At 38.3% G+C, this 51,591-nt stretch overlaps 2 protein-coding genes and 1 long non-coding RNA gene across 5 annotated transcripts; 2 read left to right on the top strand and 1 right to left on the bottom strand.

Annotated features, from left to right (window-relative positions):
- Positions 1–999: 999 nt before the first annotated feature.
- Positions 1,000–36,652, bottom strand: LOC124220108 (uncharacterized). Of its 2 annotated transcripts, none has more exons than XM_046628569.2 (2): positions 36,219–36,652; positions 1,000–7,122 (listed from the first exon to the last, which is right to left on the bottom strand). In XM_046628569.2, the coding sequence occupies exon 2, from the start codon at positions 7,119–7,121 to the stop codon at positions 6,240–6,242; it is 882 nt and encodes a 293-aa protein (XP_046484525.1). In that variant the 5' UTR covers position 7,122; positions 36,219–36,652; the 3' UTR covers positions 1,000–6,239. The 2 variants fall into 2 exon arrangements, with proteins under 2 accessions (XP_046484525.1, XP_068992028.1); XM_069135927.1 differs by lacking the exon at positions 36,219–36,652 and adding an exon at positions 27,297–27,348.
- Positions 26,566–47,401, top strand: LOC124220111 (protein shisa-5). 2 transcript variants are annotated; one of them, XM_046628574.2, is made up of 5 exons: positions 26,566–26,720; positions 42,246–42,405; positions 42,641–42,771; positions 45,927–46,043; positions 46,178–47,401. In XM_046628574.2, the coding sequence occupies exons 2-5, from the start codon at positions 42,248–42,250 to the stop codon at positions 46,264–46,266; spliced, it is 495 nt and encodes a 164-aa protein (XP_046484530.1). In that variant the 5' UTR covers positions 26,566–26,720; positions 42,246–42,247; the 3' UTR covers positions 46,267–47,401. The 2 variants fall into 2 exon arrangements, with proteins under 2 accessions (XP_046484530.1, XP_046484528.1); XM_046628572.2 differs by lacking the exon at positions 26,566–26,720 and adding an exon at positions 40,325–40,579.
- Positions 47,402–49,553: 2,152 nt separating this feature from the next.
- Positions 49,554–51,283, top strand: LOC124218811 (uncharacterized). Its single transcript, XR_006883184.2, has 3 exons — positions 49,554–50,064; positions 50,336–50,477; positions 50,744–51,283. It is a non-coding gene; the product is annotated as an uncharacterized lncRNA (long non-coding RNA).
- The last annotated feature ends 308 nt before the right edge of the window (positions 51,284–51,591 follow it).

Here is a 51,591-nt window from a genome sequence, read left to right as displayed (position 1 = left end):
GTACAATTCAATTCAAGAAATGGTTACGAGATAATTAATTTTCTATTACTTTGAGTGTAATGCCATCTATATTATATAACAAGTAATGTATAAGTACGCAGGTGAGACGTACGTGTAATAATACACCAGTATTCATACACTACTATATTATATAGAAAATCTCCGTGAGAAGCCTATTCCTATAATAATAATAATAATAACAATAATAATAATAATAGTAATAATATTCTACGATACTGATGGATAATAAATTACTTCGCTTTATTAATTTTCGACAAATAATCGAATATTCATTATTGGTAAAGCAATGTTGGTTTCGATTAACGGGAAAATAATTTCAGCTTTACTTAAGTCGGTATAAATTAACCACAAAGCTTTGGGATGTTTTGTTAAATTTTGGAATGTTCACTCTCGAGTTTCGACGGTAAAATTTACGTTTCAAAGAGACGGTTGATAGACTCATATATACATATTCATCGAAAGCTTGAAAACTAGAGAGCAAAGTAATATCGTAGAATTTTTCTTTCAGCTTCTACACGGTATACGAATATTTCGCTGCTGTAGAAAGTTATACAATTGTGGGTATGTGCGTGACGGAGAGGATTGTTCGAGTCAAAATTAACTGTTAATAATTTCGCTAAAACTATAGAGTAGTTTAGAGTATAAATTTTACACGCCGAATGGAAGCTTCTTACAGCGCTAGCATATATAAACTATCATAATTAAATAACTGTTGTTTCTAATCTCAATAGACGAACGAAATTTACCTTATTTCTTTAATTGATTTACTTCACGTCGAATTTCGCGCGTTCCGTTTTTAACCCCCTTTTTAAGCGACTAAAAAAGTAGGTAAACTGTACGGCGACATTGTAATTACAAATTAAGGTATGCACAGGTACACATTTGAACCTTTTTAAATATTATGTAAAAATGAAAAGAGAAAAGGTTCGTGCATGATGGGTGAATAAATTAAGGAACGAATGGGTTGTGTTCGTAACAGCCAATCGATCGGACCTGAAGCGTGTTGTGTTTTTTTTTTCAATTCTTTTTTTTTTTTGGTATCCTCTTTCAACATCGACGAAACAGAAAGGTAATTTCGCCGACGCTCGTGAAAGGCACAACAATTCAATTAAAGACTTTAAAACTGTATACAGATATTACACGTTTACGTATACATATAGACGTATAATCGAATGCGATGTAATATTGTATAATATATCATACAGTGCGTTGGTAGAGCTAGAATTATTGGAAATGTAAAAGTATACGATGTAATGTACAGTTGCACATGAATCAACATGCGTAAGTGTAACGTGTTCATTGTATAGTCTATGTATAATACACAAAATGCATAATTACGGAATGTCGCGAGGAATGCGTTACACGATGTTAATCAGAGGTACATGTTTACACTAAATTATGCACGATTAGAACAATCTTCATAATGCACGAATGCAATGCGTTGGATACCTACACGTCGATTAATATCTTCATTGCGTCAATGTTTCAATTTGAATGATTCGGTAGGTATAATTCTAATATCGAGTTTGATTGAATATTTTGAAGATTTGTTTTTTTTTTTTTTGTTTTTTTTTTATTCTGTTCTCCTTCTATTTCTATTTCTTCTACTTTTCTTTTAGTCTCAACTTTTGATGTGAATCAATTTTTCGATCACAGAATTTTTTAACGCCCGATCCTGGCAATATTCGTGGAAATTCTCAAAAACGCTTTCGGAAGTTGAGCGAAACGATGAGTGATGGAAAAAAAAATGAATAAATAAGTAACAAAAAATTAGTCAGAATCAAGGTACTTATGTGTATATTTCAATCCCTCCGGATCAAGTCATTTGTTTCATGGTCCTTTGATATGATGCGTTTCGAAGCACATTTGACAAAATATGGCATTCGGTGTGTTGACATTTTAGATTACGATTATTATAGGTACATATACCTACATATAATATATACATAGATCGAGTATTACGAAATAGAATTTTCCTTTCTTTTCTTTTTCTTTTTTTTTTTTTTCTATCCAAATTTTATTGATGTTACACTTAGTAAAGTCAGCTGTTTAAAAAAGATATTTCAAGACATTTTTTATACGTTGTAAAACTGTGATCGTTATAGAGTAATAATTTCATTTATCCGTTACATGATACGAGTTAATATCAGCGTTTTTGAAAACTTCACTATATAATCTAGATACAATCAGCGGTTTGTCTTTCTTTTTTTTTTTTTGCTCTTTATTATTCAGTTATCTCATACTCTTTTTCGTTTCTTTTTTTTTTTTTTTTTAAATTTTCCTCCATATTATACGTTGCGTATCTATACATGTAAGATATATTATAAAATTAATTAGTTGGTTCAATATTATAATCATTACACTAGGTCGATTATACCTGGAGAAATTCGATATCAATTATTTAATCGGATATTAAAATGGAATGGTTGTAGTGTTTTTTTAAATTCGCAATTAGTTTTCGTCTAGATTTATATTATTGTATATTGTGCCGGCTGGCTATAATTAAAGGCCTAACGATCGCCTAGTTAGTTCAAAGTTTAACGTATGTTTATTTATCGACAGTTCGATATAGGCGTATATAATATATATATATAGGACTCGTGTTTTCTCTTCTAAGAGAATTTATCGCAACGTCGGATGTTTTTTTTTTTTTTTTATCAATCAACTTTTTTTTTAACAATTGTTAATTACTGATGCGAATTATGCTCCTGAACTTTTGTAATAACCGCAAAGTATCGAATCGTGGCTCTGAGAACACGAGTCCTTTTTTAAGTTATTCATAAACGACTATGGTGCAATTTTTATTTAATTTTCGCGATTCAAGGAATGTGACAATTTCTAGAAAACATCTTCAACGCGATGTGACAAGAAGAGGGAAAAAATAAAAATCAACGAGAATATTTGAAACCGATTTCCAAGCCACGAAGCGTGATCTAAATTATTCAATAACATTTTCCAGTCCGAATGTCGGCACGTATCGAAATTTTGCTACAAACTGCGGCTATTTATTGAATCTCGTTATTCGCTGTAAGACTAGCGAGAATTCGATAAATATCGCGTCAAGTTAATACACCTATACACAGAATTGCGAGAGTGAAAAACGATGATTATCAATATGCGTATCCGACAAGTGATATAGATATAACTTATAATTGCGCAGGTACTTGTTTTATACGTGACATGTAAATTCGAAAGATACTTACAGTTTTGAGGTAGAGAAAAAATTAAGTATGCTATTATTAACGATAATAACATTATGACGAATTTAATCTTGTTGTTTTTTTTTTTTATTTTATTTATCTTTTTTTTTTTATTTCTTGTCTTTTCTTTTCCACTCCCTTAATATCGCGGCAGTTTTACTACATTATAACAGTGAACGTGTGAGATCGTTTATACAACACTAAGGCTTAAAATTTATGACACTACATATATAAACACGCGATGCTTAATTTGTGTCGTTATCAAATGAATGAATATCGTATCGTATAACAATAATAATAATGATGAATATATATATATAATATACTTTCCGATGTTTCCGATATCGTTTTAAAGCTTTTACAGCTGACTTCGATTTGCACAAGGGTATAAAATGATAATAACAATAATAGAATTATTGTAGTGAGTATCTTTTATAATTAGCATATTTTTACGTCTCTGTTTTTGGCAATCTCTTTATAATAATTACTTAAAGCTATGGCAGCTAACAAATTATGCGACAATTTGAAAATCTCAATATCAACACGTGATTCACATTTATTATAAAATCCAATTCCAGTATTAATATCAGCCTAATAATTTTCTTCGTCGCTTCTTCCGCCGCATAATTAATTTCATTAATCATTCACGTATTTATTTCTTCTGGTTATTTTGGTCCTTATATGTATACACACACAGACACACACACATACATATATATATATATATATATATATATATATATATATATATGTTGCGCAGCTGCGGATTAGCCCTAATTCATTTCTTATCTTATTGTTAATCTCGTATGTTACTTTCCAATTATTATAACAACGCTTCGCTTTGATCATGGGCCCCGCCGCAGCGTAAAATCATCCGATGAAATTTTTATCACTGTTTTTGAAAAACTTCCACTCAATCGTGATGAACTTTGTTAATACCGAATCGAAATATCGCCGCCGCGAAAGTAAAGCAATTTGGTACTCAAATTTTTATGCAACAAATAAAAAGAAGAAAAAACACTAATTGATGCTCGAGTGGTTTGTTTGACCGTAAACACATGTAAAGAAATTACTTTTGTGTCGTACCTACTAATTTCTGGTGAAAAATCAATTGCGTAACTCAGATTCTCCGTTTGTAAAATTAGCGACGAGAATTTTCATTCGACTTTTTGGAATGCGATTGAATAAAAATTTTACGACATACTTGAGACTGGATCGAATCTTTTTGTTCTCAGTTAAGAAGAACACCGAGAAAATTCATGCAGACTAGAATAAAAACTGGCGCTTTTAAAAGGCGCATTTTTTTTTTCTTTTTTGTTTTTTCTTTGTTTTGTCACATTGATCATAATTCGTGCAAAGTTAATTACGTAGAAATTTTTCAACGAATTTCGAGGCTGGAGATCACACGTTATTATAATATTACAATTATACACGTATATTTAATAATTTCGACCATTTATAAAAATATTGACGAAAATTACAATCAACGATGATTTTACCGAATATTTGGCGAGAGTTTGATTCGATTCTTAATTTCTTTGAGTATTCCTCATCTGCGATAGCAAAAGTATCGTCTCGCAATTAGACCGAAGCGACATATATATCATCTAAAAGCTCTGTAATCGGACGATATATACGAAAAGCTCCACGGATCTTACAATGCCGTTATTAATCGTTAACAGCGAAGCGATAATCGCTTCCCGCATTCATTTAACAACTTCGCAATATTATTCCCAACTATTTATGTAAACTATAATATTACGTGCATGGTTATTATGTTATACATATATAAAGAGGTTCGATTTTTGGCTGGAGCAGATGCAGCTGCGTGGTTTTTAATCCGAATAAAAAGTGGTCGACCATTTTCGAACTGAGTCGATACACTTACGATCTTGGAGAATTGAAAAGCGAATCGAATCAGCCGAGCTCAAACGAATCCCCATGGTTCGAAATGCATTCGTATGGCATTCAGCATGAATCTGTCAAATCGTTCGAATCAGAAGCTAGGCGAAGAGAGAAAAACCGTACAAAAAAAAAATTATTTCGAGCAACGTTGAGTGCACGAATGAATAGCGGATACGAGTGAAACGACATGTATTCACAAGTAATTAAAATGAATCTGAGTAAATTCGAATAACACAAGTTGATATGTCAATTATTGAGAAAAGGTTTTGCAATTAGTCATAACGTTACAAAATTATTTGAACACTGGTGTTTTTGAATCAGTTCTCATGTTTCTCTGCTTACCTTGTTCACTGTGGAGTTATAGGTACAAGGATATTGGATCAGTGACCGTAGATCGACATATTCAGAGATAACCTGAGTATTTTTTTCTTTCAGACGTCTCTAAGGTTGATAAAAATAGATAAAAATAAATTTGTGTAAATACGTTCTCACGGATGTTCGTCAACGTTCACAATTCCGTCTCGCAACAATGTCGTATCGTAAAATTTCTCGTTTTTTGTTCAGAGAATCGCGCGATACACGACCAGAAGGATTAAAATCGTATCAAAACTACCATGAAGTAGATTCATTTTGAAGGTTCTAATTCCAAACACTATATTCTCAAACTGTTCATACATTTCACAGTTTGCGTTATTCAAACTTGCTCAGATCAAATTCGCCATCATTGGCCCAAACAGCATTGTTGTAGATTATTCAAACGGTTATTCATAACCCCCAACGAGCTTTCTAAAACCTTTTAAACCGATCCCAACCCCAGTTTTTCCCGCGACCAAAAAAGTCTCAACTGCAGCCTCTAAAAAGAAATATACACCCAATACGAAAACGGCTGCAGTAACTAGGTATAACCAACAATGATAAACACACAGGATACTCGACAAGTGTTCGACGTAGTAGGTACAGGCATTGATATCGACGAGGTATGTATGAAGTAGAAAGAAAAAAAAAGAACAAAAACAAAAAAACTGCCGCATAAAACCATCCCCGATAACGGGTACCTGCAAGCACCCCCCCCCCCCCCCCCCCCCCTTACAACAATCGTAAAATCCGATTAATTCAGATCCTCGAGACGTGAACGTAAAGCGGCCTGTGAGCCTGAGGATGGTTTCCATTGAGGTTGCAGAACGTAGCGTCAGGGTGTATAAGCTCTCTGGTATCGCACGGCGAGCCCGGACTGAGGCTGGGGGTCGTCGACGTCTCGATCCTGTCGTTGTTCCCATCCTCCTCGGTTATCTGCTCGAGAAGATGCGCCGGTTGCGGTTGAGGATCGGCCGCGGATGCCGGCGGCGGCGAGTACGCGGGCGGTGGGCTTCGCGGAGGCGATCCGTCGACGTTGGGCTCCGTCTCGTCGACGGAGAGGGTGCCGGAGGAGACGACGGCCTTGAGCTGCTTGGCGCGCCTCGCGTGTCGAGTGGTAAGACCGCCGGTCTCGACGTCGCGTTCCAAACGGTGTCCGGACCTCGACCTTGTCAGCTGTCGCTGGACGTACTCCTCCAGGTCGTCCTCCTCCTTCTTCGCTATCACCTTGTTCAATACGATCAGGAAGATGCCCATCACCGAGGCGAATATCCCCGTCGCCACTAGCTCGTTCCACCAACCGCCGCTCGATTTCGAACTCCAGCTGGCCATGTCGCCCGGCAGTAGGCCGCTGGCCAAGAGGAAGGCCCCGAGGACCAGGAAGACGACACCGATGTGGAGCATGCCCACGGACGTCACCACCTTCGAGTCGAGCACCCCCTCCCCCGCGGCTCGGTGAACCTGGGCCGCGTGGTGGTGACGGGGGTGGTGGTCCAGCGAGCCGGTCGATGCTCTCGGTGACGTCAAACCGCTCTCGCCGCTCTGGGCGCTGTAACGGCGCTCGCGGGCGCGACGCTGCTCGTCCCGACGCTTGCGCTGACGCTTGATCGCCAGCGCCGAGTGCAAGCCCACCGTGTACATCCTGCAACACCGGAAACACAACCGTCAGATTCAAATTCGAGATCTATGTCGTCTCTGATTTGGGTCTCGTCTTTGCTAATTCGTTTCATTTCATTCTTTCGATTTTTCTCGTCACTCTCTGATTCTACTTTGCATCTATTCTCGTTATTTTTTTTTTCTTTTTCTTTTTTTTTTTTTTTCTATTCTGGACTATATACACGTATCAGGCAGTTAGTTTTTACGCCTTGATCGTCAGACCGATAGTTACAGGATGCACGCTGCAGGTCTCGCTGTGTTATATCGTATCGGCGATTTTATACATACGTCTATGTATTTATATACATATAGGTGTATATGAAGTTATACTCTACGGCACATACACACAATACGCGATCATGCACGCTGGTATTATTTTTACGTATGACATGTTAAGCGTCTTAGAGATAGCAACGATTCGCATGGCTGGTCTAGACTGGAATAATGATTTTCTTAAAATTAATGCACAGAAATAAGGATAAAGCTAAATTGTGGAAGTATTATTAACTCAAAATGGCTTTGAAAGTCGTTAATTTGTTCGATTTCATTCCGTGACAATATTATTGTCTGGAATAATGTAACTTTTTAGGCGGAACTTTTTCCACTTCTCGAAATCAAGATCTGCGGTACAATTTCGTGAAAAAAGTGTCTCGTTGTTTGCAGAATTTAAGGAAATAGTCTACTGTACAAAATCAGTCACCGCAGAGAGCAAAATCTATTAGATTTTTAACCACATTTAAACGATATAAAATGAAAATTTACTTTACAATTTTTTTATTCTCCCATTTCATTTTAGGAAACTCATCGTTTACCTCGATTTGATAAATACTCAAGGTGCGGTTATCTCGTGATAAAATGATCGCAAAAGCGTCGAGTTTTAACTCGCTAATATTCATAAGCACATTTAATTTCCGACAAAAAGTAAAAAGCACCGTTAAATTGTCATCGCGTCGTTACTTTTAAAGAAAATTAAAACCCTAGTGAAATAACCTGAGGATGATACTATGGCCGAGTACTACAGCAAACGTACAGAAATTTTCATTCACTTTCGTACTTAATTCAGCCAACTTGAAAGAGATTTCTTCTGAACTCTGCGAGCCAGAGAGCGATTCACGTATATACAATACACGGACATATGTATCAGGTATACAAGTGGTTGGAATTTTTAATCGTTTCAAGATCCCTTGAAGCAAGTTTATTTCAAGTGAGAATGGCTAGTGATTTTTCGCTTTCCGAAGCTTTCCAGCTCTTGATAATGAAAAAGCCGGCATTTCAGAATGGAACGAAATTAAAGGAACAGTATTGTGAAAAATCGTCTCTCCAATAAAAACTAAACGACGTCTCATTGAATATTCTTTTTTTCGAACCACATAAAAAAATTGAGGATCATCGGAAGTGAGATCGGACCAGAAGTTTAACGAGGAATTTGGCTGAAACAACAGTCATTTATTCGTTTCTGGTTTTATCACCGGCATCGTTATTTCTTATAATAATAAAAAAAACCGCGAATGAACAATCCGTGTTTCATCTGTTCATCCGAAACTCGTACATGTACCATTTCCTCCCGCGAACTTTAACAGAAGGCAAAAGCTCCGAAGTCTTTCATTTGGTTATATCCACTCTTGTGGAATTCCAAGAATTATCTCTAGCGCGTATCAGCAAATGCACACGTACAAAAGTTACTCGCTTGATCTACTCTGGTTGACGCGGAGTTGAAACAACCCCGAAGGGTTTCACAGTTACGCCATGCGTCTAGCCGGCCGATGATTAATATCGTTACAGCTCGGGAGTTCCATTGTACACAACACGGTGAATAAACGGAAAATTATCATCTCGATCCCGCCGGCGGCTAATCGCGGGGCGCGAGCAGGAATTGGCTTTGCAAAATCGGGGCGGGATTGAAATTTCGAATTTGAAAAGTCCCGAAAGCCTCAATTTCCGAGCTTTTGGCGGCGAAAGTTGAAGTAAAGAAATCGAACTTTTACGAAACATCAAAGTTTCGAATGGTCCGAAGCCTGACGCTCAAAGTTCCGAAAGTGCGAAAATGAGAGAGTTGAAAAATCTGAAACGTCGAAATTCCGAAAGATCCGAGATTTTCAGTTCTGTGAATTTTCCGACTTGAGGAAATTTTACCACTTTGATCTTTCTCTTGCATTTTCGATATTTTTCATTCCGATTTTCGGTTTTTCTGATTTTTTACACCCACTTATTGAGTAAACTACGCTTTGTGAGTTATATTTTCATTTTCGAAATTTTACTCTATGGGAACTTTGCTCAATTGTAACTTGAATTTTTGAAATCTTGCATCGTCGTGTTTCCGATCAAACGAAACTTTGTTGTCTCTTCAAAGTTTGATTCATCACCTCAACTTTCACCACCAAGTAATTCGAAATTGGGCGCTATCGGAGCTTCAACTCCTCCTCGTAAAATCGCTTCCATCCCTGTTTCGCTCTTTATTTCGCGTCAGGAATCATGACAAACGAGTTGGTATTGAAACTGCGTCTTTCGCTGACGGATCGATCGCCTTCTCGGAAAATTGGAATTTTTACCAACTTCCGGTTCAGATATCATGTATTATAGCCCCCTTCATCGGAGCTTACAAATATTATACATGTCACGTGCTTCGTGAATGTCATTTGCCAGCTCACTCAAGTCGGCGGATAAATATTAAAGGTACGTCGTGAAATCATAGCTAACAATAAGTGATCAAACGATCACCTGTCTTTTTGCGTTTAGCTTTAGAATGTGAAACGGAACTCGCAAAGCTTGAAACCTTCCAACTTTTGTCTGGAGAAAGATGCCGAGCTTCCGGCGACGATGACTTCAATCAAGGCAATCGGCGCAGCTTAAGGCTCTCTAAACCGACGACGCGAAACGTGCCGAAGCTTGAATACTTTCGATATAAATTTTGATGTATCGTCGACTCGGTGTTCATACCTTCAAATCGTTAGAAATCACGTCTCGTCTCGAGTTTCAAATTATTTTTATAGACCGTAGAGAAGTTGAAATCCGATTAAAATACGTCGGAAAAATTAACGATTGAAATATCTTGGGTAAGAATTAATTGTAACGATTAAAATTGCATGTTGTACTGTGAACCATTAACTGATGGGAAAGAAAAGTGAATTTTCGAAATTGATGGAAAAATTGCACAGGGAGTAAAAACGATACCGTGTGTAAAGAAAAACGGCGCGTATTATATTCACCTTTGGAATAATCAAAGGTCCGGTGAAACGAAAGCTCGAAAGTTTCATGAAAAATATTTCGGTAAAGAATAAAAGGAAAAGCTGACTGCTTCGTTCAATTTGCCGGCTTTAATTTCTACCTTTTTTGCCACGGACTCGTAACGAGCAGACTCTGGAAGATTGAAAATCTCGATTACAGTGCGCCCGAGTGATTTCATATAACATAACAAAGTCACCCGGTTTCGAGGCAAGGCTGGACAGCAGGTGGCAACTGTTTAAATTCGGGGGATACAGAATCGACTAAAGGGGCTACTTTTAAACGAATCTCGCATGCGATCTCAGCGTAAAGACTCGCTTCCGCTTGATTTTAAACCTGCGGTAGCCGAGCAGCCCCCAAAATTATACGGATCACGATATTCGCCCGACTGTGCAGACCGAAATCTGAAAAAATTTTACACGCTTCCACTTTTTAAGGGTGGTCGTTACCCTTTCGTGCTCGACTTTTAAGTCAGGCTTCGATACTTGCTACTGACACGGAAAGCTCCGTGAATAACCAACGTTTACGTTTATGATATTCATTTCGAGGTTTGAAATTTGAAAAATGGTCTGTTGTTGGCTGAGTTATTACACTTTCTGAATCTCGACGAGACTCGACTTTTCACCTCATATCTTCGAAACTAAAAATTCTTATTTCGACACGGTACATTTATCGTGATTTTATCAAATTTTAGCACGTCGTTTATTTATAACTCGCGAAGTTTAGTTCGCGTGCGAATGATTTTATTCCATGAAAAAACTAGGCGCTAGAATCAAATGCATAATAAATTTCATCAAATTTTTACGTGTGAGAACGATCTGGAAGTTATCGTGCGAAACTTGTTGAGAAACATTGTTTAAAGTTTGTTGAAGAGCTGTAGTTCATTTTAAAAATGTCCAAGTTTGTTGAAAAATAATTGTTGGTTATTCACGAACCCTTTCGTAGTAAAAGCATCTATTCAAAGTTGACTTAAAAGTTAGGCGCAAAGGCCTCCGTTTTATAATCGCATTTAAAATACCTGGTCAATCCTTAAACCGGCACAATAAAATAAGGCTGATGTTGGTAAAGCTATTGTAATAATTAACGTTTCGTACAATCGTTATTTTACAATTGCAGGAGTGTCTAAAATTCAGTAAATCATAACAAGGCAAAACGTATTTACATTTTGAAAACTTGACTACTTCAAACTCACTATAAACTTGAAAAATAGTAATTTCTTCACTCTAATATTTCGTCACCTTAACGTTACTGTAACTTCAGCCTCGTACAATAAAATCATTTGTCACAAAATGATGCAAAGCTGAACATCGTACAGATATTTTTAGTGGAAATTGACTGCGAATATTGAAGATCTTTGACAGGAGGAGGAAGAAAGAGACAGAGAGAGAGAGACAGATAGAGAGAGAGAGAGAGAGAGAGAGAAGGATGAACACGAAATGACGCATGGAAATTTGATAAGCTCGGTTACTCTCGGTGCTGAATATTCTACGCAACGTAAATTTGCGAGGTCGGCAATTGTTGAGAGAATTAGGGCTTCGCCGAAGGGCTGAATTTCTGTGAGCATTGTAAATACAGTGCTGAATTGAATTCCCCCATCCATTCTGGATTTCTTCGGACGTGAGCGGAAAAGATTTTCGTACCACTTGGGTAATATAGGTGGGGTAGATGTATCATCACACCAATTTGGTACGAATGGTGGATGCGATTAATTTCCCTGCAAATAAATCTGCCCGTTAATGTTGTTCGGGCTTGTATAATATGCGAGATTATAGAAAGCTTGTGGAAATGTGTCAGGCACGGGTAGAAAATTACTACCATCATTAGAAAGAGTAGAATTTGGATTGTAAACAGTAAATTTCTCAAGTCAACAGGGTTCAATTTTATTGGAATAATTTCCGCTTGAGGTGTAAAGTAATAATAACAATAATAAACAAACGTCGCAAGTTGTTTCGAATAAAAAAAAATTCAAGTTTTTAATAATATTAGAAAATTCACTCGCTGGAGAGGCAGTGAGAAAAATAATACATCAATATATATTCAAAATCTAACTTTTTTTAGTTTCAATTTCAGAGGTTTAAATTTTTATCCATCCTTATGGGGCACGTCTTTTCATAAAATTGAACTTGATCGACGTTAATCGGAGCTTTCAATCCTCTATTCTATAAGTTTCTTTCGTTTTTCGTGCATTATGAAATGAAAAATGTTGTTTGTGCACGGTTGGAAATGGAGAGTATCGGCAAAAGCGTATATCGCGTTCAACTTCAACGTCGTGACGTGTTGCAGTCCGGCCGTTAGATATACTCAAGGGTCATAAAATTCTCCCGGATCTCGGCGTTTTCGAAGAAACGGAGAAAACTTTTACATCGAGCTCCACGTAACAACAAGCCTCTCAAATTTATTCCAACGTCTGAGTTTCGCTATGTATTAAATTTTTTTCCTTATTACGCGGAGAAATACCGATCGGTTTACCGACGACTTTCCCTCGCTTGTCCCATTTCAATGTGATCAGGAGGGTCTAACAAGCCGGGAATCGTTGCTGATTTTTCTCCCGGGATCGATAAAAACGGAGCAAGAAAAAATTGATAAAACGTTGTTTTATTCCAGGGAACGTGCCTCGTCACTGTTTGCTCCATCTTTTTATTTTTTCTTTCAGGTGAATGGAATTTTCCGAGGCCTGAACAACCCTCTCGGATATTTATAGGATGATATCATAGACCAGCGATTCCCAGGGTGGAAACTTTCATCCAGTGGCTACTCATCCAGGCTAAGAGAACAAAAGCTCGCCGGCATTGTAAGATGAACAATTTCGCGGTGACTCTGCACGCGCTGAGAGGATGTGGAAATTAAAAGGGAGGGAATTTTCCAGCTCTGCTGAGTAAGTGCCCGGCTTGTTGGAGCCACGAGTGCCGATCGACGCTTCTTTTACGCGGCAAGATGGCCGCCCGTTCTCTTACGAAGCTTGAACTCGAGTGAACTTTTGTCCGGAGTGTGTGCTTGTGAGTTATAAATCCAAACTTCAACCATCCCAAACGCACGAGGCGTTCGAAAATCCTCAATGCAGACGTGACTGAAACGGTCTGAGTATGGCGTTGAATAAACGTACAGGAATGTAGTCGATACGGAAATTCTATAAGAGAGTCTGATGATTGATTGTCTGCTCACCGGAAGTAGGTACCTCAAAGTGGATGAATTTCAATTTTTACTTTTTCCAATTTCGTTTCAATTTTCATCGCTGGCTGCGTAAGATTTTCACAACAAAAAAACTTTTCATTTCTATGATATTTTAGATCGTATGGATTATATTTTGACGACAGAGGCCGCAGTCAGTGATTCGTCTGTATTCGTCAAAATGGGGTTTGACAAATTTTCTACGGGTCGTTTGTAACGCCTCAACGCGAAGCGTCGGTCATACGGTATAAAATATCGAAGAAAAATCCGTAGCCTGTACTATTATTTTTACTTCATTCGGTATTCCAACGTTTTTCATTATTCGAATGTGCGTTAATTCTATTATTTTTTTTTTACAATAAAAAGGGAAGCCTGCAGATTTCCAAAACTCGATATTTCTAATTCCTTTTCAGTCTCGGGAAAACTGGACACAACAAGTTGCGTCACAGATCCAAATGAAAGTGTATTTTATATTTTTATAATGATTCTATTCCACGACGATGCATGAACAACTTTTGCCACTAATTGCGACAGTCTGAAAATTTCTCGGCTTGTCTTTCTCTTCTTTCTTATCTAGTCTGAAGGGTTCTTGAGTTACGGATTAGCCACAGGCTCATTCTTGCCCGATACTCGACAACGTTCACTTTCAAGAGAGCCTACATGTACGGTTGCTTATCGACACTAGAACTATATTTTTCGATTGTGGTAAAAAAATTAAAAACTAGTCAAGGACCGAGCGGTAACCGGAACTAACAAATTTCTCTCAGTGTACGATCGGACGCAATTTGTTTTCGGCAAAGAAAAAACAAAAGGAAAAAAGAAAAATTTTTCCACAGTAATCCACACCTCCCGTAATATATTGTTGTCGATTTTCACACTTGGTAAAATCTGACCCGAGCAGTATTCGGGCAACGTGTCGCGTTATCAGCAGCCCATAAACCCTCGGGGTGAAAATATCGCGGACCGGAAATGAGGAAGTCGGATCAGACCTTTCGGGGATAAGGGCTTAAAGACGTATAAAATAAGGCGTTTTATCCGCGATATGACGCGGTATGAAATGTAGGCCGCATCTAGCTGCCGGTGCGGAGGTTTGCTACCCAGATAAGGTGGGTATCTCGAAGCAGCCTTCGTTGTGCTTCGCAGATACCGCCGTCATTGGCCGGCAGACGTTGTTCATTTGCGGCAGTCCCTGAACGACGCTGCGGGAGAAACTTCAATTCGAATCGGGGTCCCGTTCACTCGTACGGATACCTTGTTCAAATACCTTGGCAAAAACCCGGGCATTGTTCGCCAGTCGTTTCGTTCCGATAACAGAAGTACGTTACCTTGCAGTTCCGTTTCTTGCTGTCTTTCGCACTTTCTTTATCTCCCGCTCTGGCCATCGATTTGTTTTTACAACGGTTCACCTTCTTATTCTCATCCCGTTTTTGTGTGTATGGAAAATTCCGTGCTAACCCGACCATTTTTGATTTTGTTTTAAATTTATTGTGCAATTAATCCAACTCTGGAACAGTAGCCTGAATTTTGTTTAGATTTTTCATTCGACTGCTCGACTGTTTACAAATATTGAAAATGATCTTTTTTTAAAATTCTCGAAAAGTTCTCAGAGACTATATTTTCTATGTTCCATTATCGAGTGATTTTTGTCTATTATTCTCCCACATTCAACTTTTCTTTATCGACTTTGTAGTGAAATCGTTGTGCAGTAGATTAAAAAATTTCAAAAAAATTCAGGGTAGTCGGACGGTTGGGAAAATTGGAGAAAAATTATTGAACAAATTAAAAAATGGCGAGGGTCAGGCGTTGGTTGGGTCGGCACGGAATTCCCCGTATATGTATCTATACCTATCATACGTGAGCCGTTGCTATACCGACCGGGAAAAAATAAGGGAATGAGAATTTTTTTCCCCCTCGATTACCTACACTGTGAGTAGGAAAGCATCGGGGAGGGTAATAATTCGAGATATATGTATGTGTATATATATATATATATATATACGGTGTTGCGGGATTGGAGCATTGCGTAACGTACGTGTATTGAATAAGCTGACGCGTGAGGAAAACTTTTCTTCCAATACGGCGCAAATCGGAAGCATCGATATTTCATGTAGGTACGGATGGATCTACGGTCGCGCAGTTTGGCGAAGTGTGAAAATCGAGTCGAAGCTCGGAGCTTATAAACCGGGCGGTGAATTGAGACGAAAAACGCGAGGCGGTCAATCGTCCGGAAATCGAATAACGAGTCTCCCCAAGTTCCGAGTTTGAGATTTCCGCAGGTTGATTGCTACGTGAAAAACGCCAAGGTGGCGTGTCTTCGCGTGGTATTTTAATCGGAACTCGATCGAGGCAGCGCGGTGTTTCCGGAAACTGATCACGGATCTTTGATTCTTTCGCGAAATCGTTGAAACTGAGTTTTCTCGACGTTGTGAAATTCGGGGAGTTCAAACTTTGCCAAGATTTCGAACTCGAATACCTGCTTTAGAGGAAAGAAACGAAAAATTTACGGAGGAGAATTCAAACACCGAGTTTTTGTCGTCTTGATCTCCATTTATTCCCTCGCGAAACGGACTCCTAACATGTTGCAGATGCGTTTCATAAAACGCACCTCGAGTTCGGGAAACTTGACGTTTTTTGAGGAGCATGCGATGAACGTGAAAATGCGCGCGTTAAAAGCACAAATACCGTAGAACGTTTTGACCGTCAAGAGACGTGTTTCGCTGCATTTGCGGAAAGAACTTTAGCCTGCAACGATGTGAGAAGCTTTAAAAGTGTAAAAGTTGCACCGAGGGTTTAAAACGAGATATCAAATATGCATAGCTTACCCATCAGAGCTGATTATTTTTTACAAGCTGAGCTGAATTCTCGAGGCATGTATAATGCATATGCCGCGTAAAAAATTACCCTTCAGGCTTTCGTCACGATCTTTTTTTAAGGCGGACTAGGCATCGAAAAATGTCGTATTTTTCCGTTTTTTCTTCTTCTTCTGTTTTTTTTTTTTTTCTCGTTTTCTTTTACTACAATCTTTTCCAAACATTTTGGCTTTGACGGATGAAGATGGAGTAAAAATTCAATTTGCTTTTATAATCTACTGAGAAAACGTACGCTATTTTTGTTATTTCTAAGTTGTTTGCCACATTTTTGTCGATGAAAATTAGTGGTACAGGTGAAAAAAATTACTAACAATAAAGTAAGATATCGAGCGTTGAAGACAATCGTATTAAAGTAATATTTACATGCGGTTTTTTGTAAACAATATTTGCCTATTAGTTTTTCCACGCCAACTCAAAACCGTTTTAAGATATCGTCTTGACTTTTTTTCTTTAATGAACATATCAACTTTCTCTACAAAGTAAACCGACATCTATGTACAGAAATAAACTCATTATCGCTGTTATTATAACAAATGTTATCCATTTTTCGATGCTTATCAAATCTTAGCCGCCATTTTTTTCATTTTTGTATTTTTTCAAAAAATTTTGGTTCAGTCTGTAGAGGAACATCCTACGCAGAGAATGACACTTGGAAATTGTCGAAAACTGTAACTCTGTTCACTCGGAATCGTGGCAATAAGGAAGCAGCGCATAAAATACGTGGTATTTTTTATCCGCCCATATCTCCTTTAAATATTTATATTTTTGAAACTCTAACCACTGAATTTAATAGCCAAAACTCCAATAAAAACGTTGTAAAAAAGAAAATGTCTGTACGTTGTTTCGGTTCTTCACAAATACCATTTGAATTTCATCCTAGTTTTGGCCTATTTTCGCTGCCTACTTTCCTTAGCCTTAAACCCTTCGCATATATATTATTTCGTCGCGAAGAGTCTCGCCTAGTCAACTTTAAAACATATTTCCCAACTCGCGTATCCGTTTCCAGATTTCCGGATGCCGGAGCTGCTGAATCAATTTTATATCCTAAAATTCTCTGAAATATCGCGTAAATTTGACGACTCCCGCTCGATTTTACCGCATAAGAATGCCATATAATGCTAATGACGCCTTGATCAACTTTCGGCGTAAGTTAATACTCGCCGAGTCACTCAAACCAACGTCCAATAAAACCCGTCTTTATCCCGCGGCCAGAGAAGGGAGTATAATTCTAGCAATAAATGGAACACGAAGGAATTCGCAGCCTCGACGACGCCGTCGTCAGACTAGAACGGCGCCTCTGGAGCTTTGAGCTTGCAACGACTTCTCGGTCAGCGGGCGATTCCCGACGCGCGTTTCGAACCAATTAACAAAATTAAATTACTCTAGAAGGGGAATTGAGAGGAACTCGGTTGACACAAAATCCTAGATCCTGGATTATAAAATTTCACCCTTATTTTAATTATGCGAAAAAATTTACGAGTGTTCACGCGTTACCGGAAAATCACTCCCCGAGGTTTAGTCTAAAATATTTATCCTCGATCCGCCAAATTGGCAAAAGTCGATCGCGTTCCATTTTTCGCAGACAAATCGTCACCGGACTAACTTAATCCGGTTAATTAAGTTGATCTTTTATTGCTCCATCAAATGGGATCCGAATTTCTTATCCTCGGCGTACAAATAACGTCGAGCTTTGATTGAATCGATAGAACTTCACCCGCCTGTAAATATAACTTTTCTAACAAAAACGTCTGAAATTATCCGAAAAATTATTCCTGCGCGACTTCGCTCGTCCAAAATCAGGTAACGTCATATTTACTCGTCAGGTTCTTTTCTGCGCCTTATATGTGTGTTATGTGATCAAGTAACGTAGGGTTTAATGTTTCACCGTAGCAATTGCGAGTTTCTTTGCTTACTCCCTTCGCGCTAAGTGCGAACAAAGCGTGAACAAACGTCTGGAGGCGTTTTCACAGAAACTACAGCGACAAGCGTTGAACAAAAATCGGTCGATCGATAGATACAAAGGCGGTAAATTTCGTATTTGTAGTTTCAATCACGCGAACAAAGCGTCTGCAAGTATATACCGTGGGAACAACTCTCCCGATTCCTAATCTTTTTTTACTTCTGATAATTATTGAGAAATATAACACGCGTTTACGTGGGACGATAAGTTGAGTTGTTTGCTGTTATATAACAATGTGGGAGGGAAAAAGACCGCCAATTAACCCTTTGAGTCACACAGAATTGTGCTAAGTCAATTTTTATGACAATATAATATGCTGTGATTTTTGGGGTTGCTGGTTACGAATTTGAAATCAGATTTTCAAAAATTCAAGATGGCGGATGTAATATAGTGAACAAAAATTTTTAATTTGTTCGAATACGGTCAAAAAAACTCTGCGCAGGGGATTTCGGGATCGTTGATCGGATTCGCCGTACTGAATTTTAAAAATCTGATTTTAGATTCGTAATCAGCGACCTTCAAAAACACCTGGACACGATTTTTTCTCCCGATTGGATCGAATTTGAAATTTTTATGCACCATATCCGATCCACCATCTTGAATTTTTTAAATCCTATTTCAGATTCGTAATCAGCTACCCCAAAGACTTATAATTTATGCAAAACATGCATATGGAACGAATTATTACTTCAATTTTGACGAGTCTTTTCAATCAATTTGTTTCTAACAATAATTATTTACGTTATATCGCAATAATTATTCTCGAGTATTAGAAACGTATCAGTACACTATCAGACATCAAAAAAAGTCGCAAAGAAATATGTTTTCAAAGATCTCAAAATATTAGAAATATATAGAAAATATATCGCAGTTACAGTTCTGGCTGATACATAATTCCGAATTTCCGACCCTCTCGCAGTCTTGTAGCTGACATCAATAAAACAAGACACTCTCTTTCGCCGCGTTGAGCACTTTCTCCGAAAATTCTTCTCCTTTCGAACACTGACAATTACCTACGAATCGATTCTTCAGTCTATCCCAGCAAAGGTCTTCCCTCAGAATACAATTTTTGCTCGTCATGATGTCGATACAATCCGGTTCTTTGGATCTAATTTAACCATTTCCGCGGTCATTCGCGTTTCTTTTAAGATATTTCCTCGTCACAGAGATATTATACAAGCAAATATTCGTTAAACGTACATACATGGAGGACTCTTAGCAGTAGTAGTAGATTTATTGCTTAATTTTCCTGTGAATTTTTGCAACAGAGTTACATTTTTTTCTCCATATCTGCTTCACGAATTTCGGTGCAGATTTTTACAGACTTTCAAATTTCTCTATCAGTATTTGTACCTACCTATCGTCTAGGATTAATTTGAAAAATGTTGACAATAATTTTACCCGTGCGTAATTACCACGTTCAACGATATAAAACAACTTAATATAATCGTCCTAGTTCGAAGGAAGACTGTATATAGTTAATCCTCCGACTTCTATAAAATTGTCAACAAATTAATTTCTGCATCATTCTATCTCTGGCAGAACATAACTGACAATATTCGCTATCATCTCTAACGATTCTAATTGTATTACAATTTAGTAATGTCAACTGGTATATCACTCTTAAACCATCCAATGGCATATTAAGAAGAAACTACAATTCCGCTCCTTCCACAACGTCGATTTCTACATAAATTAATAAACAAGAAGCTTAAATACCTCTTTTTCCAATCGTCGCTTATTAAACAATCGGTAGACGTCTGTACGTACAATATACGCGGTAAAAACTGATGCGGAGAAAACGTGACGTACGGTTTATAAAAAGTATATCTCGCCGAATTTTCGCCACATATAACGTACAAGGTATACTTATACGAGGTCTTTCGGAATACAATACTCGGTTCGGTGGGTCGGTGCAGGGGTGTGGGGGTTGGGGGAGGATTTCCCTACCCTCGTACCACCCTCACGACCACCAGGAGCCTCGGGAACAACCGTGGCACGACGACCACCACCCTCGCCGGATCAATACACGCCTCCAACGCTGTCTGCAGCTGGTATTTCACCTGGGTTATACCTACACCATACATCCACCATACCGATGCTTTTACATACACGCACGTCTATGTACCAAAGGTTGTGTGTCGCGTTAAGGTGCGCGGGACTTGCCTGTATCGGACCACCAAAGCTCAGGATTACTCGTTCTCTTCTTTCTTCGTTTCCTTTTTTTTTTACTCTCTCTCTCTCTCTCTCTCTCTCTCTCTCTCTCTATACTTTTTCCGTCATTTTCCTTGTGCCTTTTCGCCATCTCCTCTTTCTCTCTTTCTATTTTTCCTCTCGCGGCCAGCTTCATTTCTTCCTTTTCTTCTTCATCTCGTTTCTTTCCATTGATCCTCGAGCCAACCGACAGAATTACGAGAAAATTACACGCGTAGGGTGTTTAAACGGCTAAATTGAAGCCGCGTGCTTCTCTCGGGGGGAAAAAGACGCGGAATTTCCACGAGTTACTTTATACCACCAACTTTTCTTCTGCGATTTTTCTACATCTCACAGACACGTATGTACTTCGGGTTTTTTCACCAGCTCAGTAGTCTGTTTATGACCTGAAGAATTTTTTTTTGTCAGTTTAATTATCTCGTATACAACGTTTATACCTACGTTTATGTTATGTCGACTCTGATAAAAAAGGGGACGACGACATATCAGCGGCGGCCAAGTTTCGATCAAGTTTATTACGTACGATTTAATTAATTGACAGACAGAATACACATAATTTATATTATATGGAACGATTGTTGCTATATATCTGAGGTATAAAAATCGTCCAATTTTTCACATGTATAGATATTATACTAGCTTTTCAAATCAGTTTCACAATATAAAATGCATCAACACAAAGCATCGAGTGATTAAAATCGTTGCGATTAATCGAGTATCGTATTGATTTTCTCATCAGAAGAAATATCAACTTTTTTGCAGTCTCGCCTTGTTTTTGATGGAACGGTTGAATTCTGCAAGTTATAATTGACTTGGACGTGGCGGGGAGAAATATTTTTTTCTCTCTTCAACGTCAAGCAATATAAGGATAACAAATTGATTGATGTGATTTCTTAATGAATTCTTTCTCGCGGGTTAGTCGTGGAGAAAACAGGCGCGTGATATTTCGGACAAATTTGAAAATGCGGTGCATTGAGTTTCACGACGTTACGCTATTTTGTCCGTAAAAATATGGCCAATGAACCGTGTCAACAGATTTTTAAGATTGAAACGTTTCATTCCGCTATTATACGGCCGATAAAACTTGTCGAAAAGTATGTGCTTGGTTATAGTCGACGTATCTCCTTGAATATCTGATGTAATAATGATTGCGCCACGGTGTCTCGATCCTGAAGAAACAAAAAAATAAATAAATCAATAAAAAATAGACCTTCGAAGAGAATCCGTTCAAAAATTACGAAATACACTAGCTAATTAATCAACCGTGAAAACTGGAGAAACAATAATAAGGTTTTGGTATTACGAAACGAAACGGTAAGGTGATCTTTTCAAAGCAAATAATTATACGATAACTACCTACGAAGTTTCTTTATTCAAATGTCTCGGTTTTTCGAAGGATGGAAAAAAGAGCGAAAAGAAAAACATGAAATAAAAACGCTAACACAGGGGCAAAGGGATGTTATTTCACGAAATTTAACTCGTTCGTAACTTAACTTTCGCGTTTTATTTTATTTTTTTCTTCCAAAGCTCGTTTCTTATTACTTTTCATTTGTGGTTACAGTTTTTTTTTTTTTTTCTTTTTTTTTTTCCACCGAAACTTTAACCCAGACCTGATACGTCTTTTATGGGAAAAAAACGAGCGAGCGAGTCGACCTGCAGCCGGCATGGAAAATATGGCGGAGCTTCGCTAATTTGTTTTAATATTCAGATCCAGCCGGAGGGATGAAATTTTTCCAACCCTCGAGGTTGGCAGCATCGAAGAGCCCGGCTCACAATTATACCGTATCATCGTCAACCGTGCGGATAATCCGCGGCCGTTCGGCCGCAGTGCTTATCTGTAATCAATCATTTTCTCCACTGCTCGGAAAATTCTGCCGGTCAATTTGCGGTGAGTATGATTGAAACTGACGTCGGCTCTGTTTGTTTTCTGTTTTTTTTTTTCTTTTTCCTTTTCTCCATCCGAAATTTTTGCGCAACTATAATAAGCCGAGGCAGTGATAAGAAACAAGAAATCCAAGGCCAATCCGAAACGTCTGGCAAGTCACTCGGTCTATACGTAATGCGTATCTACGTGTGTTTGCGTGTGTGTATCTGTACGTATATTTACACTTGCGTACACGTTTGCCGAATATCTATTCAACGCTGATATATTGGCGCCTTGCCACTTCGCCGTTCGTCTTCTGTGATAATTATTGGAACGTCGGACGGTCCGGCAACGGGGGAAAGCGGAGATAGAAAAAAAGTAAAAATTCCCAGTCGAGAGATTACTTCCGGTGACGATCGGCTGATCGACTCCCGGAGTTTTAATTCCGAATCTAATGACATCGGACGGTGATGTTACTTTTTCATGTCGAATGAGCGCGGTGAATATTTTTTACAGATATATTTCTATTTTCTGTTATTATACAGAATTACGTATGTACGCCCAGAAAGAAATCTATTTGGATAAGAATTTATTGGAAAATATGCTTGCTGAGGTAAATAAAAAATAAATTCATCGTGTTTTACGTACATTTTAATCGATTCGAATAATATTCTCACGCTCTTGCGTTATAAGGAAATTATTTCACAAGGTTCATGTTCGAATGACATTTTTTTTATCTTAAATATGTTGAGAATAATTTTTTTCTCCACGCAGCGTATCGTCAGACTTATATTTTCATTTTTGTCCAGTCATGGATACAAAATGAAACCGATTTAGTAAATAAATCAATTTTATCAGAATCTTTACTCGCGGTAACTCTCAGCGTACTTTCTATGTATTCTTTATTCTTGCAAAAAGCTTCGGAAACGATTTCAAAACGAAACGAGAAAAAATCCGCGACCGGTATTTCATCCAACGTTTCTTTCGCGCGAGAATTACTAACGAAAATTTTTATCGCCAGACCGGCAATCTCGTCGAACCCGCGCTTTACTATCACCGGAAAGTCGATTCGCTCGGGATCCGGGATCCCTATCGCTTTTCGTATTCGTCGCGTCCCAATTTCGTGCGGAATTTTCTCTGTTCTACGTACGATGTGCGAAATGTACACATACAGGTGTCGATGAAATCGCTCGTTGTGCAGATTATTGCAAAAAACCCAAATCCCAGAAAATCGGGACTTGTATAAGTTTCGATATGTCGTACGAACCAAACTCGAAATATATGCTTTGTAAACTTGGGGATAAAAAAAAATTGATGAATTTATCGAACATGACGATTAATTACAGCGAAAGAATATATTTCGGTTACACCTGATAACACAGTCTACTGTTTTCGCAATTTTTTTATTTTTGTTATTTCTTGCAGGATCAAATAAGAGTCCTTTAGATATATTTGGTAAATTCACAAAATCCATTCTCTGTGCATGAATGTGAGATCCGAATTTCCGGATGTTACAACCTGCATATAATAATCAAAGGCTGGTTTAGACAGATTGAATTTGTTCAATTATTGCCGCTCGATTATTATTTCATCTCAAAGATGTCAGTGTAATACGTCCGTTTGACGTCTGTTATTGACAGTTTATTCACAACATTGTACTACGAGTCGTTGTATATATAACTTGCTGGGATTGTAGTACAGCTTTATATTCGGGAGAATTTTTGAGCGGTGACTGATGAACGATGTGTCAGGCATTCAATGAAGCGATAAAATTGAAGTTTTGCAATTAATTAAATTCTAAAAATTTAACGATAGAAATTAAATAATAACGTAACATCCTAGATCAGAAACGGCTTCAGAGATAATTCTAATTCAAATTTCGTCGTTAGTTTTCGTACCAAATTACCAGACTATAATTGTAAGAATAAAGTGAAAAGCGCAAGTGCTTCTCATCTGATCCTATTTTAGTCATACAGTCAATACCTATTTTAATTACGGGAATTATACAAGTGAAATTTACTTCGTCGGTGAAAATGAGACCGCCAATTGTTTGTTCCAGGAATCCGTAGAATGGTATGATACTAGAAATAAATTAGGGGCTGACTGATAACGAGCCGGTAATTGCAGACAGCTAAATTATACCGAATTCGTGAAATACGAGTTGAACGGAATTGAATTAATCTTCACTCGCAATGAGGAACCAATGCAATTTAATAGTACCGGTGAAAGGTTATACGTTCAATTGAAGTGAAATTAGTTAGTTATTCTCGTTAAATTGACTGTAGATTGTTTTGATTTCAGTCGAGAACACATTCTGCGTGTTATTCTAGAAGGAGTCGCTTCTCGCGTACAATAATACAGCATATCTCTGATAACAAAGAGGCGGACTTTTGCATTACAGTGAATTGTGGAATATCGCGTTGAATTTACGAATCGATAATTGCTCGCTCTAAACAGGATCCCAATTATCGCGTATAAATATTTAACGGTATCGCGAGCACGGAGATTTGTTTACAATTTGCAACATCCCTTGTTACGCCTACAGGTGGCAGGAAACCGACCAGAGTGTATACGTCACGTTTTCGCATTGAATAGCAAAGCGCTAATTTGTTTTTGGGCTCCTGTCAATTTCGCAAACTCGAAACTTCGGTATTTTTAAACAAACAAATATCGCTGGTTAACTGGTCGTGAGTCTTTGCTTCGCTGTACGAAAATCTGGCACTCGTTTGACCGGAAACTTGGTGTTTCGTTTCAAGACCTTGAACTTATCCGATATTTCAGATCTTTGGTACATTTTTACGGATATTTGCGACCGCAGAAACGAGATCGTTAAAAATTATGAAGCTCGTTGCTGTTGGTTAATTTTTTCAAATTCCATACACGAGTAACGAATGAAAGTACTTGTAAGCTTGTGAAATTTTTAAATATTGTACAAACAATTTTGCCATATCAACGATTCATTCTTCCTCAAGTCCATTTGTAAACTTTCGAACAAATCATCGGGCTCTTTGAGCTGCGTTCAAACGCAGTTTCTATGTCTCGTGGAATATTCCGCAGACGCCTGGGATTATACCCTTCGGAAACTTTTAAATCCCCATGGATTTCTGGGTGTCTATCAAAAAGAACGACTTCGGTGCCTCCTTCTTTGAGCGACGTATCCTGTCGAGTTCATTATTCAATCGTTACCCGGTGACCGCGAAGCGAGGCGACCTTCTTGGGGAAAAAATTGAATCAATAATAAATGACAAAGTAAAGTAGCCGAGTCGAGAGTGGATAAATATTCGCCTCCCGTCAGCCTCGACTCTCGTTCGAATCGAGAGTCGAGGGAAAAAAGCGGGCAGTCAAAGCTCTGTGTCTAAATGCTGATTCGAATTTGCAGATTTGAAAGCTGAGTTTATGTACAAGAGCTGAGAGGAATATTAATTGTGTGGAAGCAATATAAGCGAATTAATGAACAAATAACGGAGCAATGGTTCAAAGGTTGCGATGCGTGTTAATAAAAATCAATTTCATCGAGAAGTTACATCCGTGCGAGGGAAAAAAAGACATTGCTTTTAAAATTATATATTCTTATTACAGTACTTGGACATGGGTATTTTTCTTTCGATACCGGCAACGTTGATTAATCTTTCGTTCAGTTTCAACAAGGTTTAGCTTGTTTTGTTCGACATTGAATTCCCGTTTTATCCGTTTTTCAGTTAATCATAAAAACGTTGTACGAAAAACGATTAAGAAGAATCGTGACCGGTGTAAATTTATGCTTTGCTTGAAAAAAATTCATCGACGCTATCGAAAATTTTTTTTCTCTAAAAACAGAGAAACGGGAAGTTGAAACAAGGAACGGTATTTATACTCCCGACCATTGTTCGTTTGAAAATCTATAAGTTTTGAATTTGTGCCAATTTTTTCCACCAACTTGTACGCCTGACACGTTTCTAAATCGTTTGGAGGTTGACGGTTGAATTTTTCTCGGTTGACCGACCGCCCGAAATGCAGGAAATGGTCCAAAGGTCGGTTCCTCAGCCTTGCAAACCGCCGATCTGGTCTGATTTCATTTCGCGAGCTCTGATTGTTTTCTCGATTTACAGACAGGCCGATTTCCGCTCCGGCGCACTTGCAGCACCGTAAATATGCGAGGCTTGTTCAAACACCGATTGCACCACGTCGGAACAAGAAGTCGAAGTCGAAGGAACGAAGCGAAACTACGGAGATTATAATCGAGGAGTGAACGACGCCGGTATGAAGGATTAAAGTTAGGCTCTCTCCTCCGAAAACTTTCGCCTTAGGTAAGTACACTTGTTATCACCGCGATACTAAGCGTGTCGTATATCGATGCAGATATATACTCGGAAAGTGTATCGCGATCATACAGAAATTGCCAAATAAATGTCCACGAATTTTCACCCGCGTCACTCACGCACGGAAATGCTTTATTCACTTGATACCCGGCACCCGAAGCTCCCCTTTCAACGGAATTGAATCTCCAAGTCTTACGGTAACCATGAATATTTCCTACCATCACCCGTGAAACATAATAAAATATACATAGGCGGTCGCCTCGAGTGGCAATTCGGTCCTGGGTTAGGCAGGATCAGGATCGCGTTATGGAACAAAACTCGTCGTGGAATAATTTCGATGGTTCGGAAATTTTGAAACATTGAAATTTCGGCCGGAAACACCGAAAACGTCTGGAAATTAATCTGCGGTGAGAGAAGCTTCTTTTAAAAGTATTAGATGGAAGAATTGGTGATTTTCTGAGGTGAAAATCGCGGTGAAGGAAAAACCAAGATATTCTTTTTAATTATATCGATATAAATACTTTATTACACACACTACGGATTTTCGGATTGTATAAGACGCACGTTTAATTTACATTTTTTAGCAACGAATTGTAATTTCGCTGCTCCGAACGCTCCGTACTAATCATAAGTATTAGCGCTGCGCGGTTCTGGCTTCGTTTCAAATCGCGTTTTGGTCGTTCTTCCCCGCGTCAAAATTCGGCTAAGAATAACTCACGCCTAGATGTGCTTTGCTCCGAAGAGTTCTATTCATGCATCCTTGCATTCTCTGTTCCGTCGCATCTATGCGTTTGCAAATTGAGAAGGTTGATTCGTCAAAAGTCGATAAGGTACTTTTATCAATCTTGTCAAGACATGATCGTAGATTGAGTATTGGGCGAATTATCACGCTCGCAAAGAAGAAAGATCTCTTTAAAAATACAAAACTAGAAAATATTGGAATTACAAACAAAAGCTTGGATATTCATGCTTCGTTTTACATCGTCTCAAATTTTTTTCATATCCAGCAGAATTCATTTTAATCAGACAATTATTTTTTACAAAGTCAGTGCGATAGATTTTAGATTTTTTCAACAGTCAAATCAATATTTCTATTTGCTGACCGTAATTATAGTATCGTTGCAGTTTTGTAAAATTATATATATTTAACGAAGCCACCGTGACAAAAGAAAGGTATTACAGTAAAGTTGTAGAGGATAGTATTTCGAACAAAATAAGTAATCTTACTATTAGATATAAAATGAACGATCCGTGGATACCTAATATTTTCTTTATAATTCGAGTATTTTCCATTTTCACATTTCTAGAGAAAATTAGATGTACAATATTTTCTTTATAATCGCAATATTTTTGATTTTTGTATTTTTAAAGAGATCTTCGGCGATCAATCTCAACTACGTGATAATACAATCAATGAAAGGTACCAAGTTTTGTCGAATCAGCATCTCTAAAGCAGAGCAGGCTTACATGTAACTCGATTCCAATTCGACGTGTGTTTTGAAAAATCATTCACACCAGCTCGGTAAAAGAAGTTAGAGAAACTTTAATTCGTACATAATAATAGTTTATCCGAACGAATTTTTCTCAGTCAATAAATGGAAAGTAAACATTAATAATGAGCAAACAGCGACAATAAGTCGGGGAATTTTACGTGATAATTAGGGACATGTCGACTGTCTGTATCAGGAGGTCGATCATTTTTTTTGCCGATCGCTGATAGAAACGAGCACTAGGGGAAGAAAGGAAATTAGCGACAAATTACCGGGAGTTTTAACGATCACTCAAGAATTTTATTGCGTCCTTGGCGCTCCTCGGGAAAGGACTCGAAGTTTTTCGGCAATTCCATGCTGCCAGGTTGTCAGGAATTCTGAAAGAAATCTCCCGACAGTGAAACAAGAGTATTAATTATTTATTTCCAGAAAAAATATTCGTTCTCCAAGTGATATAATTCGTTTATTTAATGAATACATAGGCATTGATGAAGGATGCGACGAAGCAGATTTCTATGTTACTCGAATTACGAAACGGCAGGTACGATGAATCTCCTCATCTCGTACACAGAGGGAAAAGAATTCTCGATCCAACAAAGTAGATTTTGTTGGAATCCATTCGCTTCAATCTAGTATCTCTTATTTGTTTCAAATACGATGACTGCAATTTAACAATTTCGATTCAGTCAGTTTGTCAAAATCATTTAGTCAAGCGAATTCCTTGATTCGACGAAAGCTTTTCTTGTCGCGATCTAGTCAAGTATTGATTCGATCGAACCTTTCGATGCGCTTCCGAAATTGACTCAGCTAAATATCATTTCATTTGAAGTTTATGTATTGTTCCGCCAAGTTGCATGTTCGTTGACGGAAACAATTAGCTACGTCAAATAAAACAAGTATACACAAAAAATTGACATCGATCGAATGCCGTACTTTGTTGATCCAACCGGGTCTTGTTTGGCGTAAATGGTTTAATCAGTTGCACCAATTTGTTTACCAAATAAAAGAAAGACCGCGCGGTTTTGAGCAAAATTTTTTGCAAAATTTTTAGTCGTGACAATTATGAGTGATATCATTTGAAAGATACTTCATCCGCGCTTGAATAAGTCTAATGCAATACAGTCAATGCAAAAAGTATTTTGATGAATTAAATATTATGCTCGCCGCGTTTGACTACCGAATTTGGTTGAATCAAACGAATATCGCTCGCCTCGAATAATAATCCTTTCCCTTCGTGTATAGGGTGAAAATATTCAAATTGGTGGACGGTAATATATTCGCGCCCTTATCCTCAAGCCTGCGAATATCTAGCTGTACATGCACAAGCTCAATGCATATGTATACGGTAATTAAGCGCATACACAGTCCACAGACACAGACTCCTGTCTGGATGTACAACTCATAGACGGGGCGAATCTTCGCAACAGCTACCCTTGGATGTTATCAGCATATATTAATTATGAAAATTAATGGAACCGTTTAATATTCATTGTTTGTCAAATTCTGAGTGTGGCAAATTTCGTTAAGGTCAACTCTGCTCCGACACCACGAGCTGTGTTTCTTGTTAGTCAAAGCTTAAATATTTGCCTACTCCCGCGCTTTTTGTCCCCTCGTCTCTAAAAGTTCCGTTGATTATTCTTCGTCCGTGTCTTTTTTGTGCTGAAATATCTATACATACATATATCTATGTAGATTATTACGGAGCTACATCCATACACACACATACACACGTCTCCGTTGCATTTACTTTTCATTTTCGTTCAGCCTCGCGTAACATCGTTTTCATCATTTCATTCGTATCCTACAATTTGTAGATGTAAATTTGGAAGGAAAGAAAAAAAAAAAAATGAAAAGAAAAATTAACCAACACGTACGATGCCCGAAAAATTGGCGCATTTTTCAACCCTCTTCGTTCTGCGAAAGTAAAAGAGATAAAAAAAAAGAAAAAAAAAAAACCACCGTTCAGCGTACGAGGTAAAATTTTTTTTCTGTCGAATCGTCCGAATCGTTCGGAAAAATTGTTATTACGGTCTAAAATTTCCCAATTTCATCGTTAAAGTTTGATAATAAATTTGTTGCATTTACGTTTAATACGCGTAACGCGGAGTTGGAATTCAATTGCTCGTTCTCGTCGGATGATACTAATTCGCGAACCTCGAGTATCGTACTCGCGCACATAGACTGCAATAAAGCAGACAATTAATCACGCCGCGTCGTCTCAATTAACGTTTCGTCAGCCTAACTATACCTCTGTGTTCCAAATTCGTGAACCGTACGTATACAAAGATTATACACGCGTGCATACAACGGTCGACTCAACAGGCTCAACTACTTTCCGGGGTCAGGGGTTCGTCCGCTGCACGGTTATATGGATACGTTATTATTGTTCACTGAACAAATCCTCCCGCATTCGCTTTTTTTTTTTTTTTATTCAACAAATAAAACAGACACTAGAATATAACTGGTAGGATCAACGCGGCTTGTACATTTTTCGCGTATCGAACGAATTTATCTTTCGTTGAAAATACGAATGCAGTTATGAAAAATGGGGGGTAAATTGGCAACGTCGATAGGAATGGAATACGGGAATTAGTTTCGTAATTTGAAGTGCGTGCAAAGTCGGGTGGTCGAATGGTACGAATATCGTTGCAGGATATATAATACTCGATGGAATAACGCCGGTCAACGATAAGTTGGCAAAGGCAACGAGAGCCGTCATGGTTACCGAATGATCTCCTGACCCTGTCACAACTCGATCCGATTCTAAATTGGGCAATAAAATTTCACGACAACTGCCGAGTGGTTAACGTGTACCATTCGTCAGAGAGAGAGAGAGAGAGAGGGAGAGGATGGCGTCGGATAGAAAATTTATAGAACCGTCCAACAAAAACTTCGTTCTTTCCTAGTTGATATATTTCGGTTACTTACACACGCCGTTTTCCCGAGGCTTAAATGCTCGGCAAAGATATGAAGAATGATCGAAAAAAATTAATATAGCTTATAACGTACGATCATTCTTACGCGAAACGTTCAGGTTTCTCTTTCGTATTTTTACTCAAGATTGAGACGGCGCTTAGAAGACTCATTTCTTTTTCTCTCTCTCTCTCTCCTTTTCTCTTTCTCTGATTTATCTCAAGTACCGCGTAAATTGCGCTATACGCGGAATTCCGATAAGCATTCGTATGTTCTCTCTCATTCATTCGGAGGCGATATAAAAAGAATCCGTACACCTCTCGCTTTATTTTCTTCTTGTCTAGATAAGTTTTTTTATTCTTCATACCGCAGAGCTATTCTTGGGAAAAGAAATGCAACCGATGGTAATTGAGGAAGGATGATTTGCGCATTCGAAGCGAAAGTAATATTTTTTTCTTTACAAACATTCGTTGCGCAACGTTGGAAGAAAATAACAGTACGATAATCGATCACATCAGTTGAAAATTGGGGTGAAAAATCATTCGAAATTTTTGAATTCTTGTTAAATTGTCCAAATCATTCACATCATTCACGCGAAATTAATCGTTTCAAACACCTTCGATCCAACTGACACGCGAATAAACAAGAAACGAAAAATCGTGTTGAGAAAGCAAGCCAAAACGATGTTGTACCTACAGACCGAAGAATTTTCTAAACACGAGGCAACGTCTGTAATAAACATCTGACAAATCATTTTAAACACGGTGCTCATCAAGGATTATTCGAGCTCTTTTGGCGGAAGAGCGACCGTTCGCGAATCCAATCGTGCATACACGCATGCAAATACACACAGAGGCGTTATACACAGTGACACGCGTTTTTCCCCAGGGTTAGCCTACGCGTCACGCGAGAAATACCAGGGCTTGTTGAACAAATAAATACATATTCGAATCTCTACGTGCATACCAAACGGTTAGCAATCGCGTCTCCGAGGCTGCTGACGAACAACAGCGCGGTAATAACCGAGCGAACAATTTTCTGTTCGCGGATTGGCAAACTTGCACGCAATCCGCGCGACGATATCACTCTGAATGCAAACACGCATGGTATAATGTATAAACTTGACCGCCCGAAGCCGAACTTTATAAATTACCAAAGTCAAACGTTGATTTTCGTCCGCGCGTTCAATGGTTATTTTTTACAATTTATTTGTTCATTTCTTTTACGTCTTTATCACTGTTTAAACGTTTCAGGATCATCGTTGTTTAGTTTGTATACCTGGATAAAACAGTTTTACAACAACGATATTCGGCCGAAAAATTTGTCAGAAACGGTGTTTAAGAAAAAAATAATTTGCGACACTTCCTAAAAAGTTTGTTTAGATTCAAAGAAAGATTCGATAAAAAGATGAGCGTTCTACGTTACGTGGAGGTTGATTTTTCGCTTTTTAAAATTTTTTTTTGAACTTATAAAGTACCGCGAGTAAAAACGGTTTTTCTTACTTACGTCAATCATAATATCAATTTACGTCAGAAAGAAGAACCAGACTTGTAATATTAAGTCTTCGGGTCGATGCTTGACGACTTTTTCCTTATTAATTGAATCTCATAAAATAGTTATAATTTAATATGAACTTTTCATTTAGGAGAACAAGATTCCCGGATGATATATCGTTACTTTTAGGGGTGGTGATCTTTGGGTTGAATATAAATGTCAGGAAAGAAATAATAATTTAAATGCTAAGACTAAGTTTCGTCACAGATTAAAAAAAATTTGAAAAATCAAATGAGCGCGATTTTCCACGTAACGTAGAACGCTCGTCTTTTCACAGACTCTTTATTTTAAGGGTGCCACGGTGGAAAATCGTAAATTTTTTTAATTTCCGAAACACCCTAATACATATGGGATTCACGGCACATATTACATCGAATCAAATCGAATACCTAGAATTATACACAAGGGGAAATATTATCGCAATCTGTCTATCCGACTTTCTATCATGACGCAGGCTTACAATCATTCGTGTGAATAATTTCTCGGCCAATATTCCCTGAATTATTGTGTGGATACTGGGGCGAGAATAACGCGGTTTGTGTTATCGCTGGGTTTCTGGATTGCTAGGTTTCGGCTTTGAAACGCTGATTTGTGATTTCGCCCCGTGAAATATGGATAAATGTCGCGGCGCCGTTACGTCGAAATTGCTTATACCCCGGTTGAAAGTATAAGTTATTAGTTTATTCTGCACCTTGCGTGTTGATTTTTCATCTTGAAATCGACCACAACATTATCACCATATTTCAGTAGGAAAGATTTCGTCGTTGAATTAAGACGAAGATGAAAAAATGAAAAGCATAATTAGAACAAGCGTAATACGCGCGCGTTTCCACCATTTTAGATAACGATAAATTTTTCAGAAACAATTTGCGGTTCGGACGGTACGAACGTTTGTAATAAAGCCTTCATTCCAGACAGTCGATTGATATGAAGTCCCCTCTTCCTCGACGGGAAGAAGAATTCGTTTTCTCGCCGTTCCAAATTCCCCAGATTCCACATCAGAGCTGATATTGCAGCACCAAGACACAGTATAGGTATATTGTATTATGGTGGCGGCCTGGCGGGTACGGTGAACCTCAGACGAGTTAATCGAGAGCGAGTTTGCCTTTTCTGAAACCCTTGAACGCACAGACTCGGTACCGATTCGAGGTCTAAATATAATGCGGTTGTGTGAATATGCAGGCGGTGAGCTTCGACGGTCTGGCGAGAAAATGAACAAAATTACAGAGAGGAAGCCTCGAAACATCCAGTTTGTAACGTTAATGGGTATAATATAACCGAGTATTAAATACTGAGGGAATTGCAATTTATGTATCGCGGGGCACAGAAAAGGTTCGCTTTCAAAGAACCGCGTTAAATTACAGTCATTTGTCCGTGTTTTTTCAGGCAACTTTACCGATCGCTGATAGCCGAGATAGGAGAATATAAAATTCTCTCGTTGAATTATTGTACAGACAAGTAAGGGATCAAAGTGCGTTCCGTGATCCAAGTTTCGACCCTTCGATATCCGGAGCTGTTGTACTTCTTGTTGTTTTTCCTAACGTATTTCAATCTTGGCTCTTTGCCATATAAAATGAAACAGGGGATGGTCAACCCCTTGCTACGTTACAGAATTGTGTGAACCTGGGACGGGTAAAGACGAAAAACAGAGAGATATATCGGTCTTCTCATTTTCCGTCGCGGCTTGCAAGCCACAGCTTTTAGCGTCGGGTTTCCGTATCCACTCGAATCAGGCCATTTACTTCTTTTTTTTTTTACGGTGACGACGGAAAAAAAAGCAAGAAAAAGAAAGAGGACCGGCATTAATAAGCACCTCGTACAAAAATAAAATCACATTTTGCACAATCGTATAAAGCCGAGAATTTTCGCTCTTTGACGAAAATGTTTATGTACGCAATTTCGTAACGAGGTTGAAAAAGTTTCAAGTTCTTCCGAGTATGCTCGGATAAAATTTAGGATAATAATCAAATCTTGAGACGTTCTGCCTCGGCCTAAATACGTATATATATATATACCCTGTATACACATGTATGTACCATGCATTTATGTATATAACTCCCCACCATTACCCTGCCAACTTTTCTAGACGATAAAATTTCCCCGACAATCCCGCAGCTTTTACGGCCTTGTACATCCATGAGCTACTGGTTATTCAGCATTTTCCATCTTTGCACAACGAAGCGAAATACAACACAGATACACCGCCGTCGGGCTTTCGTATCAACGCGTATAATATTTGACGCGGTGAAAACGCGGCGAAGCTTCTCGAATAACGTTGCATTAAAACTCCGTTCCGCAAATGTCCCTGGAAGTAAAATCACCTTCGGCAAGGATTCGTTGGTCCAGAGCTTTCAGACATGGCGGCACTGTTTACAGTTCTTTACAGTTCCTAAGCGCGATCTTCGCCTGCAAGTTCAAGCAACCGCGGGGAGTGATTTCAGGGATTTCACGCCCTGTCTGAATAAGGGTGCAGACGTGTCCTGGATTACCATCGTACTCGTCGACTTCTTTCAACGCTTGTAAGCGGCTTACCGGTGAATATTGCCGGCGAACCCTGATTGCGGATATTCTTTTTCGTGAATTTTTTCGGGCCTGTTTGTACACGTTACACCTTACACACCGGGGAGCTTCGCATTTGCAAGCCTACTTGGTTATCGATTACGTTGTATATCCAATCGGGGTGGAAAATTTGTATACGTCGATTTGAAGGGATGCATCGCGGATCGTCGGGATTTTAAGGCTGCGCAAGGTTCTTCGAGCTTTTTTTTTTCTTTTACCGCTGGAGTTTGCTGCAGCGTATTTCACGTCTCGGAGATTTTACAGTTTCATTCCGCGATCCGCGAAACCCATTTCACGTTTCATTCCGTCGGCGAGTTTTATACGAACGACGCGGTCTGCGACGAGGATTTCGAATCGCGTGCTGACCGCCTTTCCTTTCATCGGGTAAATTCGTAAGACGTGCTTCTCATCCCTTGTCAGTCTACTTCTCAAAGTATACATTTTACGCCTACGTATATCGAAGCTGTTTGTTTGCTGGTATCGAATGACAATATTTTTATGAAAAAAGTTTCACCAACTAACGGACCAAAATACATATCTCCGACTTAAAAGTACATAGATTCGGTGATGGGTATTGATTAAATTCAGTGTGGAAAAGGTTGGGAGAATCAGCTCTTTTTATTTTCCTTTACGTCAATTGTCCAGCGTTCGTGTGAAAACTTCCAGATTTTAATTTTACCGGTTGTGTCTCGGCACCCTTTTAGTACAACAGCCCAAACGCAATTCTCTGATTCGGGTTTCATTTCTACGGATATCGAGACGCCCGCGGGATTCCGTGAAAAGCTCCGTAGTGAAAGAACGAGACGAAGGCGGTAAAATTTCGGGCAAAGTTCTTGAAAGGTAGAATAATGGATCGGTCTAAGTGTTCTGGTGGCCTGCGAGTATCGATTATACACAGGACGGGAGTGAAATCTTTTTATTAAATCTCATGCCTCCCTTCGTTTTCCCTTCGTTAGAATAATAATCGTACCTGACTTGGTGTTTCAAGCTCGCCGCTTCTCGTAGAAAAACCCGAAACGAACGAGCGGTTATAGGTTGAAAAATTCACCCCCTCCAAACCATCACGATACTCTGCACGAACTGCACTTATCGGTCGTATAATTTAGGCAAACCTTTTGGCAACTTACGATATTCACATACACTGATTATATACCGCGATACGTCAAACGGTGGAGAAAAATCTACACCCACGAAAAAGAGAAACGGGCCCTGCGATCCCTCTAACCTTTCTATTTCACATTTTACCCCGAACTCGCGACGGATTTCTTTTCTCTTTACTATATACTTTACTAAAGGGCAAAGGGTCCTGAGGCAGGCTGGCTTGCTGCGACGACGAAAATTGCCGGGGTACCGCGTGAATCCCCTTCGAAAGCTCACAGACGAATACACCGGTGCGGACGACCTGAGCCATCAGTCGCGCCTTTCAAACTTCCGCGCAAGCTCGAGGTTTAAGGGGTTTCCGCGAGGGATTCTGCCTCCCTCTCTCTCTCTCTCTCTCTCTCTGCGCTTTCCTCCGCGACGCAGATCCACGCACTTATGGATACGGTGCATTAGGGTGGAGTGAAAGAAGAAAATATTGCGATTCTTTTTCTTTCTTTTTTTTTTTCGTTTTTTGTCGTTTTTACAGAAGCCTAGAAATGAGCTTTCAATACGGCCGGGGTACGTGCAAAAAAATTTCGTACTTTACCGATAAATCGCGTGTGACGATGATAAAATAATTCTGACGAACAGTCTTATTCGAAAGTTCAAAACTTTAGTTTCAATTCATCGCAACCCTTGGTGATTGTAATAAGGGCAACTGTTTTTGCCGACTTGTTTTATTACGATTTACGCAAATTTTCATAATTTCGTAAATTTTATCCGGTATTGAACATCGACTTCTTTACTATCGTGCGATACGATTCGGTAAAATGGAATTGCACCGCCCAAATCATGATTGTTGTGGAGGCGTTTTATTCGGCGATTTCCACCCCGTATTTATCTGCACGCATCCGGATCTCGATACGGGAAATTTTCAAGGTGGATGATACAACTTGTCGACATTTCAACGCTGCAGTCGTTTTTAAATCTTGGTCGCAGTATCGTTAATTCGTTGAAACGAGTTTATTTTTATTCTTTCTAATAATTACACAAATTATATCATAGGTATGCAAAAATCATTGCATCATGTTAAAAACTGCTGATGAAAATATTGGACGCAAAAATCTTAAAAGAAGCATTCTCTTATCGCATAGGTTCAATTTCGAGTCGTGATGAAATTATCGAGTATCCAATGAAGCCAAGATAATATTTCAGTTTCGAAACTTTTCCCCCTGAAGAATGTTAATTCGTGACAACGACTAGTTTGCGCATAGCAATTCGAAATGACAGTGATTTCAGTATATATATATAATTTACCAGCGTACATCACCGGGCTTGCTTCTTTTAACAGTCCGAGTCAGCGTGGCAATTTCACAAAATTTAATACCTGAGCAAATCACCTGCCGTCGAAAAGATGCCTAGAAGAGGGGTTATGATTCAGGAAGACTTCTTTCAGTTTTTTCCAAGTGATGTACGAAATAAGCCTATTAAAAAATAACAACTTGTTGAGATGTTTTTAAGACATCTTTTCGTTTTATCAATTGATCCATGCCGGAAAATTTTCCAAGGAAGAACGCTTTACAACGTCTCGGTAAATTTTGACGACCCTGCGATAGGTGTGTTGTCTGGGTAATATTTTAGGGCATGAGAGCTTTAATTTTATGAACAAATCTTGAAATGATTCCACGGTGAACGTTATTGTTATGATATACGAGTAAGCGAGTAAATTCTTTGCCGTTTATCAATGCTAGAAGTAATTGATACCTGAAATGAACCCTACATCTTATTTTGACGTCACGAAGTGAGAAACGTGACACTATAAACTGCCAGCTGTACCGGGACAATCGTAATTGGATGATCTTAAACGTTGACGGATAATGATTACATCCGACGGCAGAACGCGGATCAACGCATTATAGTTACATACGTGCGATATACCGTAGAGCTGCAGTTTGTTCTACGACGTTGAATGATGGAATAAATATAGAATCGTGCCAATTATTTTACGGAGAATTTTATTCCGCTGTTGATCGGATATTCTCGGAATGATCAGCGATATACGTCACTTTATTATTACCATTTTGCGTAGCTTTGCTGAATCAATCACTGAGATTAGATTGCATGCGTCGTTATTGGTACTTGCGTTGCAGGGGAGTTCGTCGTTGGTTTTAAGGTGGAATTATTCGCTTGTGAACTAGTAAAATTAGTTACACTCTTATATTATTCTACGTGCGATAAGAATATTATGACGGTGTTAGATTTTCATTAAAGAATCGAATTTCTGCAAAGTATATTAATTATCAAGTGTCACTTTGACTTATCAAGACAACCAGCTTTGTTTTTCAAACGATCGTGTTCGAGCATCTACTGCCGTATCTTTTACATCCGGTCAGCAGTAAAGCATTTCGTTCCACGTTTACTTCTATGAGAAACGCACATTGCATTTTCATCGATTTTCAAACCGTAACATGATGTGTTACGGCTGTGTCTGATATAGTACGTAAAAATCGCCAAACAAACCGACGACGCCTCGAAACTCTTTGAATTCACGTCTAAAAAGGTATTGTTGTTCGAAATAAGTTGTCATTTTACAATTGAATAACAATTTATTGAAGTAAAAAAGAATACAGATAATTGTATAGTAATTAGGTACTCTGTCCTTTTAGAGTATAATTACGAGTAGGAGTGCGTTATACCAGCGGGTTTGAGAAACGTTGAGGCTAGGCGAAGATGAATGATTCAGACACGCGTACAATTTGCATGACAATTGCCATGTGTTGAATAAAGGCGGTTTCGTTCAGCTCGCCGTTTTATTCTCTCTTGTATAAAGAGTGCCAAGCAAGTCACAGAAGTAATACAATTTTTCAGTGCACTATACCGGGTGTAAAGAATTACTTCACCCTCTAACCTGGGTCCCCCCTAAATATCGCATAATTTTTAATTCGCTAATAAGTTCAAACGAACTTAAGGAAAATATTTGTTACAATATGAATATATGCGGAGATGTAAGACAGTGTAATTATCTGTTGGGGAAGACTTATATTTTTTTGATACAGCACAGTTCGCTGACTGGGCTCTGTTCCAAAGCAATTTAACTCGAGACGTAATTCCGAAATGCCGGAATTTGCGTGGTCAGTATTTTCTGATTCTAAAAATAAATGTATGCACTATACTACGTTATAGTATATTGTATATGTACAGTAAAAGTCGTTAGACACATTATTTGCCGCAGGCGTGAATATGCATATCTGAAGATCATAAAAATTGAACCTTTCATTTATTTTTCGCTCCTCTTTCCTTCTCACGTCATTGTCTATCACACCTTAGGTTAAGAAAAATACGAAAATAGGTCATGCCTACGACGTGATTCAGTTTTAGCACAAAGTGCTGGTGACATTCGTATGTCCTGTAAATGATGACTGTCGGCGGTCGCAGCAAATATGATGTAAGATATGCATATATGTACATATAAGAGATTAAAAATAAATTTCTTAGGATAGATGCGTGATTCAATTCATAATTACATTCTAATCCTCTGTAAGCTGCTATTTATCGACATAACAGGATATTATATTATCAAGCATTACGAGTAAAACAAACTAAAAAGAAAAATTTCAAATTCATAACGAACACAAAGGAATCCTTGAAATCGAAGCCTGGAGAAATTGAAAGCGGTCTCTAACGGACAAATCTCGTAATACTGCGATGCCTAGAGGGTAAATTAAGGCAAAATCGCATCGACGAAAACAACGATTCCGTGAGCGAATCAGCGATTGCGACAGGGGTGAACTTCGCGTGCGAAAAACCCGCCGGCAATGAAGGCTCGGCGAATCCTCATTCGGCAAGGATGCATCTCCGCTTCGATGAAAAGTCGCTCGTACGATTTTCGCTCCTAGCCGCGCCTAGTCTTGATTTCACGCGCATGCGCGGAGCTTCGGGTATTCCCGAGATTCTTCGGCTCGGCAATCGGGTTCAAGGTTCGGGTTGGCGGTATCAATTCGCTCGCACAGAGTTCGTTCCATTGTGCGAGAGCAGTGGTTACACGTTTGTCCTCGACGCAAGTGGTTGTGCAGGTAGTCGTGGTTTCGTCCGACGAAAAGCTATTCGATTCATTGCGTCCGGTGCGCGTTTATCAACCCCGCAGATAATCGGGGTCCGTTAAAAAGTGACAGTAGAATAATAAAACACGCAAAATGGCTCGTTTCGCGGTTTCCATCGTCGTTGTGATCTGTCTGGTCAGCGTTGCCTACGGTGAGTCAATATCCGTCAAAGTACCGATATATCGGCGACCGGCCGACGCTTCGATTCGTTTCGTTTCCTACCCGATTTGAGTCAGGACTAACCGTGACACACTCTCGAAGCGTGTCCGGTTTCAAGGATCGTTCATTTACGTAACGAACAATCGAATCGGCCGTTCCGACTTCTCGTTTATCCTGGTCAAGCGAATCCGCTGGAACGCGACGCAGAGTTTGAAACTGGTTGGCAACATCCTCACGCACACAGGTCGAGTCCTGTTTTAGCGTCTGTGTCGCCTGCTTAACAATAAGCGAGGCGTCGAGATAACTGCGCATGACGCATCAACGTCGTTGCACGCTGATTTCTCTCTCTCTCTCTCTCTCTCGCTCTTTCTCTCTTGGCTCTTTTTTTATTCCTGTTTACGTTTTTTTTTTTTTTTTTATTTTGTCCATCCCATACCCTCCTGCGGCGATGTTCAATGGGGATGCTTCATCGTCTCCGTCTTTCCGATAATTCGTAATTTATCGATTGCCGTATTGCGAGACTGATTTCAGAATTTCCGGGAACTCGGGCCTTTTCGAATTACACACATCTGCTTATTTGAAACCCGACTCCCACCTCAGTTCTCCACTTAATGATTTCTTGGTAGCACGAGCGTATCATGGTATCATGAGTACACTTCGTAGACTTAAGTCGTGGAGATATATATCTATACATATATACTCGCTCTGTTTCTATGTACAGATGATTAATTTTACGACGTACGTAAAGACGAGATGAATCAAACTCCTCCCGACACGTAGATATCAATAATCGTGTCTAGAAAATGATTTGTTGCCATCTTTTACGACAAATAATGACACCTGTTTTATCTTATGCTCCAAATTCACTTATTACATATTAAGAAGATTCGTCATGATTCATCACTGCTACTTCGATCACTCATTTTTCAGCGATTTTGAATTGCTAATAAATATTCTCATAAAACTTCAAGCTTTGATTCGGTATAACTGAATTATATCTACATTTGACAACCAGCGTTCTTTTAGCTTCCGTCCATTCGTGTGGTAAGGTTTGGATTTCTTATCTCCTTGTGAATACTTCGTTCCGCATTTACACGCACTCCCTCAAACTCGCTTCTTGTTTGTTTGCGATAAAACAGGGCTTGTACGCACGGGGAAAACCGCGAAAACTCAGGGAATTTCTTATAGCAGGGAAAAGTCAGGGAATTTTGAAAATAAGACTGGAATTTTAAGTTTCTTGAAGGAACAAACTTGTTCTTATACCTACATTACTTGATATCAAACCTCCTTTCGTTTTTTTTTTTTTTTACTGAAAATCGCTGGCTGTTGTTTGTAAATTAGTAGTCGGAGAGTAAATTAATTACTAGGTAATATTGAAGGTATTAGTATTAATAAGCAAAAAAATTGTCATGAATCAGCGGCATATTTCTTGGAAGGTTACTGAAAAAAATCCTATTTTCAGCCTGTAACACCTGGAAAAGTCAGGGAATTTCGGCTTCCAAAAAGCATACGAATCCTGTAAAATTTTCAGGTTTTTTTCTGCTCCGTATCGCAAACATGAAAAGTTTGGCCTCGAAATGATCCTTTATTTTTTCATGTGAAATTATTTATATGCGAAATATTGAAGTGACTAATATTTTTCTATCTATTTCATACAGGTATGGACTGTACTTTAGGAACCAGTGACAATTTTATCGACAAATTCGTGAATTCCTGTCCGAGACCACTTATTGATCCGAGCGAAAACAGCTATTGTTGCCCCAGAGTCGATGGTACTGTTTACTGCTGCGATTGGGCGGAGTTCACAATGAGAACTGGGTAATAAAAAAAAAAACAATTTTTACTATTTTCATCGATCAAAATATGCTCAATTTATGTATTACCTATACCTCAATGATCGAGATTACAATTAAAAACTGTTTTCATAAAACCAAACTATTTAGGACTTATGTCATTGATAAATGAATAGCTATAATTAAAGGTCAATATTTCTAATAGTGAATTAACAATACGATCATGTAATGACGAGTATAATAAAAAATTGTGTTTTCAGACTGGGCATAATCGTTCCTGTTGTTATCGCTGTGGTCGTTATTATCTCTCTGATTGTCTTCTGTATTTCCTGCCTTTGCTGCGCCTGTTGTCCATGGTACCGACGACGTCACCGTGGAACCATCTATAGCAGTAAGGGACCAGTATAAACTCAGAATAAGCTTTCTGCAGTCTACCATTTATCACATAAATATTATGCAAGCGAATATCGTTATGAAAAAAATGTCACAAATGATTCTGCTCACTGCTTATTTATCCATCGAAACATTCCTCGATTATTTTATTCGATTTCTCTCACATATAAAAAAAGAAAATGATCTTAATTATCATATACTCTACTCTACAGACATTCCACAGTTTGGTCAGATGTTTTTTTTATAAAACTATAACCACTGATCCTAGGCATGACGTTATTGGTTTTCCCTCAAAATGTTTTGTATATATCTTTGCCCAACAAACGCAACATTTTATTCATTTGCTTAGTGCGGTAAGTTTTACAATACAGGATGAGAATGAGGATGAGACAGAACGTCCATATCAGTTCCTACTATAAGCATATAATTATACTCTTTCGAAAACTGATTCTGAGGATTAATTTCTTTGTCTGCCTAATGTTAGGGGTAAGTCTGCGGCGAGTGAATGGATTCATACCTAACATACTAACTGTGTACTAACTCTTCCAGACCTGCATCGTTTGAGTGAAACTTCAAGAGAATCTCATGCATGTTTTTTTTCAGGACCCATTGCCTGAATGAAACCACTCGACGCATCCTGAAATGATTTTTAATTTCAAAACAAACGGAATCATTTTCTACATATAAGTATTACTCGAAGTTGACTTTTTTTTATTAATCAATTTAAATATAATCACAAAAAAATGCGTACTATATAATATTAATTAACTGTATTTTCTTCATGAATCGAAGATCATATTATTCTACGCTTACGTGCAGTATTCCAACTCTAATAGAAGTAAAAATTTATTTACGGTTTGTTATTTGTAGGAGAATACTACTTGCATGTTGTAAGGTGTTGAAATTTACATAGGAATTATTAGTTTTGCGTGCGTTTCGGCCTGGAGTCGAGAAATTCTGAGTTTAGACATTGTTCTGATGTTATGCCTACACAATCATTCAAATATGCTGTTTGAATTTGAGTTTGGCATTACATTTAATTAGTAGCTGATAACTTTGATGTGATAATTTTTACGTGATCGCCGAAATATATTTTATCATAGCGGCAGATGTTATTACGAAATCAAATTCTTTGTAACATTCTTTATGTGATTACATTTACATACTCTATAAAACTACATGGCTGCTGCTGGCATTTTTTGTATCACATTGATATGATCATGTCATTTATTATAAGGAGACTTGGATTGTACAGGATTTAGAACAAGTCTAGGAATCTTTAGCGCACAAAACATGTTTGTCAACGTGTTGGTCTTGTAGGGTGTGGCTTTATTCATTTCTGTTCAGCCTGCTTTACGACTAGAAAAAAAAATCACACCATTTCAGTCATCCTAACCGGCATATCAAGAGTCTCACGAATGCTTTGTTACGTGCACAATATCAACAATAACATCAATCATTTTGCTTAATGTTGTCCCTAGAATATCCTCAATAATACCACAGACCAGTTCGGTTCATTATTAATAATAATTCAGCTAAATTTTTACCTTAATTCCTACTTCTGCTTGCGCATTATTGACTGCAGGAACCAAAAAAAATTTTCGACTCAAGTTTACGAACAGGAGAAAAAGATCAGAATTTACTCAAAACTGCAAATAAAGAAATACACATCAAGGTTTTTGATAAAAAATACTCATGTCAACTATATTTTTTATTATAAATACAGCAGATTTTAGTCTGCAGGCAGTAGTTTTCACTGCTTCTACAGTAAATTCTACATCTTGCTAAGTATATATCACCAAAAAATCCGATGTGTTCTTTTTTTCTTGCAATATTGAGTCATATCTGCTCATTTATTCTCTCTGTGTAAGTAAGTGATTTACAACATTAAGGAAATTCGCTAGTTGCGGTTAGGAATAATTTGATGAATGTGAAATAGCTACTGCTTTTTGTATCGATGCTATGCGACGTGAAAAATGTGGCGATATCTGTATTTATCGAGCAAAAAAATGTTTTGCACTAAGAACTATACAGTAAATGACAAATCTTTTATATTGTCACGTTATATGTAATACAGCTTATATTTCTATTATTGCTTCGGTTCATTGAAAAGAACCAACATATACTGTAAATGACATACGTGATATATGATTGTACGGGTACCCCTGTTACAAGATGATACGCGGTATGTACGAGAAGTTTAATTTCCTGTTCAAGATTCCTAAATCATTTACAAGTCTAACGATATGACACATATACCTATATTTTTATATATCTATTTTTTCTAGTTACCTAAAAGTAGTATGCTTGCTCATGAACGGTATATTAAGTTTGTGGTTGTAACACCGCAAGTGGAAGATAAGGGAATAATAATCACTCTGTGTTACCTCAGATGCTTCCAGAAATATTGTGTGTAAAACTATTATATACTATTTATAAATATATACGTGCTTAATAAATATTCGTAACGAAATGAAAATCTAATAAAATGCGTAATTGGCACATGTTAATTTTCCTGATCCTCTTTAAGTACGAATTTCATTTCCAATTTGATACTATAATTAGTAAAATATGACGACTGTGAAAGTGATTTATGTATCACATTCTTTCACCACTTGTACAAAATTTAGCAGCGTTCATTTGAATCTCTGTACAAAACTTTATGCACATATATTATTTCTGATTGCACCTTTTGTATGAATAAAAAATATAGATTATTTCTCCAACGTCTGATAAGAACTTTGTCATCGCATTTCTCACTTTTTTTTTTCTTCTTCATATTGCTATTATCTCAAAGCAGTTACTCATAAAAAAAATTCGGTCTTGAATTATCAGTTTTTTAATGATAACGGACACGAAGTACCTGGAAATACGATGAACGTTTATGACGTAATATCGCCGTACCTGTAATAATGCGCGCGAAGCAAAATGATCAACAATATTGTTATTGGAATCTTACGCTGTAAAATTGCCTCAAGATTTGCATATAAGCTTGTAAGTACAGTATAGTACATAGGAGACAATGTTTTGTACGTTTTCTCTTGTAAACTTTGACTGATCGGGTATTCCTCATAATTCACCAGTTGAAACGAAAATAACTCGCGTCCCGGACACGAGACGATGGAATTTTGATTTTTCAAATCAATTTTTCAGGCATGCAAACACCTGTTACGGGTATTCACGTTATCCAGACACCTCCCTCAAATTCTGGCTACACAGTTCATCAAATACAACAAATTCAGCCGCCAATTTATGCGAATGCCGTATCAGGTAACTTGGATTAATACCATTTGTCAGTGTTTAGTGAAAATTGATTCTATTACTGAAGTTGTCGATTAAGTTTCATGGTAAAGATATGTAAAATGCGAGTATCCATTTGATAAAAACCGTTTATTTTCACTCAGCTATGCCGCAGCATCCAGTTCCTCCTCCTCAGTACACCAGAGAAGATAACACCAAACAAGCGCCCTACAATCCAAGCTACGTCCAGTGAAAAGTGAAATCAAATGCACGTGTCGCTCGGTGACCGAGGGTGAACCTTTATATTGATAAGGAATTGGGCGTTCTTGTTTGAGAACGTACGTACATATATGCGCCTTACAATTTAAAACTTGAACGTAATCCATCCAAGTATATATTTATATACCGTAAATCCATGTCGCGAGGATCTCTTGATTTTAGGGATCATTGCGGTGTGAATAATTACTGTGGAATTTCTGTCCGAGAGAAGTGTGATGTTTGCTAGTGATATAAAGATCAAAGTTTGTTTTTCAATTTTTTTTCTTTTGTTTTTTTCGTTACATATTTATGTCACCACGCACATTACACCGTTTGTTGTTTTTATAATCGTGTGTAACGCTATCGGCAAGATTTCGGCCGACGCGCGACGTTACGTTACAAGTCTTGTAGATTTATGTTCAGTATTTCATTGATATTTGTCTTCGATCTTACTACAAGAGTCTCCTATTACATATTATACAGAATAGCTGTGATGGCCGATTTACACGTGATTACCGCGTTATTAGTATGTAATATTATTCAAAGTCAGGACTAATTGTAAAATTTCATTCCGTGAAAGGTAGTGAGAGTGATCATGCCTTGTTTTCAAGATTGACCCTTATACGTTAGTTATGCAATATTGAGATAGAAGTAAGATAATTGCGGCCGAATTTTGTATGAAGTTCCGAATACTAATACCGCCACTAATCTCTTATATTTCTATTCTACATTTTAAGTTGGAAAAGACGCGAGTTGAACAATCAAGTTTTTTTATCGGATGGAAATTATCAATTGCATATCTCACCTGGTGTGATGATGAGATAGGAGAAGTATCATGCTCTTCTTCTTCTCGTTAGATTAATTAATCCGTAGCTCTATTTCCGCACAGCGAACACTTCTATGGAATGTGTAGATGAATCAAACATGTAAGCATATTTTTAGAAATAAGGTATATCTACGTAATATTGAGTGACCCCACATTTTTACCACTTATCAATAATAATTACGGGGAATGAAGAATTCTCGCAATTTACGGGCTCATAATAGCGAATTAATGTAAGTGAGCCCGATAATGATGTATGAACTTTTAAATTGTTTGCAATTAAATATCTTTATATTTTGGACGGAAATTATACCTTGTTAATTATTCACACGTACCACTTAGAAATCGGTTTAAACTTTAGTGATTTAATCTACTAGGGACAGACAAATGTAAGCATAATAAATTGAGAAGCTCCACGTTCCAGTGCGTAGTTAGCTTCGAATCTGCTAAAACCAGTTGTTTTTAGAATCGAATGGCTTTTGCCTAGAGCGTTTTTATTGAAAGTTGAAACTATAAGTAACCGATTAATTGAAAATGATACGACTTCAGATATGCGAGATGGATTTTTAATTCTACACTATTTCTTTTTGTCCTGATTCGCAGGTTCTGTCGTCCAAGTACACGAAAATAAGTTCATACTAGTGACGATTCAATGTTTTGAACTTGTCCCTGAAATAGAACGCGAAATGGAAAATCGTGGGTTCAATAATTGAAATCGTACAAATTATCGGTACTTTTGCGGTTTACTGCAGAATGATGTTATCGTGTGGGTTGGTCTTCTCATTCGACTCGATCCTCTAGATATTACAAGAATATATACTTACATAGCGTATAGTCCATATTTCTCTATAAATGGTCGGGAAAATGATCATCAGTTTTGAATGGCGAAATGGTAGATACAATTACGATATTTCTTTTATAAAACAGTAATAACCAGATGTTAATACATATACATGTAATTCATATATACATATTAAGGTGTCCCATATTTAGGGTGAATCGATTTCAAAAAAGTGAAAAACTATTGCTTAGCTGTTTCAGATTTTTATATCAAATCTAAGCGGCGCTGACAACAGTGCAGATTTCCCCGTTTGAAATACACGAGTTTCGGACACGATCTCAGTATATATTTTATTACAAATGTTATGATGTTCATAACAATGTGTAACTGCGAGGTTTTGCTGGTCATTAGAGCTACTATCTGAGGAAAAATTCACGTCATGATACTATGCAATCATAACAAATTGCACTCCCTCGAAATCTGATTTTTTTCATTTGAAAACTATTCCTCAATACCCTAAATATGGGACACTGATACATACATCTCTACTCTCACAAAATTGTGTCGATATAGTGCATCAAGAAATTCGGGCAACACCCGGACAAGGGTTTCGGCAGTTTTTCTTCTCCCTCGTGCGAATGCGGGTGTTTCTACAATGACCGTATACCTGCTTTACTCTCTCTTCCTCACTCCCATGACTCACATTTAGTTAAAAAAGAAAAAAAAATGGATCCTAGTATTATTCAGTTTCTTTTCAGGGCCTTTTCTTTCAGGTAATAAGTTTTGTCTCAGAATCTATTTGTACGATCCGGTTCAGACTAATTACACCTCCAAGAGTGCGTAAAAAAGATCTAGAACACCACACGACCAACAGTTAAGGTGGAACAGAAAAAAAAATGCGGTGAATATTAATCTTTGTATCATTTTATTAAAGGTTACATAGAATAAAAAAACTATATGAAGCTTCATAAAACTTCGAGTGTATTTTAACACACGTTTGAAGATTACGACCAAAAATTTTTAACATCCAAGTTTCGCAAAACGGCAGCGTTATTAGCTGACCCGTTAAATGTGAAATATGTCTTTAGTCAAAGGCTGACCATATAAGGGCCTAGCCGCTTGAGTCTGGAATCGGCAGAAAAGATAAAGTGCGTATTACTTGTCTGAAATGTGAAAGCTAAAATCATCATACATCATGCATAGTATTAGAGTTCGAAACCTAAGTTTGGATGTCGGATATTCGGCTGTTCGAAAAGGACGTCACCCAAATTTTTTTTTCTCTTGACGTCATCGGTCTATAGTAATCAGCTAGCCGAATTCCTCAGTCTGGAAACAACCGCGCAGTAGAGCGGACGGATGAGAATCGCGCTCCGCAGATTTCGAGTACCGGGTTCTCTTCCTCCTGGATCCTGCGCTCCGGGTCCGCTTCCTGGTGAAACTCGATTCCCAGGACAAGCGCTCCTCAGTTTCTGTGCTCTAGGCCCGCTACCCGGTGAAACTCGACTTTCAGGACAAGCGCTCCGTGGTTTCTGCGCTTAAGGTCCACTACCTGGTGAACCTTAACTTCCAGGACAAGCGCTCAGTAGTTTCTATGCTCCAGGTCCGCTACCCGGTGAAACTCGACTCCCAGGACAAGCGCTCCGTAGTTTCTGCGCTCCAGGACCGCTGCCTCGTGAAAATCGACTTCCAGGACAAGCGCTTCGTGGTTTCTGCGCTCCAGGTCCACTACCTGGTGAAAATCAACTTCCAGGACTAGCGCTCCGTGGTTCCTTGACTCCGGGTACGCTACCTGGTGAAACTCGTCTTCCTGAACAAGCGCTCCGTAGTTTCTGCGCTCTAGGTCCGCTACCTGGTGAAACTCGACTTTCAGGACAAGCGCTCCGTGGTTTCTGCGCTTAAGGTCCACTACCTGGTGAACCTTAACTTCCAGGAAAAGCGCTCAGTAGTTTCTATGCTCCAGGTCCGCTACCCGGTGAAACTCGACTTCCAGGACTAGCGCTCCGTGGTTCCTTGACTCCGGGTACGCTACCTGGTGAAATTCATCTTCCTGGACAAGCGCTCCGTAGTTTCTGCGCTCTAGGTCCGCTACCTGGTGAAACTCGACTTTCAGGACAAGCGCTCCGTAGTTTCTGGTCAGCGGTGGTTGAAGGTGGTTGCGGGTGATCGAGGCGAACGAGGATTTGTGCGCGGTGAGTAGAACACTTTTATAACATTTAATGTCAATAGTAATTATATTTTATCTCAAATTTTTTGAACTTGTCACGTTTACAATTATTTATTTAATTCATTTTTTGCGCATGCCCAAATTCAGTGGCTATCAATGCGCTAGTACAAATTCTATCACTATTTATAATTTTCTCATAATCTTCTTGGTGGAATGTGTCAATACAAAAATTACAATTATCCTTACGCAATATATTTGATGCGTTCTAATACTAGATATATTTATTAATATTCAAGGTATAACCCGAGGTGGTTAGCTGTGGTCGTTGGAGGTGGTTATCGGTGGTTGGAGATGGTCGAAGGTGGTTAGAGGTGGTTGTGGGTGATTGTGCGGGACAAGGAGGAAGACAAGGAGGAGAAGGACGAGGATTTATGCATGGTGAGTTTTTTATTTTTCTGATATTTTATTTTTAAAACATTTTTATAATACTTGGTGGCCAGGTTGATTATATTTTATCTGAAATTTTTTAAACTTGTCATGTTTACAATAAATCATTTGAATTTTTCTTCGTGCAAGCACAAATTCAGTAGCTATAAATGCGCTGATAAAATTTATTATTTTATTAATTTAATAAATAATTATATAAATCCTCACACAATATTTTTAACATGTTCTTATACTGAAAATATTTATTACTATTCAAGGTATAACCCGAGGTGGTCCGCGGTGGTCGCTGGAGGTGGTCGGAGGCGGTAAGAAGTGTTTGCGGCTGATCGAGGGCGACGAGAAGGACGGGGGTCGTCAAAGGTGATTGAAGGTAGTGCGATGGTGGTGAGGTGTTGGGGTGGTGTAGTCATGGGTTGTTGGGGTGTTGGGGTAGTGGAGTGATGGGGTGGTGATGGGGGCAAACTGCTCCTACTTCTACGTTAACTCCAACTCCTACTCCAACTTCCACTACTCCAACTTCTTCATCTACTACTACTCCTACTCTAACTCCTACTCCTACTCCTACTTCTGATCCTACTCCTACTCCTACTCCTGATCCCACTCCTATTCCTACTCCTAATTCTGAATATTGATGTTATGAAATATATAGACTGCATGTCAAATTGAATCCCATATCGAAACAAACAATTCTGTTATTGTCATATTATAGCCGATTATTGTAAATAATCTAGTACGTTTCCTAGAAAATTATAAAATTTATAGTATGCATCATGTATTAATAATAAATAAATCATGAATATCGCTCGCCATTTCTCTCCTGTTGTTCCCACGCTCTTTTCGCTGCGTTTTCTGAGTTCCTGGGGGTCCAATTGGTCGGGAAAGGGTCATACAAATCAATTCTGAGACGAAAGATTTTTCGGTCAAAAAAAAAGGAAGGTTTGTATTTTTGGCGAAAATTTTCGCGATTTTGAAAAGTGCTGGAATAAATTCTTTCTGGCACTAGTCCGACGTAATTTTGCGAGAGAAATCGATTGGGCGCAGTCCCAATAGGCTGCGATCAACGGATCAAAAGTTACAGCCAAAAAACGAGAACCTGTGTTTTCGA

This window comes from Neodiprion pinetum, chromosome 5, assembly GCF_021155775.2.
Source record: "Neodiprion pinetum isolate iyNeoPine1 chromosome 5, iyNeoPine1.2, whole genome shotgun sequence".
Classification (NCBI taxonomy): Eukaryota; Metazoa; Arthropoda; class Insecta; order Hymenoptera; family Diprionidae; genus Neodiprion; species Neodiprion pinetum.
This window is presented reverse-complemented; position numbering and strand designations above follow the sequence as displayed.

Excerpts from the sequence above, each read along its gene's own strand:
- LOC124220108 (XM_046628569.2), bottom strand. The coding sequence starts at position 7,121 with ATGTACACGGTGGGCTTGCACTCGGCGCTGGCGATCAAGCGTCAGCGC.
- LOC124220111 (XM_046628572.2), top strand. The coding sequence starts at position 40,522 with ATGGCTCGTTTCGCGGTTTCCATCGTCGTTGTGATCTGTCTGGTCAGC. Across the intron at positions 42,772-45,926 it reads CCGTGGAACCATCTATAGCA|GCATGCAAACACCTGTTACG; the intron begins GTAAGGGACCAG and ends TCAATTTTTCAG. Across the intron at positions 46,044-46,177 it reads TTATGCGAATGCCGTATCAG|CTATGCCGCAGCATCCAGTT; the intron begins GTAACTTGGATT and ends ATTTTCACTCAG.